Here is a 72,089-nt window from a genome sequence, read left to right as displayed (position 1 = left end):
CAGCTCACAAAAATCAGGCCTCGAAATTGCTAATTAAGAAGCGAATTAAGTCAAAGTTTCAGTGCATGAAGGTAAAAATACAAGGGTTCCCGTGACGTTGTGATCTGAATGCGGTATTTTTAAGTCAAAGTCGAAGTAGAACGAATTTGAGTAAAGTCTTTTTTCGAGAACCAGCTTCTTTGGCTCGGCTCACTAAAAGGAACCGGCTCTTTCATGGTCCTAAACGGCTCTTCAGGTTTTTTTGCTTCTTTCATCCCTATATGACCAAATATTATGTAAAATTATGCATACAATGGGGGAATAGAACAGAAAAGAAAAAAATAGCAAAATGAAAAAGTAGTGAAAACCTGAGAAAAAAAGGAAACAAAAGGAAGAGAAAAAGGAAGGAAAAATTTAAAAAAAAAGCCAGAAAAAAAGGCAAGAAAGAAACAAAGGAAAAAAGTAAGTAGAGAACACAAAGAAAAAAGTAACAGCATAGGAAAAAATAAACGCATTGTGATTTTTTTAAAAGGAATTAAAAAAAAAAGATAAAAACAGAGAAAAAGAAGAAAAAGTTTGTGTTGCATTCAAATAATTTCCAATTATACCAAGTCAATCTTGTTGCCAACATTGTACTTCCACTAAAACATGTGATTAAATACAGTTGTGTATCGTGCAACCGACTAAATAAGCCTCCAAAATTGTTAGTAGCAGGAAAAAAAAAGAAATAGAAATCTAGTGAAAAAATTGCTGTAAAAACAAATGACGTTTGTAGGCCGTACAACTTTTGCAATAGTACATGAGTCAATTCATTCAAAAGAGAAAAATAATTTTGCATTGCTGGAAACTCAGCAAAATGTAACTTGATGTCAAGTTTTGGACATGTTCATAATGACCTAGTTGCCACACTTGGGATTGCTGTTGCTCACTGTTGTTTCAAGCGTTGTTCACCGACTTTGTGTTAACACTCAGCCCTGTGGAAAATTAGAGGGAACATTGCTCATGATTGCATAAAATATTCAGTCATTCAGTTTATTATGTAATCATTACTGTAGTGTCATTGATACGTCACCGAGCTAAACCCCCAAAAGAGAACTGTGACCAGAGGCAACGTGTAATTGAAGCCTGAATTCCTTTTCCAGATGGTGCCCAATTTCATTGTCACAATATGTTAACCCATTTTGTAACAATGACAATAAAGGTATATTCTATTCTAGGTATATTCTATTCAGTAAAAAATGCACATTTATGTCAAAGTTCATGTATTTTTGGTAATTATTTAAATAAATATTGTTTTTAATGGTTGTTTTCTACATAACGAGGTGCAATATAGGCCTTCCGTTAGCAACCCACACATATTGTGCCTCCATTTTTTCCGATTGACTTAATTTCATAGTGATTTGATTTTTTTAAAGTCCCTTTTTCCGTAGACAAATTCAACAAGATTTTTTGAACAGAATAATTTTTTATCTGAACTTTTCTTGTGGAAAACCCTATTAGGCCTTATCATACTCAGACTCTATTTTCGGCTGTCCCCAAATAAATTGCGTTTGAGACCCCTGATGTCAAATAAATGCTAGTTGATTTAAATGTTACCGTTGTCTTGTTTTTTAACAAGCAATTTTTGATCTGTGCAGTAGTTGCAAAATAAAAAGTAGTCATTCCTACAGTGTTACCTATCCGTCTCAGAAAAAGGTTTATTTTTACCCAAAACAATGAAAAAATGCAATTCATTATAATTGTGGACTCATATATAAGTTACATGATCGCAGTCATCACATTGCATTGAAGGAGATTCCCTTCAATGGTCCATGTACGGTTGATCGGTAATATGATCTGGGATGCTTTTATTTTATCGGTTAAGAGTGGTCTTGCAGAATGAATACCACTTTTTTTTTTTTTTTTTTCAAAATCCATTGTGTACGAGGAAAATTATAGTGAACCTCTCTTGGAATGTATTGCCAACAGCATGAAAAGCATAACTGCAGATGACCCATGTGCTTCAGCAGTGAAGGACACAAATCGAAATTGGTTTTAAAGTATTTCACGGATATCTGAAGGGTATTATTGTGAGCATTTTATTTTATAGTGACTACTTTTATATGCGGCCAAAAAACGGTTTGGAAGCAGAGTATTGGATTTCTAGAGCAGTTCGAATGAACCGTTTACTTGCCAAGAGACAAATGAAAACCCCCTGTATACATGGCAATTGCGAGTATTAAAATTAAGAGGGTGAAGCGGGTGGGATGTCCATACAGAAATGAAGACTTTTTTTGCATTACCTTTCAATATTGGATATCTATTACATTCATTTCACTTACCAAATTCCAGGACAAACCATGGTGTTTTACCGTGTTTGATAAATCATATTGATGTAAAAGCGAAAAGTCTGACAACTGTGATGTCAACACGTTTTCCGCAAGCAGGATATAGTTTTGTCCGCCACTTTCCACATAGAGGTTAATCCCAAGTCTGATTTAATCTGAATTTCGGGCTGGATCAACACGTCCAGCCCAGACTGAGCGTCTCCCTCGCTGCCTTTTTTGTTTTTTAAATCCTCTGGTCATTGTTGTTTGTATAAGTTTAAACAGTCTTCTTTGATTTGTATTTCTTTACAAAAGACAAGCTTTACACGTTCAAAAACATGATATTCTGCTTCCTTCTCCTGAAGAGGTGCCATAGCCTTCTCTAAATCATGGGATGGTGTAATTATAGTCTGTGGTTTGCATTAATCTGTGGTCTGTGCAGCCCTTTGAGACTCCTTGTGATATACTAATAAACATGACTAGACTTGACGTGACTTAAGCTTTTCCTACTGCTAGTGTTTGTTTTCATTTGAAAATTGTGCTAGTCTGTTTTTATTTTATGGCTTCTTAACTCCATGTAATTCTGACACTCCTATTGCTTTACTCGTCATTGATATAAAGTAAAAGTAACATATTGGGGATGTAAAACATGTTATGAACTAGGAAATTTTTTTAAGTTTGAATCAAAATCTTTGACTTTAAAAATGTCAAAATGTGTTTATTATCTTGTTTAGGGATATTTTGAAGGTAATGGGACATTTACTGTAATATTTATATTTATCTAGAAATATTTGTTGAAAAGCGAATTCAAATAGACAGAAAGAAAGAAAGAAAGAACGAAAGAAAGAAAAAAAGAAAGAAAGAAAGAAAGGGAGAAAGAAAGAGAGAGAAAGGAAGAAAGAAACAAAGAAGGAAAGAAAGAAAGAAAGAGAGAAAGAAAAAAAGAAAGTGTAATGCTGACTCATTACATTCACCTGTGCCCGCTCGTTTGGCGCCAGCTGCTGCTGGCTACCTGATTGCTTACCCGTCCAACTTAAGCTCAGTACTTTCACTCAGTCCGTCAGCAAACATCTGTTTTCACAAGGCAAGCATTTTTGACTCTGACTTCTGTCAGTCCCGTTTGTTCACCCGTTTTGCACTCGCTTGTTCCTGATTTCCCCGTTTGTATCCTGCTACGACCTGTATTTTGACCCCGACCACATTTTGATCTCCCGTCCTGGCTAACGACATGTTTTTTTACCCCGACCACGTTCTGATCACCCGTCCCGGCTAACGACCTGTTTTTCCGTCTAACTACGCTACGATCTCCCACTTTGGAAGATCCACTTCCGCATTCGGAACACGTTCCGATTCCGTATTGGCTTCCCACGTCCAGCGAGGACCGGATTGCTGGTGCTGCCTTTCATCTATATTTCAATACAGCCTTGTGAGTAATGTTACGCATCTGGGTCCTACTTCTGTTTTGGTCGTGACAGAAAGAAAAAAAGAAGAACAAAAGAAAAAAAGAAATAAATAAAAAGAGAAGAAAAGGAGAAAGAATAAAGAAAGATTGAAAAACAGACAGACAGACAACACAGCTACAGTTGCTTTGCAACGTGTACCCGGCTTCGGCGAACAGTTCATTTTCTTGTGCTTCTCTCGTCATTGTCCCACGGGCCACATAAAATGATGCGACGGGCCACATTTGCCCCGCGGGGCTCAAGTTTGACACATGTGGCATGGGTGCTTAATGAATGCATTTTGAAATTCTCATCCTGACTTTTTGGGATCAGATATAAACTCTTGAATGATGTGAGGTCGAACGCTTTGTGCTGCGCTCTGAGAATCTTCAAATGTCAAGAAGGTGCATAAGCTCGCCTCTGTGAAGAAGCAGCATGCAGCAATTTGCAACAGCAATGTGACACCAAAATCCTATTTCCCACTCCACAGTGTCTAACAGGATGTCAGACGGTCTTTGGCTTTCTTGTCTTCCTCCGATACCCTGCTCTATCATTTACTCGCCTAAACAATTTGCTTGGAATTGCGTGGCAAACATCTTCCCCCTTTCCATTTCATGTTTCTACCCTCTCATTTACATCTGCTCCACTTTGCATAGCACCTTCAGGCTCTTGCCGTTTTGTTCTTCAGCCCATCTTACGTTTCTTGTCAGGGTAATCCTCTTCCTCGGTGCTCAGCATTCACTGTCCTCTTTTCACCTTCCGCCCACCTTTTTATTATTGAGGCACTGAGGCAGCTGTCTGAAAGGAATCTGGAACCACACCACTGCGCAAAAACATCAATATTTCTGCCTCATTTCTGCGCCGGAGCAATAAAACCATGAAGATGGAATTGATGTGAAAACATTAATTTTGTTTCTCTTTACTCCTGTCGTCAAGATTAGACCGACAACGTTTGGTGTTCTGGCTTGCGTTGCCTTAATTTCAAGGTTCATACACAATTTTCATGGCCAAATTCAAGCACTTCCAAGGCCAATGTTTTCATTTTTCAGTACCCTCAGAGGAAAAAATACGAAGCCGATCAAAATAGCATTTATTGGGTGGGCTTTGATGACTAAAAAAAGTCGCCTTCTTGCTTCTAGCACACATTTTGTGCTATTTCAAGCTGTTCCTATAGTTGATGTTTTTTTGTCCATGGGCTGCTATAAACTGACATTAATTCTAACATTCTGTTCAAACAATGCACAGCTTCAATATGTCACACGTATTTACAAACACGGAAAAGGCTCTATAGGTGCTGGGTAATAATAAAGTTCAATACGGAAAACGAAAGGGCAGCTGGGTGGTGCGGAGGTTGAGAGTTCAAATCCAGCTACAGCAGCCTCCCCGTGTGGAGTTTGCATGTTCTCCACGTGCCTGCGTGGGTTTCCTCCGGGCACTCCGGTTCCCTACCTCAGCAGAGCAGAAAACATCATCAAATACTTTTCTCACCCCGGCCACCACCTCTTAGACCTGCTGCCTTCCGGCAAGCACTACAGGTCACACAAAACAAAAACAAACAGACTCAGACCCAAACGCGTAACATTTCACAACAAACTTTGTTGCGGAAGCTGAGAACTCAGGTATGGGAAAGCAAGCGGCAGAAATCCAGTGATTGCTGGGCAGGAGGAGCAGGGAACTAATGGGATCGAAGCCCGGTCGATGGGCAGAAACGGGTAAAGTAGCCGGGACGGGCGATCGGAGCGTGGTCGATGGGCAGAAACGGAATAGGAATAGGAGGTGAACCAATGAGCAGCAGCTGGCACCAAACTAGGGCAATGGGCAATCATGACACCAGTGCGCCGAATGTGTTGATGAATATAGAAATAGAACCAGCGACAGATAATGCGCCTTAAACACAGTGCGCCTGATGGGTTTGAAAATACGGTAAAACATTTTTGAAAAGAATTTTCATTTTGTGCTCAATGTTCCACTAATTTTTGTAATATGTGTATTAGAGGAGGGGCGGCATGGCAACTCAGTGTGAAGCGTATCCGCGGCACATTTCTGAGCTCATGGGTTCGAATCCAGCTACCAGCCTTCCTGTGCAGAGCTTGCATGTTCTCCCCGTGCTTGTAGGGTTTCATCCGGGCACTCTGGTGTTCTCCTACAATCTTAAAACATGCATGTTAGGTTAAATGGCCAGTTCAAATATTCCTTAGGTGTGAATGAGCGAGCGAGTTGTCTGTCTCTCTGGTTGGCAACCAATTCATGATGTCCCCTGCCCACTGCCCGAGGATGGCTGGGATAAGCTCTGGCATTCGCGTGACACTGCTGAGGATGAGAGGGGAAGATAATGGATGGATGTTATAAAGCAAACCCAAAAATCTGAAGAGCCGAAAGAAATGGCCCTTTTAGTGAGCCGAGCCGAAAGAGTCGGTTCTCTAAAAAGTATAGAATTGCATCGCATCACCCCACAACTATTTACTGCACCTGGCTACTTCATGTACTTAACCTCAGGCTCATTGGGTCTCATTAGCAGTTTATCGCACCTTCCTATCGCGTCTCGGCAGTTATTGATTTACCTATTGACTCAAAGTCTTCCGCAGCACCGTATTTGATGCTTGATCTTGCCATTTGCCTTTCGTTTTTGACAGAGTGTGCTAATTGGCTGCGGACATATAGAAATCATCCTGTTCCAAGTATTTTAAAATCAACTTTGGCTTCAGTGAGGAATTGAAGCAAACTCCCGATTCTTCGAATAATTATTTTCCAAAAAGAACACAAATCAAATGCTCAAAGAAAACAAACACAGTCTGTGCACCTGCCCCAATGCATGGTCCATGCAGGCCTCTGCATTACGAAATTGATAGATGGACTGCAGCAATCTCTATTTTTAATCCTTTGACCTTTTGGAGGGATACTAGCATATTTTTCGGATCACGAATCACTCTTGATTATAAATCACACAAGCCCAAAAATGCATAATTAACCCTTAGATACAAATGTGGGGTCATAGATTGCCCCATGGGTTGTTATTCTTCAAAATCTTGTCATATTCCGGGTATTCCTCATAGAACATGTTTATGACAGGATGCAATAAGTATTTCTTTCCCATACAAATTTCTGACCACACTCACGGAAGTGGTGAAGATACTTGTAGGCGGTGTCTGAAATAACGTTTGTTTTTTTTTACGTCGGGCGTACAACTTACAAAATGTCTACGCCCGGGTGCCCAACAACTTTTTCAATAATGAGAAAAAAGAAAAAAAAAACGAAGGATGTTTTTTTTTTCAAATCACACGTTTGCTTTATTCTGATTTCGAAATCTTTGTTCGGTTTGGAAATTTTAAAGTTTTGGTTCATTTGGCAATTTGCATACTCTGCAGCCAATGGGAAGCCTGCATCGAATAACTTTGTGCTTCCGGACGTTCCCGAGCGTTATAAGGTTGTGTCTTTGCATATCATTTTCCAAGGTAGATGCACAGAAAACACAAGAAAAATGGATAAGTGGTGAGGAATCAAGCCAAAACCTCAGCCCCAAAAGAAACATTCCAAAGAAGCTAACAAAATGTATGACGCTACAAAACGTAAACTTACACTAAAGAGAATCGTGGAAAGAGGAGTTCACATGGCTTGTAGCAGACAACGCAAAACGCAAACATTGCATGAATGAAGATGAGTAAATACAGGTACGTATGTGATGGCAGATGGAAAACAGCGATGTAATATACATGCAATGAATGTTATAAGTAGATTTCTTATCAACCACATTTTCCCAATAGCGGCCGTGCAGCCATGTAAGGCGCTAACCTGCTTATTGGGAGTATTAGGGGTTCAGTGTCTTACCCAAGGACACTTCGACATGTAACACGGAGGAGCCGGGATCCGAACTGCAATCTCTACGAGCGCACTACCTCCTGAGCCACTGCCGCTCAAATCCAACACCAAAAACACATGTCAATATGATGTAAATAAAAATGAAAAAAATACCCCCTTGCTGGAAAATGCATGAATCACTCGCACCGACGATAATGAAACGACTCTGTATCTCATATTTGGGATAACTATGAGAACAGTAAAACACAGAGCATTTTGCATTTAAAACAGAAATCACTTTTAAGTAAATTTAAAACATTTACTTTGGCGAAATGATGCCATATCATCCGAATGTCCGTCTCCCGTTTTATCTGTTGATAATTTAAGAGTTTATTTCAGCGTAATAAGCTTTATGGTAGAGAAAAAAAACAGTTTTCAATACATGTGATATTTGGGAGATTATTTTTTTTAAATTGCTGTCATGTCCAGCATGGCCCCCGCCCCCTGGGCACCGGCTGTAGCAGATGATCTAATCTGCGTGTGTGCTTTTTAAGGGCGGGTTGTAGGTTTTGCCGGTTGCTGGTTCATTGCATTTTCTGTTCTGTTTTGCTCTGTCCTGTTTTGTTTGATTCGGAGGAAACCTGTGTTTGCACGTTTTGAGTAAAAGCCCGTTTTGTGAGTATCCCTAGTGTGTGACGAATGCTGGGGCGCATTCCACGCAGGAGGACATTTTTCAGCACAACTCTTGAAATGTTGACATTATGAACATAGGACTAGGGCGTCCTCTTCCGGTTTGGTGTGAAAACAACATGTGAACTGTTATACTGTCAGAACCCGAACAGATTGTGGACCCAGACGCGTAACGTTTTCCCATAAGCTTCATTTTACTGGAATGGGGCAGTCATGCGCGTGAACACAAATGCCAGTGATTTGGAGATCGCAGGGAGGAAAAAGTGGAACAAGGAAGTCAGCCGCGTGAAAACAGGAAGCCAGAGGTAGACAAGATCAAAACCGGGCAGGACAGACGGGATTGATACTGGATACAGCAGCAAAATACTGGATAGGACGGGACAGATGGGATCGATACCGGATACTTGACACACGAGCAGGATACCAGACAGGACAGACAGGACCGATACTAAAAACTGGATACACGATCAAGGTACCGGACAAGACGGGCCAGACGGAATCGATACCAGTAACTGGATACTGGAACAAGATACCGGTCAGGACGGGACAGATGGGATTGATACCGTATGCACAAGCAAGATACAGGACAGGGCAGGACAGACGGAATCGATAACGGATACTGGATACACGAGCAAGATACCGGACAGGGCAGGACGGACGGAATCGATACCGGACACTGGAGACTGGAGACTAGACCAAGATACCGGACAGGGCAGGACAGACAGAATCGATACCGGATCCTGGAGACTGGAGCAATATACCAGACAGGAAGAGATAGACGAGATCGATACCGGATACTGGAGACTGGAGCAAGATATCAGACAGGACGAGACCGACGGAATCGATACCAGATACTGGAGACTGGAGCAAGATACAGGACAGGGCAGGAAGGACGGGATCGATACCGGATACTGGAGACTGGAGCAAGATACCGGACATGACGAAACAGACGGGATCGATACCGGATACCGAATACACAAGCAGGATACCGGACAGAGTCAAAATACATGTCTTGCAAGTGCAGAGGTTTGTTGACGGACTGACAAGGAGTGAATGAGAGCCCGTAGTTTAAATAGGAGGGAAACCATTTAGGCAACGAGCAGCAGCTGGCGCTAAACGGGCGGGCCCAAGAAAGGGCAATGGGCAACCGTGACATATACATGGTAATAATGTGTTCATAACTTTGCACCCACATGTCACCAGAGCCTAAGTCGGACCCCCCAGGCAAACTATGAAAAAAAAAGTGATTTACTGTCCGAAAAATACAGAACAGTAAAATTCGTGTTAATCAGGATTCGATTTATCCGGATCTTAATGAAATACGGATAAAACGTTTGGTCTGGATGATTTCAAATTTATTTCTTACGAAATATCGACGCATATTCCAGATTTTATGATCCAGATCTTTGGCCATCCGGAGCCGTATTCCAAGTCTACCTGACGTCTTTGATGTTTTCTTCCCGCAACTTTCCCGGAAAGTGTATGCTATCCTTTTGTCCCTAGACAAACGCATTTCTCTATGCATTTGTCTCCTTGGGATGCTGGAAATTGTATTTTCTTTTTACTTTTTTTTTTTTTTTTTGCTTTATTTACGAGGTAGTCATTTTACTTTATACATCTTATCACCTTCAGTTGTAATGATGGTTTTGCACTTTGTTTGACCTTCTGCTTTTCCCAATTTTTCACTCCCCCCTCCCCTTATTCTTGTTTGTGTTGTTGTTACTTTGGTGATGCTCTGAGCCAGCGTTGACCTTTGTAAAAGGATAATCCGTTAAAGTATAATCGCTCATCAGTTCATGAGAATTTCTGTATTTACTGCCCAGCGTCTCCTGGCATTTCAAAGTGGGGGGAATCCTCCCACTCTTTTCCTCTTAAGCGGCATCTTTTCCCTGCTTCCGCTGGCTAGCACAAGTGCAATGTAAGCTTTACGTGTGGAGGCCAAAAGCCAATACACCAGCAGCAAATTAAAATTTGGAAAATATAGCTGGTGAGAGAAACTTTTAGCACTTTTAATCTCATGGGAGGGCTTTTCTTAAAGTATTATTTGCGTATAAATAGGTGTATCTATGTGTGGCAATATAATGTTGTATTTTGTTACAACACATTTTGAAACAGATGATAACAAATCATTATTTGCTAATTATAATCATTAATTCTTAACTTGATTTTCAAGGGGGTTCACGTTTCACAGATCCCTTAACCGCATGGGTGGTAGGGGCACCAATAAGTACGCATGGAAGATGTGCTAAGTAGTTGATGCCTAGAAAATCCCTGTAGTATCACCATTGCCTGAATTTTCTCTACCAGCTTTACTGTGAGAGTCCATGTCTCGCAACGTAGAAGAGGATGGAAGTGAGAGTCTGATCTTTAAATTCACTGCTATGTTTTTGTCCCTTCAGATGGGTTTAAGTCTGGCAAGTGGTTTGATCCATCCTGGCTAAGACTTCTGGTTCTGACTCCTCTTCTGATATGACAGCTCCACGAGAATGAAATCTGGTGACAGGTCATAGCTCTCTGTGTTTAAAGCTGAGGTTTGTGTTCATACCGTGGGGATTGTTGGTCATTATGTTTTATTTTCTTCTGTGCCGATTTCCATCCCACACTGGCTTGATGTTCTGTCCAGAAGATTGACCAGATCTTTTAATTATCGCTCGTCTCCTGTCAATTCAGTAATATCATCAGCACAACGGAGGTTAGTGATTTTGTGTCCCCCAATACTGACTATACCTTCATGTTGCTCCAGAGCTTTGCACATGATCCTCTCAAGAAAGATGTTGAATAAAGTTGCAGCTTTATCACCCACTGATTGTAATTCGAAACCTTGCTCCAATGTTACCATTGATCAGTACTGCACTGTTGGCATTGGCATACAGTTGTTCAATGGTCTGAATTTGTTTCTAACGTTAAGTTTTACGTCCGCATGGTGGCCCATAAAGTGGCTTCCCATACTAACCCTAACCCTAACCCTAACACTAAACCTTCCCATACTAACCCTAACCCTAACTCTCAAGTAAAATAGTGATTTAGAGCAGCCACTATATAACCCTACTTGCTACATCTAGCATTAATGGAGGTCTTGTGTTATGCCATTTTTCAAAGTTTAGTTCACTATAGTGAACTTTGAGTCTATAGGAAAATAATGTTGCCTGTAAGGCAATTGTTTTTTCTTTTAAAATAATTAACTAAATGTGTTTATAATATGGTACAATGGTGAAGGTGGTTGTAAATTCATTGATGACTTTTTTGCATAAACATGTATTGTTTATTTCAGCTTCAAGTTTCAAGAAATGTATTGTGCTGCTGCCATTTTTACCATCTGAATAGCGAAAATGAAGCCTTAATAACACGTCCTCCGTGGTCCTGGTCCTTCTTTGGTGGTTTAACTTGGTGTAATATTGATGACATTACAACTTGACAATACTATGTAAATCATTCATGGCCCCAGGTTTGGTTAGATTTAATTTAACTTTTGAGTAAATTAATTTGCTCAAATTAAAATGTATTGTTTTACAGTCACATAATGGTTTGTTCTGGTTTGTTTACATTTTGCAGGGTTGACTGCACTGACTGTATTCAAACTATAATTAAACTAAACCCAATAAACCAGATGAGGCGGAAACAAATACCCAATTTTGTTTATTGAGTGGGCTGTGGCATCACAAAGACTGAATTGTAAAAGTTAGCAAAAAGGAAACGGCTCAGGGAATAGACAGACAAAAGACACAAAAGCGTAAGGGTGGGCAGGAGTGAAAGACTCAGGGGATCATTGAACACAATTTAATCAGAATTAAACGAGGGGTAATGAGTGGGCAATAAGGAAGGATATGGATACGGATTAAAGTAGGTTAAGACAGAAAGAAAGAAAAGCAACAAAAAACATTTCTGAAAGACGAAAATCAAGCATAATAATTTCAGTGTGTGACTTTAACAAGCCTGCCTGTAAAATAGCTCAGCTAAAGACAGCTGAATTGCAATATAATGGCAAAGAACATTAAGTATAAAAGGGAGTAATTCAGGAGCGATGAGGCAGCACCGTCACTGCTATTGATTCTGAGCAGCTGACTCACGTAACTGGATCCCTGCAGCAGTCTTGTACGTTTCCATGGTGCGCATCCTGTACATTTTAAAATGTTTGATTTCAAAATTCAAAGTAACGGCTCATAATGCAGCCTCATGAAACCTGTTTGTATTAAGGGGTTATTCAATAAAGTATGACTTGAATTATTTTTGTCTGTTTTCGATGTGTCTCTCCTCAAACACAGCTGAAACTCTTTGGTCGAACAACGGTTATTTTCTACAGTTTTATCTTTAAATCGAAAAATGCAATCCCGACATCCGAAAGCATTTTCGGTTCATTTGATCATAAACATTGCCTAAAGATTCAATGGAGAATTTAAATCAGGGGTCAACTGCCTTTTTTACTTGAAAGCAAAATATTGTTATCTTTTAATATAGAGCCACACCATATATTTTATGACAGCCTAATCGAAACCAGCAAATCCGCTCTCCAGACAAAAGCTAATTCAGCACATTGTATTTCAGTAAGTGAGTATGATGATGTTATCAAATCTATGAAATGATAATGTTCCATATCAACAAATATCCCATGTCAAATATGTCTCTCTCCACAGTTATTCAAAATAGGGGCTCATTAGGATTTATATTTTTTTCCATAAATCATGGTTTGAAAGCAAGGTGCGAAGAGAGCTCTTTTGTAGAAATGTCAAATATTAAATCTTTTCTGGCTTGTGAACCATATATTGCCGACCCCTACTTCAAATTGACTGTATATACAGTAAACCCTTGTCATAGTGGCTTATTGGAACCAGACCCTCTGCAAAAAGTCAAAACCCGCGAAGTAGTGTCGCACCTTCATTAAGCCCCCAAGCGTAAAACTTACTTCGAGATGATATTCTTACTGCTTGAGGGTCAACTGAAACAAAATAACATAACGGCTATTGTTGTTATACAGAGTACAAAAAATAGAGGGCTTTTACTTTCAGTGTAAGAAAGCAATCTAGAGAGCAGCTGGCTAGCTGCATGCTAGCATTAATATTAGTTAAGCCCGGTCTCCGTAATCATTAAAATATAACCATCGAGGATGTAGCGATTTCCGATAAGTTGTAGCTTCATCTATTTCATCGTTAATGGATCTGAATTATTGAGATACAGGCTCGGCTGTGGTGGCTTGTTACATTGCCGAAGCAGTAGGCCTGACCTGCAGCAAAACTATTGGCCCCTCCTCGACGCTGCGTCAGTTCTTTCACGGACGCTATAAAAATCCACGGAGCATCCGATGTTAATCACCATTTCTTTGCGTTTTTCTGACTTTACTTTCTTTTTTATGTAACAGCCGCTGAAATACTATGTGTAGCTGTAGCTGTGTTTTGCAGTTTGTTTGGGGTGGGCAGATTGACTTGTGCGCTCGCTCACCCTGCCTGTTTGACTGACAGCATACACCTGCCTATCAGAGTCGCGCACACATAGTCACTCCCAACCAGCTCACAGAACTCACACTAAACCTTCCCCCCGATAGTATTTTGTGTGCTGTCTGCTCAGAACACAATGCACCACACGCTGATATCAATGGAAATAAAGACATTTTAATTCAATTTCCGCAAAGCAGTGAACCAGCGATAGCGGAAGCACGCAGTATCAAGAGTTTAATGTATTCGCATGAGCTCGCCCAAGACTAGGAACAAATGAGACCACTCGATTCATAAATTTCATATACTGGATCATTTATTGTATTGTATTGTATCCTCTACATAATAATCGCTTACAAATCTGAATCTATTTCTATGTGCTGTGGACTTTTGACTACCTCTTTAATTGCCAACATTTTGCATAAACCCTTACAAAGTTAGCATCTTTGGGCAACTTAATGCCATGAATACAACTCTGCATATAATAATTGATAACCATTGACTTTTAAGATAAGTTTGCATGATCCAGCAGAAATAATAAGGCTATGTTATCAGGAATGGGGACTAAAGAGTCGCTCGCTGTTGTTTTTTCGGCCGCTATATTAGGTCCCCTCGTGATACATTGATACCGTAACTATAGTGGGCGTCCTTACCTCTCTGTGTCAGATCTATAAATAGCAAACCGTCCCTGGACACTCAAAATAAGGAGAAGACATCAATTGATTTTGAACTTTTAATGAAAACAGTGAAGGTCCCAAAACTCCAAAATAAATTGAATTACATAGTTTACAATAGCAGATCGGACAGAAAGTGTATGGGATTTCAAAGCACAGCAACATGATTGGCCAATTGTGACAATGATGTAAACAGTGCATTATATTCAAAATAATGGACCACATTTTAAAGAGTCGCAATTTTGTCTCTTGGTAATGTTGCAAACCTGCACATTTTTTCCGAGCAAAATTCTTAACGAGTTTTTGAAATATTACTCATCCTTGTCTAAACTTCTACCTGATCCAGACTACTCTTTAAATCCAAATTTGTAGAGTGAGTTTTTATGTGACTTGTAGGCTCCAAATTGGCTCAACCGATGTTTGTGAAAATTAACAGTTGTACTTTGGGACTCCAAGAGTGTCTTTATTAAGGCTCGGTGTCAAAGTACCCCCAATAGATATAAAAAAAATCGATAAATATCTGCTTCCATGTAGAAGTGACTCTGGACCTGCATGCGACTCTTTCGTGCTCCCTGGTAACTCCATGGAGCTTTTTCAACAAACCACAGTCCAGCAAACTCGCCCATGTAGAATGCCAGGCAAATATACTTGAATATGAAAGAATAAATCATTTGCTGCTATGACAATAATTAAATACATTTGGTAGTTTTTGAAAAATTAAGCAAAAACAAAGAAGAAATGAAACGATTTTTCTCTGGCATGTTCATTTTAAAAATGATTATTGTCATGATTTGCCAATTGCTCTCACCTGTGCTCACTTGTTTAATCCCTGCTGCCTCTCATTCCCTAATTAGTTCTCCTCCTATTTAAACCCGTCATTCTTATTCACTCCTTGTCAGCCCGTCAGCTAACCTCCGCACATTTTGACTGTGGCTCCCATCTGTCCTGTCCTGTATCCTACCCGTCTGTCCTTGCCATCCGGATCGTCTGCGGTTACTCGACTTGCTTCCGATCTCCGACCACGCTTTGCTTGCGAAGGTTTCTTCTTCCGCCCGCCCAGCAAGCACCAGATCGCTGTGGTATTTTTCCTCACGCCCTGACTTCCCCGATCCCTCAATAAAGCATTGTGTTAAACTTTAGGCATTTGAGTCAACTGCTCGTACCAGTCATGACAATTATAGTACATAAATACTGTAGTACATAATTTAGAAAATAATACATTTTTCAAAGGAACAAGATGGATCTGCTGAATACATTAACGTTGTTTTCATTTTATGTTTTTTTTTCCTATTGGAGTATAAACATTGAAAGGAGCGTTTTATCATATCTGTTCATGCATGAAAAAAATCACAATGCCTTTGTTTCCAAATACAATACGGGGGATAAATATCAAAGATCAAATACACACAAAACATAAATTCCCAATTTTGTTTTGAACAGAATTCGGCAATGTTTTGTCTTCTGTAAAAAAAGTTACAACATAACATTTTATAATATCAAACTATATTTTATTCAAAAAACATGGCAGAAATGCTGCCATAAACATATGCCCGATTTGTTTGCGTGTTGGAAAACTTTCCCCACAGAAAGGGAATAGACAAGCAGATAAATATCTTGGGATTTGGCAGAATATAGTTGTCATGGAAACGCCAGACCCCTTGCATCTTGCCTTTACATTCTACTAGCACCAACCTCTATTTAAAGGCGGGGAAATACTAGGTGCATATGACTGCAGCATTTTAGCACTCGGGAATCGGAGGCATGACGTTAATGGCAGAACACTGTTCTGCCATTACCGTGGCCGGCGACCAATCAACTGCGACGGGCTTTTTTCATCTTTCATACCTCAGTTTGAAAAAAGGGAAGACGAAATCTATTTCAGTGCTGTTACTGTGTTATAAAAGCTACAAAAAAATATCAATTAAAAAAAATATGGTATCTACATTACTGAAGAGTTTATAGTTTAACACTCAAAATAAAAGATTAGACATTTAATTGTGCATGTCAAACATATCTGTATCAGGGCCAGTGGATGGTTTAATCCCTCCTGCCATCAATTTCTGGATCTGTAAAAAAGGAAGCAAGTCTCTTGGTTAATTCTATCAAAAGTTAAATTTTGTTTTTTAATAAATGCAAACCAAATGCTCTTTCTGGCCACTAGAGGATGTATACTATGTGTATGTGAGTGTTTTCACTCAACAGTTGAAATAAACCAGTAAACACTTTCAATACCAAACATGAAAATGTTTTTTTTTGTGTTGTTTGTGAATAAATATGTTGTTTTTGTAAAATATATGATTTTAATATGTATGCCACATTACCAATGTAGGCTGAATAATAAAGCGTAATACTAAAAATAAAAGTAAAACTTTTGGAGTTGACATAATTTAACTGATCTGGCCTGGCTGGGAAAAGAAAGTCTGGATTTGGCCCACAGCCAAACTGTGTTTGACATCCCTCCCTCAAATTATTTTTTTAACTTGTTTTTTTTTATCTTACAAGGAGAACAGGGGAGACTGTACAAAATACGCTCGCAATGTAAAATTCCAATTCTGTTCTAAAAGCGCTGCTATCCTAGGTTATAAAAGCAGCTCTGCCCTAAATGTGTGGATATCCATGAAAAGAAAAATTATTGGCAGATTGTGTCAATGATGTAAACAGTGCATATTCAAAATAATGGCCATCAGTGAGGTATAATGTTCAAGGTAATTACCTAATTTTTCCTGATTCCAGCAAAGTATTTTGGTATTTTCTAATCTGATCTTCACAAAAAATACAAGAAAAATTGAATTGCTACTCAAGTTTCAAAAGTGTTGTCAGGGGGCCCTCAACACACAAGATTAATTACTTCCTAGATTGAGTTTGTATCTTGACCTTATCATATCCCAAAAATATTTTACCCATAGGATATAATTAAAAACCTATTATTATGTTTTCAGCCCCTCAAAATCAGCAGTTAAGCGTAAATAATTGAACATATAAATACTGTAATAAGATAAGATGATATTGGCAAAATTAAAGTATTTAATAAGTTGATACTTTGATACACATCCAAAGTAAGGAAAGAAGTCCTGAATAGATTTTTAATTTGCAAAGAGAACAGCAGAGGACTGTACAAAATCCCGTGATAAAAAAATAAAAAGCAATACCATTAACCCTTTCTTTTAATCTCATAGGTAACAAACTTGAGGGTGTGGGCATGTGTCCAATATTTCTTGTATATATAATTTTTCATATGTCAAAATAATTTTCCCTTTAAGGAATAACTGAAAAAATAGTTTTCTGACCCCTCAAAATCATCCAAGTTAAGCCTAAATAGCTATGAAACACTGATCCTGATCCTCCTGTTTATACTTTGGTAAGTTTAGTAGATACAAAAAATACGAAGAGAACACATTAGTTTAATTTTGAATTTGCAGGGAGACCAGATGAAGACTGTACAAAAACAAAACTGAAAGTCCAAATCTGTAAGCCCTCCACTGAGCCTTTTCTTTTTGTTAAATCTGCTAGGATACAGAAGCAGATCTGCCCTAAAGCGTGTGAACATTAAAAAACAGCATTATTGGCCGATAGTGACGATTTAAACAGTGCATGATAGTCAAAATAGTGAACACATGTGAGCTATAAGAGTCAAACTAACAAACCGGTGTCCTATGCAATCTCCATTGCAGATGTCAAATATTAAAAACAAAATAAAAGTATTATGCAAATAATAAGGCTTTGCTTCAGGGGTCTCAAACTCATGGCCTTGGGGAAATTTGCAGCCCTCAGGAAGATAGGTTGAGCCTAATGCTGATGTTGTAGTGTGCTGAAGTGCAACCAAAAATAAGTGCTCAACAATAGCAAGGAAATATACAAGCTATGGAGACTCAAAGTGAACATTAAGCACCGTTTTTCATCTAATTTATTTGGCCCAGCCTTTTGCATAAAAGAATAAGAAGCATATCAAGGATATAAAAAAGAAGATAAACAAGATAATGAAGGAATAAAGACAGGAAAGAAGGAAATGAAGAAAAAAGGGGAACAATAAATACAATTAAGAAAAAGGGAAAAGAAAAACAAAGAAAACAAAGTAAAATAGAAAAAAAGGAAACAATAAAAAATTGGGGGAATAATAAAAAATAATAGAAAATACAATAGATAAAGATAGAATGAAAAAAGCCAGGAAAAGAAAAGAAAAGTTGTTTTTTGGGGGGTGGGGGGTTATCCGTAGCAGCAAGATGGAAGACAATTACATCAGTAACTTTGATGCGCCTCATATTATGTAAAATATAACATTTTTTTCTACCTACAAGTATTTAAAAAGCAATGCACATTTAATTTTTTCAATATCTTTTTTAATGAATAACATTTTAACAGCCCTGGGAGGTGCTGAATAACAAACACTATCCTTTTAAGTGCAGCTTTGTGTCGGTAATTGTGTTGGTTTTGTTCAAACTTTTTTGTGGTTGAGCTGATTTGGCCCAACCTAACCCAGACCCTAACTCCGGTGGCCCCCAAGTCAATTACATTTGGACCCCTTTTGTTGGCAAGAAAGAAGACAGACTTTAAAAAACCTTGCCCCGAAGCAGCCTTAGACATTAAAAATATGTAGTTGTGCATATGTTTGGGGAAATTAATGATGCGCCTGATATGAGCGGAAAAACACCCTCCTGCACCACTCTAAAACCTAATTTGATAAATAAATAAGACCAAATATGACATGTATTAACCTCAGGGGACCCTGCGACATTTGCAACAAATGAGTCATTGTTGCGTGCTTTTATACACACAAACACACTTTATGCAAAGGACACGAGCACAAGTACCTTGGCAGGAGGTGAAAATCAACAGCAAGACAAGAAGTAATGGTGTATTATAAACAAAATTGCTAATCTTGATGGAGTTGGGTTATTTTTGGTGAAGTCAAGTCAAGTCATGTGGTGTCATTGTAATCCTGTGGAGTACTTTGAGACATGTTTGTGATTAAGGGCTATACAAATAAATGTGACTTGAAATAAAATAAATGTGACATGTTTATTTGTATAGTCCTTGATCACGAAGAGTCTCAAAGGGCTGTACAGACCACAGATTATTGCATACACCATCCCCTGATCTAAAACCTAAACGTGGACAAGAAAAAAACTCAAAATCCATGAGGAATTCGAAGAAACCTTGGAGAAAGGTTGGTAGCTCGCCATTTTCGTTCAAATTTCCTGCAGTCTTGTTTAAGCGATCTAGTTTAATCAGTAAACCAAGGCGTGCGTGTTTTAGGTCATGATTTAAGACGTAGGGGCCCTATGTAATCCAGGATACTAGCCAGGGTAGCATTAAACTCATCCGTGAGTGAGCTCTTATATAAAGGAAACGACGCAACTACTCCTTAAAGAAGATCAGAGAGCTCAGAAACTATGCCAGGACAAATATTGCGGCCGCTAAATCCTTTAGTTTCTTTAATACAACATTTAGCCAGCACCTCAAATGTAACAAAATAATGATCAGAAATAACGGTAGTACACGGTAACACCGTCACGTTTGAAAATGAAACTCCTCGAGTCAGAACCAAGTCTAGTGTGTTTCCATCTTTATGAGTCGGCAAAGTGAAGGTTAACTAGAATAGAATAGAATAGAATAGAATAGAATAGAATAGAATAGAATAGAATAGAATTGAATAGAACTAGAATTGAAGAGAGTTTAAACTATTATTGTTGCATCTTTTTGGGGGTTTGGCATTTGGACTGTATACGAAATGGTCATTTTCTTACCTTTACTATTTTCTTAATGAAACTAAAGAAAAACCTACAACCACATACTTCAAGCTATGATGGCAGCAAGAAGAGGATGTACAAAGTACTAACTCACAGAGGGCCAATATTACCTTCAATATTTTATTTTTTAGCGCAATATATAATGTTGAATACATCTGGTATATTTTCATCATTGTATCTCATGTTGTTGAATTTTAGGAAATCTTTTGAATGTGTTCTCTATAAGTTTGAAGGCTGAAATATGCCAATGTCAAAAAGTTCTTGGGGGGCCAGTACTTTTTTTAAGACACTGTAGGAAAATGTACTAAAATGAATAATTGCTTGTTTCAGTTATGGCGTGCGTATTACCATACCCAGCTGAGTTCAAAAAGCCCTTTTTTCCAATGCGCATATCTGCTTTTATCTTGCTTTTAGCAAAGCTGTTCGGTGCAAAACTCATTAGGTAGTAGGGAAGCGAGGAAAGTGGAAATAGAGTGTCATGCTCATCCCCGTATTTTTTCTATTTGTTGGTGCATGACAAATGATTCATAATTTCAAGGTCGTAGTGTGGACATGGACAGGGCAGACATGTCCCCCACCAATATTGGGCAAACCTTCTGACTTCATATATTATGTTGTTTTGATTGTGAGTTTTTCAAAACCGATTTGATTAAACTAAACCATTCAAAAATAAGTACGAAGGAATAAGGGCTATACAAATCAACATGACTTGCTGTCTGCATGTATATTTTTTCATACATTAAAAAAAAATGATACTTCTCAAAGATCAGCCCCTTGGCTAATTTTTATAACCCAATGCGGCCCCTGACTCCAAACATTTGCCCATCCCAGGGTTACAGGTTAGAGTGTTATGGTTTCAATTATTCAATGATCATGACATTTTCAAGCAAAATGTTTCGGTACTGATATCAATTGATACTCTCATTTATTTAGTCGGATCGGATCCTAGTCTCAACACTGTTTCTGGGAATTACATAATTAGGTCACTTTGGATAAAAATATGCCTTATATTCATATGTACAATTCTTTCACTAATTTGTATTGTCAAACTCTTCTAGATGCCTACAGACCACGGATAGCCCAAGTCTCAAAGTGTTCTCTCAATCATTGTCCTTTCCTATGGGTTCAACTTAAGCACTCGACCCGAGATTTCTCGATGTGTGAGTGCACTCAAGGAGTCCCCACAGGCCAAGCAGCTCCATGTCAGCTAAGCCTTCGCAGAGAAAGCTAGAAAGCTTTTACTGCCGAGGTGCAAAATCAATCGGTGTCTGTAAAAAGGGCAGAGCAGCGTTTATTGAACGCTTAGTATCATCGGTCAGCTTCAGTCGCTCATGCATATAAAGCAGGGACAGTTTAGCAACATTTTATATTTTGCTGTGAGGCTGGAAAAAGTCATAGTTATTGATTTTTTTATGTTATTTATTTTACTGCATGTGAACATTTTTTCATGATCGCTTGAAAGAAACATTTCATGGATGTAATTGGGGCTGGGTTAGTCACTCTCGCCCAGGTGACCCAGCCGAGGTTAGTTACATCTCAGCTTGTATCCCAGTAGCAGCTGATGGATCTGCCCTATTGAGCCATAGCCACCTTGTGGCTTTCTCTTTGGCTTCACTAGCAGATTTAAAGGCCTTCTTCTTGGCCGCTCCCTTCACACCCAATAAGTCCTGGGATTTTGCATTGGGATCGTCATTCAGAGCCTATGCATAAAACTTCTATTGGCTCGTAGAAAGTCTTTCAGCCTTTGCCCTCCTCCACCATTTCTGCTACTTTGCACTTTTTCTTCTGTTGGCTTCCTCAATGCGATCTTTCCATGGTACTTATTTTTAGTTCCAGGATGATCAGGTGTTCTGAAGCCTCAGAGCTGGTGATCATGTCTGGCCAGAGAGATGTTACTGCGACGTGATGGGGGAACTTAAGTGGTTTTCTCAGGTCGACGTGCAACTGCCAATCAAAAGCAGTATGAATGAGACCGGTAATTGTCTGTCTCCCCTGCCTTGATAAAATGTACTGCCATGCTCTGGGCTTGATGGTTTTTATTCATGTTGATTGCCAGGACTATGCTCTCAGCAAAAACTTTCATAACCAACCAGGGACTTTGGGCAGCTGCTAAGAACCTGTTCCGAAGAGCCTCTCCCAGAGCAAATGGAAAGGTGTCTCACTCTCCCCACACACATGAAGGTCTGCTGTGTTAATGTATACATACATAATGTGTTCATTGCACGAGAGTGCTGTACTGTGTTATTAGAAAGCCCAGAATAGACCACTATTAACTGCTACTAATTTGCTAGTTTGTTGTCTTTTTCGTCATGCCCCAAGCACTCTGATCCAAGCTCTTTGTTATTCCAATGTACCAGACCCTTGCCTGCCCTTCCGGGTTACGATTACCGCCAAATGAACTCTTGGCCTGCCGCCTTTGCTGCCTGGGTTTACTGGATCACCGAACCTTCGCCTAACCTCATGATTGATTACCATGATGTTCTCAATACTTTTGCCCTGCTGCCTGACTTTCTGTGTACTGAACACTGCCAAATTATAGGACCCCAATGATTGTTCTAATATGACTTTCTGCATTGTGCTTCCACATCCCTGAGTGTGTTTCTGACCAAAATCGGATTATTATGATTTTCACAGTACTAACAGTTGGGTTAAGAGGGTAAATTGACATTTTTTTGTTTTGAAAAATAAACCAAAATAGTTTTCAATAAAATTATTTTATAATTTCAGAAGGGAAATACTACTTAAATGATTCGAAAATTTATGTCACGGTTGCCATGGTGCCCAAATGGCCCCGCCCATGGACACCGGCTGAGACGTATTGACTGATTGCTCCTTGGCAGTACTTAAATGCGCTCCTTTGAGCCGTTAAGTGTCTGAGCGTTGTGAAACTTCTGTGAGACTTCTGTGATACTTCTGTGAAACTTCTGCAATACTCGTGTTTGACTCTGAGAAATGCCTAGTCAGTAAATTTGCCTGTTTTGTTTTTTTGGCTTGATTTGTTTGAGTTTTACCACGTTTTTGTTTGGACTTCAATCCACTTCTGCGACCATCGATCCCCGGATTGAGTGTGCGCGCCCTCCTTCTCTCACCAACAAATTGTGAGTATGTTACGCTATTGGGTTCTTTTCCCTGTTTCCTGCCCTGGTCCGTGATAGTTTAGTTGCATCATTGGATATTATTTCAGACATAACAAATGAAACTATGGATCTTTTGTAGTTTATTATGCTATTTTATCGCAAATTACAAAATATGTATTTTCTATTTAAACTACAGTATGAAAATTGAAAATTGCATTAGCGTCATTTGCTGGACACTTGCAGTAACCGCAGGTTTCTTTTAACTGATAGGATTGCCTAAGAACCAGTTTTGACATGAAAATGGTACTTTTGAAAGCCACTACAAAAACAACACAAAATTTAAAAGTTGTATATTCATTCTGAAGTGAAATTTCCAAAATTTGGCAGCTCAGATATTAAAATAATATTCAATGTATAAAACTCGTTTGTACAAGTAAACATCATTTTCATTTGTTGCGGTTTTAAAATTGTTAAAGGGACATAAATAGCCCTCATTTGGACACCCCGGGGTTCAAGTATCATGTTATAATAAATTATTTCTTATCAAAAGACTTTCAACAAAAACAGACTTATTTTTTACCTCAGTTTTTCCATGTGGTTAAATGGTGTGGGTGTTTTATTACATGGGATTTAGGAACTAAGACAAAGTACTTTTCACTGCATTGATTGTCATCTGACAAGGTAAAGCCTGATAAATAAATTACCAATGCATTTTTGAACCAGTTCCACAGAAGTGACTGCCAAGCCATTTAAATTAGTAATGTTGTTGTCTATGTCATGTCCCACTTGATTAAGGAACAGACTGTTTACTTTGAATTTTACTGTTGTTCCTTCTCACAGTTTATGATCCAAATAAAACAATATAAGATGAAAGTAAAACAAGCTGAACCTTTGGCGCAGTTGATGTGGATATTCAGAATTAGATTTGTTCTGAATTGTTTATTTGTGCCAGTGTCGACAGAGTTGCCGACAAGAACTGCTGTCTTGAGTGAGGGAAATAAACTTAATTCGCACAGCTGTCATGCCCCACCCAAAGAAATAAAACAATAATAATAATTGGAAAAAAGATCCAAAATAAAATTATCCATCCATCCCTCCATTATCTGTACCACTTATCCTCAGTAGGGTCGCGGGGGTGCTGGAGCCCATCCCAGCCATCTTCGGGCAGTGGGCAGGGGACACCCTAAACTGGTTGCCAGCCAGTTGCAGGGCACACAGGGACAGACAATTCGCTCGCTCATTCACACCTAGGGACAATTCGGACCGGCAAATTAACCTGACATGTATGTTTTTGGAATGTGGGAGGAAACCGGAGTGCCCAGGGGAAACCCATGCAAGCACAGGGAGAACATGCAAACTCCGCACAGGAAGGTTGGTAACTGGATTTTAATCCATGACCAAATTCTTTTTTAGGGTTCATATACATGTTTTTTTCTATCTGTATATATATATATATATATATATATATATATATATATATATATATATATATACACATACGTGTGTGTGTGTGTGTGTGTTTGTGTGTATATATATTTACAACCATGGACGTAGCAGAATTCTTCGAGTAATGAGCGAATTTTACTAATATAATATAATGAATTATGTCCCCCACCTTCCAAAAGGATCAAAGTGAAACCTTAATACCTGTATAACACAACTTTCTGATCACTACAAATTAATTTAGATACTTATTAAACATTTAATAAATACAGTAATGCAATAAATAAGATGATGCTAACGTAATACAATGCATGCGTATTATATATCGCCGCAACGAAGGTGTGTGCACTATAAGGTGCCTGACAGGGGGAGGCGCGGGCGCAAACTGGACCAAGCTAATGGGGGTAGCGGTCACGAGCATTGAGCGATCTCAAGTGGTATCCTCCAGGACTTCTCACAAACTGGATTTTCCTTCGTAAAGCAAAGTAGATTGTTGTTAAAATAAATGGTCATATTGAAATGTGCGTTCATGCAAGCAAAAACTATATATATAAATAAATGAATAATTAGGAGTGAACCAGTTCAGTAAAACACTCCTATTTGAAGAGGCAGCCACACTTCAACTGCTGATAATATAATAGCAAATGACCAATTGCATTTCATCTGTTAGTTGTAAACGTAGGTTTGTTTGGCCATCACCTGTGTTACAAGGATTTCAACTTCATTAGGGAGCAAGTAGCAATATTGCCTACCTCTTAACTGAACTCTGATCAGTATAATTCCATTGATGTTTTTTTTTTATTTGGATACATTTCGGGATCAAATATACTAAAGTTACAGTGTCAAATCTAAAATATTTTTTCTACGGATCTGTATCCACTTGAAAATGTATGCTTCTTGCTAAGCCTATTCCTGATGCCCATGTTCAGCCAGTATTGAAATAAGAGCAATATGTTATTAGCAGGGTATGATTATTACAGACTAAAAAAGGCTCAGTCAACCAGTAAGAAATCATCTTTCAGTTACCACGGTGGAGACCCCAGCGCAAAGTATACACACTTTCCCTTTAATTCAGCATGAAGGGTCAGTGATAGTAAAAAGGAAACCACACATCCTATAAAATATCCTGCTTTACATTCCCTTTGTCACTCCTTCCGACCTCTGCAGGAAGATTAGCCACTTTGGGACTTTATCAGTTTCCGCATATTGATTATATATCAGCTTAATGAAGGTGACATTTCAACCTGAGCCTCCATGTCTCTGTCATACATTACCCTTGGGGCAAGTCTGAAGTGGAGAAAGAGGAAGTCATTTATTGATAGCATCAAGTGGCAATATGTTCGAAACACTAATAAATCAAGTTTCTGCACGAGAAAATGTGCATTTGGCAAACAAATGCAGACTTACGTAAAGTGGGCCCAAGAGAATGATCTAATTGCTTTCGTTTGCTATGATACATTACATGCAATGTTAAGTATGAAGATGACAATTACATTTTTGTGTGATAAATGTTGGCCCTTTATCATGGAGGTAAATATAAATAAAAGCCACGGGCCAATTGCGGCCCCTAGGATGTAGGTTTGAGGCCCCTACCTTAATATTAAACGTTAAAAGGACAGCGTGAGCCATTTGACTACTGTTGATGTATTTTGTAGTGAAAGTGAAAACAAATGTTACAAAGCACAAGGGAGAATACAAACTACGGAGACTCAAAGTGACCAAACAGCAGCATTTTCCCCCTCGGTTTTTTCTAGTTTTTCATAATGTTTTAGTTTTTTTGTGTTTACCCCTAGAAGCAAGATGGTGTTTTTGTTATTTTAGAAGGGACAGTGTGTATTATTAAACCACTAAATGTCATTGAAGTAGTACAACCAAAAATGAGTAGTAAGGAGCACAAGGAAGAAAAAAATCTACAGAGCCTTTTGCCGGCTTTTGAGGTTAGCATCACGAAGGGGATTAATTATATAGGCTCCCTCTAGGTCAGAGGTCACCAACATTTTTAAACCTGAGAGCTACTATTTTGCTACTGTCTAGCGCCAAGTTTGAAATGTATTTATAAAATAACAAAGTATGTCATTATTTATTATTATTTTATTAGGTTATTACTTGTGCCATGAGGTGTCGGGCAGACCCAAATGCAGAACACAAGGGGAACATAATACAAGGGATGTAGTATCATCCCACTATGGGGACGTTAATATAAAAGCAAAAACAAATAAAACTTTACTGGCGATAAGGGGGTGTGAGACCAGGACGACTGAGGACGAGATTTTGAGAGGGAGGCTTGCAAGGGAAACTAGAGAGAGGGTCTCTGGGTGAAGAAACATGTTGAAGTGTAGATTTTGCACTACCTTTAGTAAAATTGGCTTTGGTAGACAATCATTTGACAAAGAGGGAAACGAAAAAGGTGGTTGATGTGGGTGGTCTTGGAGTAGGTGAGACTGAAATGAGGAAGGCCTTGAAGAATGAGTGAGAGACGAAACGATATTTTGGCGAGTGAGAGTCAGGAACCAAAATGGTTCAGAAAGTGAGGTGGGAAAAGTAAATAAGACTGGAAAATGGGGTAAAGCTGCAATTTTTGGGAGAAAATAGGGACTGCAAGCACCAAACCATGACAACCAGGTTGTAATTATTAAAAGTAGAATTAAAAAAGCACAGTCAACCATTAACACATTGTTTAAAGACACTGTGAGTTATTTCTCATGCCATTTAAAAATCAAATTTCCTAGAAAATCACTGTGACTCATTACCGGTGAGCTATTTTCAATACCAGTCCACAGGCTACTCAAGTGCCCTTAATAGAATAGAATAGAATAGAATATACCTTTATTGTCATTGTTACAAATGGGCTAACATATTGTGACAACGAAATTGGGCATGACACTCCAGTTTTACACATAGTGAGGGTATGAGCAAGAAGATAAAGGAACAGAGAAGATAATGTTATAAAACAAGGGGAATAAGGCTATAGTTATAATTTACATGGTATTTACACAACAATGTCAGCATGTGGGATGTTACATAAAGGGTTGTCGTGATAACGTTGTATCGTAACGGTTGTGCAATATTGCATTTGGTGCAAAGTCATCATGGTGCAAAAATAGTCCGCATATACATTGGTGCAAGCATAGACATCATAGTGCAAAAAAGGAAATGGTCAGACATTGTGCAATTTGAGCATTAAACGTAGTGCAGTCGACATGTGCAAGAACAAGACTTGAGTAACATTATATTCGTATGAGGTAGTGTTGGCACGAGTTTTCAGTTTTTGTGCGGTGTCTGTTGAGCAGGGCACAACGTTGGAGACGAGAAAAAATTTCAACCTACAAAATGCATGTTCATATGACAGTTCATGTAATTTTTGCTTTGCCTTTATTGTAATGAGTGAACTTTTTGTTACCACTATGCGCTAAATAATACACACTGTTGCTCTAAGGGTAGTTAGCGCCCCCTACAGTTTAGGGGTCCCAGATTCAATGTGCGGAGTTCGCATGTTCTCCCCGTGCCTGAATGGGTTTACTCTAGGCATTCCAGTTTCCACCCATATTCCAAAGACATGCATGGCAGGTTAATTGGTGACTCTAAATCGTCCCTAGTAATGAGTGAGTGTGTAAATGGTTGTATGTCTCCATGTGCCCTGCGATTTTCTTGGCAACAGGTTCCCCTGCCCATTGCTCAAAGACAACTCCATTACACCCGCAACCATTCTGAGGATAAGTGGTGAAGAAAATGGATGGACGGACATTTCTAGATACGATGGTCCTAAATCAGACCAGGGTAATCCGATCCTCAAGAGCCCCATGTCCTGCATGATATTGGAGGTTTCTACCTCGCTTTTTAGAAAGCTAGCAGGAGCTTGGAATCACCTACATTGCAGCCTGGTCAATCTGGAAGGGGGATTACCTCATGTGCGTTCCCTTCTCAAGGTTTCTTAATTTTCCTCATGTTGAGGTTTTTGAGTTTTTCCTTGCCCTCATGTAGGTTTTAGATCAGGGGATGGTATAATAATAGTGTTGTTTGCAATAATCTATGGTCTGTGGCCATTTGAGACTCTTTGTGATTGAGTTATACAAAAAAACATGACTTGACTATTGGAGCAGAGAAACCTTAAAAAACAGGCAGGACATGCAGCCCTCGAGGACCAGAGTGCCCAGGTCTGTCCTGTCCAGAGGCCAAACAGAGAAGCGTTCTGCACAAATGTCTGAACTCTTTAGGAGCTCTGTACAGTTTATCAAGTGATGGAATGGGGCAATGTGACATTGTCTGTGCTGTGCTGATCAACTTCTGAAGCGCAGGACTCTAGGCTGCTGTGCAGATGGTGAAACATACTCAAGACAGCTTATGTGAGGATGTACTCAATACAGCATGTGTAAATGGACACAAGCAGCTCTAGCTTGGTGTCGCTATTCCTCAGCATCTTTACAATGGGGATTATTTTTTGCTCCTTTTGAAGTACCTTTGGGGTGTTAGTGTTCCAGGTAAGACCCTCCTGGCTTGACACACGGTTGATTACGAGGGGTGAATTATTGGTATTCGTCCTCCCAAAGGCCACCACTATCATCTTAGTCTTTGCTGGATTGCACCGTAAGTATTGCTGGCTGAACCACATTGCCAGTTCTCCCCTTCCCTGTAGGCTAACTCATCGCCCTCAGAGACGAGCCCCACCACTGTGGTGCCAGCAGTGTACTTCACAAAGATGTTGCTGTCGTGATCAGAGTTGCAGTCATATGTGTAGGGGTTTAAGAGCAGGGGACTCAATGCACATCTCTGAGGTGCGCTAGTGTTGATGTTGATGGCCGTAGATGTGTGGTGTCCCTCTTTCTCCTGTTGGGCGTAATCACTCAGGAAGCTGCTACGCCATATGCATGAAGGTTGGGGAATACCCAGGTCCAGCTGTTTATTGAACAGTTTGAGAAGTAAAATAATTTTGAAAGCAGAACTATGACATTTTTAGCATTATAGTTAACATTATAACATTTTTTTTTTATTTGTGGTCACTGTGGCTCAGGAAGTAATACAGTTTATTCCTTTTGGTTAATAAGTTTGCTCTAATTAAGGGTATAACACCTATTATTCAAGTTTTACTATTTTTTTATTTTGTTTTTCTAAAAATGAAACAACAATAATACTTAATATGAGCAAACATTACGTGCCAGTGCAACACATTTTTTGTTGGATTCTAACTTTTTTAGTGTTTTTTGTTGTAAAATAAGAAATTAATGATTCAAATCATCGAAATTATGAGCACGATTTGGTCTTTATTTGTTTAATTTTATGATGTTGATCAGTCCCATTCAAAAAATAAGTTACTAGGTATAGGTTTAATTCGACTACCTTATGAGCAGATAAATAAGATATAGAAAGAAAAAAAAGAATCTGATGCATACCTGTCAACCTCCACGGCTCCATGCCCTTACAAAATACAAAATAACCTTACACCATATTTTTTTTTCCATACGTGTTTATTTATGTAGTTTAACATGTTATACAGTACATGTATTTCATTATATCATTTTGTACATATTCTTAATAAAAATATAGAAAATACATTTTTTTAAAAATCAAAAAATCGGGAACAATTGTTATCAGCATAATTAAAATATCCATTAATAACACTTTAAATTAAAATTTAAATAAAGATATTTTTGGAGGAAAACATTAGTTGGCATTTTCGTTTTTGTAAATCAAACCACAATATCAACGATTGATGCTTGTATTTTAAATTTCAAATTTCAAATACCAATAACAAAACAATAGCTTTATTGTTTTAATGAGCTTATTATATAGAATACGATCGCTATCGTTGTAACCGCAGCAGAATGCGCTTTCTCACGAGGGGGGGAGGATTTTGCAGGGGAGTCGAAATAAGGCACTACAGCAGCAGACGCATGCGCACAGTAGCATCAAACGCTCGCTTTGTTTGCAACGAAAAAAACGACAGCGAGATAGAGGATACCGCGGCGAATCGTTTTGGCTTGATTGATTTGCCGTTTCGTAATAGTCGGTGTATACCGGATGGTACCCATTATTGACAAATTTGCGTTTTTCCGTACAGATTTTCTTGTACGTCGTACACGTCTTAAAATGCATAATAAACGTACAGGTTGACAGGTATGCCGATGTCACATACTGATCCAGATGAATGGTATAGTTACTCGACATTATTGGAAGAAATCAATTATACTAAGCTTTTCTGCAAAAGTAAAATTTGGGAATCTGGTTATACAGGGCATTATATTCTCAGAAGACACTTGACAATTTTAGCTATTGTTTGCTTGTAGCAATGAAGGCAGCACGACTGCACCAGGAATGTTGTACATTTGCTTCAATTTTTGCTTCATTGGATAACGCTTCACCTGTCTTTGCCCCTTGACAATGTTTGATATCCAAATTTAGGTAGTCTGATTCTGACTCAAGCTCATGTTTGCTTTGCAAATTTCATACAGACGGGTTTTCCTTTCTTGAAATGGGAGTTCAGAAAATGCTGTGTTTGCTCTGCTGAGCTGCTCTACTTTTCTTCGCGTCTGTTCTCATTTTGTGCATCACTTTTAAAAAAAGCTCAGTCATTTTCAATTGTTGCAAACAGTTCAGTGTCTAGAAAGTTATCACAGAGGTTTTTCCAGCCATAGAAAGTTTAGAATTTTAAATTATTACAAGATGGAAGAGATTTTGGTATGAATATATATATATATACCAAAATCTCATCTCATTAGCTGCACGGCTTGTCCTCAGTAGGGTCGCGGGGGTGCTGGAGCCACAGTGTCATATATATTATTATATTTTTTTCATAAGGTATAACATAATTACAATTGAATGAAAGGTAAACGGTAGATACAATTATAAATCAATAATTTTATGTTTATTGCTTTATAATAAGTTAATTCAGCTTTTTCCGTTTTTAATATTCGAGACCTGCAAAGGAGTTTGCAAAAGGATACGAGGTTGTTCGTTATTTTGACTATTATTACTGACTGCTTTCTGTTATTTCGAAGACTATGCATTGTTTATATCGTTTCTGTTTTTCTGGAGCAGACATTAAAAGTAATATAACTACTCTACATTGAGAGACAATTCAAATGGAATTCCGCACCATACCTATTCATTAGCCATCTGATCCCCAACCACAGAATGAAAAAGATACTGTGGTAAGCCATCACTCAACCAACTAATACTCATCTGGGCCATTTATACTAGTGGGACCAAAACAACCACAACAACTGACTGCAATGTATGCAATTATTTTTCATTCTGTGCTAATTTATACATGGTTTAGTTGTATTTTATTGTGACACCGATAACAGTGGTGGGCATAAACATTTTAAAGTGACAAGAGCCTAGATACAATGCATACGTACTTATAAAAGTGTAAATTGAATATGTAATTGAAAGATTGTGATACACACACATTGACTCAAGTGTATTTGGCTATATGTTTAGTAGACTCTTAAGATAAGGAGAAAATACACCAATGAATTTTTAACTAGCAAGAACAGCAAAGGTTGGAACAGAAAACCCTTACAATGTTAAATTCCAAATATGTTCTAATTTCAAATGAAACTGGTAAGAAGGTAGGCATCATATTTAATCATTTAAAAAAAAAAAAACTTTCTAAAAGGGTGGTAATGGGATGGCTTGATTAGATAAACAACGGCACGTAAGACCAACAACTGCAATTCCACAGCAACATGCATTGTCCCAACAGTTGGAAGTGACATTAATGGATGCATATATGCTTATATAATAACAATCAAATACGTTCAGATTTGCTATGGATTACTTTAAACCCTTTGGTTGGCTAAGAGCGGTCGTAATTCATACATTGTTCATACCAGATGTCTCCTCTGTGCTTCCACCCTGCTCAGTCACTCAGAAACATTTGGAAACTTGGATGCTTCCATTGCTGTAAATCTCCATTGATCACAGGCTGAATTAACTGCACTCCATTTCAATTATTTAGTTGTGTAACAGAATCTCTGGCAGGAGAAAAAGGGTTGTCTGTGGCTTCCAAATAAGCTTGTTTTATTAACAATAACATGGTGGCTGAGCAAACTGATCAGTCTCCTTCAAGCATACATAATGACTATTGTGGCCAGAGAATGAGGGTGCTAGAGCAGGCAAAAAGAGAGGTGTAAAGGTCCAGACAGGTGCAGTGAAGTGAGCGGTGCACAGAAAATGAGGCTCCATTAAGTTTGTCATCCGCGGTACAACACCTGAGGTCAGTGCACAAGACATCCGCCTTTCTCTCTCGCCTCCGATTATTTTTCTTTCCACATCTCATACTCCGAAATAGAAGTGCAAACTACGGCCAGTCAGCCTCTTTGTTGCGGTCCACCGAATGAACATGGTAAAACTATACCATAATTTACGGACTTTAATCCGCAATTTTTGTCATACAATTTCTCCCCTGCGGCTTATACAGAGATGCATCTTATGTATGCGTTTTCTTTCAAATGCTTCTGCAGAAATGATAAGAGTGAGACACGTGGTGTTGAGGAAATAGGAAGTCACAGCCGAACACAATAACGTACGGTACTGCGTTTTATACATGAATAAAGTTAACATAAACTGATCCACATCATTGAAAATGCAAAAAGCAGGTGCTGCAGTTTTCAAGTTAAAAACTTTCAAGACAACTGATAAAAAAGGAAAGAGAGCTGCTGCACGTAAACGAAGGGTCGTGTTGTTTACAAACAAAATGTATCTGAGCCAACTACAGGTGAATGAGAAAATCTGGCTACCCACCAATCACCAGCTGGTTCTCTTCGAGACACCTATTTGTCTCGAGAAAATTAATATGCAGATTTTGTGTTTTTGACTTTAAATTTCATTCATTCATTCATTCATTCAGCATCGCACCCTAGCGTACCGGCGTTCGAACTCCACTGTATATATTTTATCTTTTTTTTTAGATTCATAAATATTTTACATTTATTTCTTGTATTTTTCAGTGTTAATATGTTTATTTAAAAATGTAAAGTTCATTTTTCTCTCCCTTTTCCTTTTGTTATTGTATTTTTTCTTTTGTTCTTTTTTGGTTTTAATTTTTGCCTTTTTTATTTTTGTAGGTTGTAAAATTAACATTTATTTTACATCGCATGTACCTCACCTAAAGAGAGTTGACATTATTGTCCGCCATTTTTGCTGCTAAGGGTACCCATAGTCCTGCGAAAGGCTCATGTATTGCCAGAGTTTAATTCTGGACTATGTCAGAAATAAGGTTGATACGGGTGCTGAAAATCCTTGAAAATTGTTAAATTTGAATTTTGTATTTTCAAGGACTGAAAATTGCTTGCATTTTCGGTGAAGTACTCCTAAATGATTGAAATGTTTGCCATGTTTCTCAACAAGTCTGCTTAAAACCGACACTTACACTGCTCTCTGGTGGCTTCGCTCTACCATTGCATTTCTTCTTCCCTCTTGATTAACTTCAGTTGGCATTAATTTGTATGGCATTTTATTACTAAGCGTCAACGTCCCCTCTGGAGTGGTGCATGCTACATCTAAGCAGGGCACTCTGAGTTATGTATTAGTGCAAGAATTACGCATCAATTATAGACCTTATTTTTGGGCCATGATTAAGGCAGCGTTTCCCAGAGCTAAATTCAAACGGAAGAACTTGCCGAGACTGGAAATGCAAATTTTTTACCCAACACGTATATGGGTAGAGATTTGTCTCAAAACCAAATATAGGCACACTTTACTTATGGTCCGATTTTATAGGATTGCTTATGTGAATCGCAAATATATTTGTGGCTCTGCAAAATATATGATTCACACGCAATTTTTCTTCTGGAAAAAAATTAAATTAAGATTTTAAAGTACATAAAAAGTGCTTTAATTTGGCAACAATAAAAGTGTACTTATCCTGATGAATTAATCATTTTTTCCCTTGTAGTCCGGCCCCTCTGGCAATTGTTGGATCCTGATGAGGCTCGCGACTCAAAAACTTTCCCCTAAAAATCTGTTCTCCCCTAAATCACGTTTTTATCTTTTTTAAGCCCAGCTATCTATAGCAGTGACTTAAGTGGAACCATGTGCGTATTTAACTTATCTTTATTCCCCAATTCTTCTTCCTCAGGCTCCTTTTTTATTTGATATGCGTGGCAGTAATCGTTAAGGTAAATGAGGCACAGTGCGCCCGTACGCCTCGATCCTTCTCTCCGCCAATTACTTCCCACACAATAAAGAGTTTTAATCAAAATCTGGCTTCGGGAGAAGGGGGGGGGGGGAGGGGGGGGCAGGATTTGCTTCCCTTATCTTATAAAAGTGAAATAATTTCTGTGTATAAGACCCATAGATAATGGTGAGATTTAAATTTTAGACTGGGGAATAGGATGATAATATCCCATATGCTCACTCTGTCCAGCAGCTTGTCATTGTCTTTTTTTACCTATCATCTGTTTTTGTAGCGCATAAAGGGATTATCTATCCATTTTATTTTTATAGTATTTTTCTTAAAAACATGTGTTCAAATCATATTTAGCCTTGTCCAGCCATGACTAACCCTAACCCTAACCCTAAGCCTAACCCTGACCCTAAGCCTAAACCTAAGCCTAAACCTAAGCCTAAACCTAACCCTAACCCTAACCCTAAACTGTAACAGGCATTAGAGTACCACAAAACCAGTTGTGGGTGGCATTTTCCTTTTGGGCTTCTTTCACCCCTAGAGTAACCCACCCGATTGCTTGTGAGATTCTCGGATCCTGGCCAAACTTGTTATGGTAGTGATATCAATGATGTTCTGGCCTGGGAGAGTGGAATGACTTTCTGGAATAAATGCTGAGTCAGCAAAAACAAGTCAAGTCAAGTCATTTTTATTTGTATAGCCCTTAATCACAAAGAGTCTCAAAGGGCTTCACAGGTTATTACACATGAGCAGTTTAGGTTATTCATATGCTATAGAGTAGAAGTGAGTTTTAAGCTTAGATTTAAACATTTCCACTGAGGTTGCAGATCGGATCTCAGGGGGAAGAGCATTCCACAACACCGGTGTTAGGATGGAGAACGCTCTCGAACCAGCGGAACACTCTTGGCTCTTGGGATCACCAGAAGACCGGCTCTCTCAGAACGAATTCTTCGGGCCGGAACATAGGGGGAAATCAGATCGAAAGATATGAGGATGAAGGAAAGGACGCAACTGCTCCTGGAAGAAGATCGGAGATCTCAGAAAATGTGCCAGTGCTTATATTGCGTCCACTAAACCCTTCAGCTTTTTTAGTACTACATTTAGCTAGCACCTCGAATGTAACTAAATAATGATCCAAGATAACTGTAGTACACGGTAACACCGTCATGTTTGAGGTTAAAACAATAAGCTTCTAGTATCTATAACAGTCTTTAGAATGTTTTAAAAGCGCATGAGTGCTGAGTCAACTTTTTGGGGGCATTTTTATTACTTTAACTGCATAGGAGACATTGTTATCACAATAATTGTTGCTCTGGCTCAGAAAACGGAAATGTCTTTCCCCCACCCCATTAAAACCCCCAAAAACTGAGAAGTCAGCAAAACCACCATTTTCTGGATCAGGTTTTTTTTTTCTTGACATTTTGACCTCAACGTTGAATATCTGATCTCTTGTGAGATATACTGACCCTGACCAAACTTTTTTTTTTCCTAGGAGAGTAAGATGTTTTTGGGGGAAAGCTGTTGCGTCAGCAAAAACAAAAACACCCTGTTATCTCTTTGGCATTTTTCACATCTGGAGTAATGAATATGACTGCCTGTAACAGATGGTGCACATATTCAATGTCATTCTGGACTGGGAGAGTGGAATGTCTTTCTCCCCAAAAAAATGCAGAGTCAGCTTTTTAAAGAGTTTTCCACATCCAGGGTAAATTACCTGACCGCCTGGGAAAGGTGGTAGTCATATCTAACCTCCTTACCCCTTTTCTTGGGTGGACAGACAAACAGACAGACAAACAAACATACTAGGCCAGCCCCGACATGACTTGGTGAAACGGGGCACGTTTCCGTCACTCCACCACTTAAAATGTTGCATAGGATTTGGATTTTCTTCCCCTAAACATACTAATACATCTTTTCAGTGTTGAACAAACGCCACACAGATTTATAATGTGTGATTTCTTGAACACCATATGCTCTGAGAATGAGAAAATATCGACACATATTTACTCATTTGAATCACCTGTAACCAATGTTCCCTCTAAGCTGCGCGTGTGCGCAATTGCGCACTGCCCGCACATTCTCAGCGCACAAGAAAATCTATCCAGCGCAATGTTCCCTCTAAGCTGCGTTTGTGCGCAGTTGCGCGCTACCCAGACATTTCTGCGCGAAAGAAAATCTAGCCAGCTCACAAAAAACAGGGCTCATAATTCGCTAATTAAGAAGCGAATTAAGTCAAAGTTACAGTGCATGAAGGTAAAAATACAAGGGTTCCCCTGACGTTGTGTTCTACATGCAGTATTTGGAAGTCAAGGTCGAAGTACAACGAAGTTGAGTAAAGTCAGTCGAGTTTTTCGAGAACCAGCTTCTTTCGGGTCCCAAACGGCTCTTCAGGTTGTATTTTCTTCTTTTATCCCTACACAACCTAATATTATGTAAAATTGTGGACAAAAAGATTTAAAGGAAGGGGGGGAAATAGAACAAAAAAAGAAAAAAATACCAACATGAAAAAGTAGTGAAAAGCTGAGAAAAAAAAAAACAAAAGGAAGAGAAAAAAGAAGGCAAAATTCAGAAAAAAGCCAGAAAAAATAAAAGAAAGAAACAAAGGAAAAAAAGTAAATAGAGAACAAAAAGAAAAAAGTAACCCCTAAGAAAATATAAACGCAATGAGATTTTTTTAAAGGAATTTAAAAAAAAAAGAGAAAAACAGGGAAAAAGATGAAAACGTTTGTGTTGCATTCAGTATACCAACATGGCGGCGCATGGATACATGCTTGCGGCTCGTTGTCCAGCTAATCTTCTATTTATTGCCGTTCTCTTGTCTTTTTTGCTTTCACTTTTGGACACATGTGTGGCCAAAAACACTTACAGTAGGGACGAACTTATTCGGTTGGGTGGGCGTCTAAATTTCGACTTTTCGGGCACTTTTTATACCGCCCATGATATACCGAGCGAACTTCAAAGAGACCCGGCATCCTTGTGGACAGCTATTCCGCTAAATAAACGACGCCGACGACGCCGTAAAGAAAGGACACAGAAGCGTGGTTGCCGTGCAGGTAGATGTGTGAAGCGTGTGAAGTCCAAGCAGCAAGATGGACGCGAGGATGGACGCGAGGATGTAACTAATTCCACCATTCATTCCTCGCCGGACAACCGACGCTTTAAACTCAGCGCTCACGAACGGCCACAAAGCCGGGAGCTTTTGAAGATCTCGACAAAGACTACAAAGAGTTCAGCTAAGTCAAATGGTTCAGCAAAGCTGAAATTTGGTCTGTTAAATATTAGATCGCTTGCTCCAAAAGCTTTACTTGTTGATAACATTATTCGTGATTATAAACTTAACTGTATGGGTCTTTGTGAAACGTGGTTACGCCCGGATGAGCACTTAGCGCTAAATTATGCCTCTCCCCCAGACTACGAGAGTAGTCATATAGCACGCACGCTGAAAAGGGGTGGTGGTGTTGCGCTAATCTCTGAAAAATCGCTCAAATTTAATACACGTACCTCTAATAATTACAAAACGTTTGAGGCTCTTGTGATGCGGTCCCCTCAATTGTCAATTGATGTAATAACTATCTATCGTGCACCTGGGCCATACACAACTTTCTTAGACGAATTTGCTGAACTTTTGTCTGAACTAGTAACCTATGCAGACAAAATTATAATTATGGGAGACTTTAACATTCATATGAACTCCCCACACAGTTCACTTACTATTGCGTTTAGTTCTCTAATTGATGCATTTGGTTTTACTCAACTGGTTGACTTGCCAACCCATAAAAATGGGAACACGCTAGACTTGATTCTGACTCGAGGAGTTTTAACCTCAAACATTATGGTGCTACCGTGTACTACTGTTATCTCTGATCATTATTTAGTGACATTTGAGGTGCTAACTAAATGTAGAGTTAATAAAGCTGAGGGATTTAGCAGACGCAATATAAGCACTGGCACAGTTTCTGAGCTCTTTGAACTCCTTCCTGGAGCAGTTGCGTCCTTTCCTAAATACAATGGCTCGATTGACTCACTCATGAATGAGTTCAATACCACCCTGACTAGTGTGCTGGATTCAATAGCGCCCATAAAACTAAAATCACGTCCTAAAAGACGCACACCTTGGTTTACTGATGAAACTAGAACCCTTAAAAAAGAATGCAGGAAATGGGAGAGAAAATGGCGCGCTACCAAGCTTGAGGTTTTCCATCAAACCTGGTGTGACAGCTTGTTAAAGTATAAAGCGGCCCTTGCCTCTGCAAAATCGGCCTACCTTTCGAAGGTGATTGCGTCTCAAAAGAACAACCCCAAAGCCCTTTTTGACACTGTAGCATCGCTTACAAGGCAACAGCCTATCGCAGACAGTTCGACACACTCTGCCCAGGAGTTAATGGTCTTCTTCACTAAGAAGATTCAATGCATACAGGAAGAAATTGCAAAAGATATTGTTAGTACCACACGTATTAAAGGACTGAAATTTACAGATGCACGACAGGGTGGCTGCCCTGGGAAAATGGCCGGTTTTAGTGAACTGTCACTTGATGATCTCAAACAAGTGGTGAATGCGGCCAAACCGACAACTTGCCAGTTCGACCCGCTCCCAGGTTCACTTATTAAAAGTCTTTTTAGCGTCCTTGGGCCTTCAGTTCTAAATATTATAAATACATCACTCTCCTCAGGTGTAGTTCCAGCAGCTTTTAAGTCCGCCGTTATTAAACCCACACTGAAACGACCCAACCTTGATCCAGAAATATTAAGTAATTACAGACCTGTGTCAAACCTACCTTTCCTCTCTAAAGTACTCGAAAGAGTAGTGGCACAGCAGCTGAATGCTTTCATATCGGAGAATAACCTTTTTGAATCCATGCAATCAGGATTCAGGGCTAACCACTCTACTGAGACAGCTCTGATCAAGGTAACAAATGATCCCCTAATGTCAATGGATTCTGGCGCTTCATCACTTTTGCTGCTGCTGGATCTTAGTGCTGCTTTTGACACAGTGCGCCACAATATCCTACTAGAACGGTTGGAAAAATGGATTGGTCTCTCAGGAGCCGTCCTCTCGTGGTTCAAATCCTACCTCTCAGATAGGACGCACTGTGTTAAATATGGTGAAACGACATCTGAGCCCTTTAATGTTACCTGCGGTGTTCCGCAGGGTTCAGTGCTCGGCCCCCTACTTTTCAACATTTACATGCTTCCATTAGGTGATATTATTCGCAAGTACAATATCAGCTTCCATTGCTACGCAGACGACACTCAACTATATCTTCCGTTGGAGGAATCTTCCACACTAAACTGTGGAAATTTGGAGGCCTGTCTCACTGAGATAAAAGAGTGGATGTCACTCAATTTCTTGCGTCTTAACTCTGAAAAGACCGAAATGTTAGTCATTGGTCCTTCTAAATGCCGGGACTTATTCTCAAAAACTGCTGTGAACATTGACAAATGTCACATCACACAGAGTGACTCAGTTAAACATTTAGGTGTCATATTTGACCCTGATCTATCCTTTGAGATGCATGTAAAGCAAATTACTAGAACTGCCTTCTTCCATCTTCGCAACATTGCTAAAATCCGTTCAATACTGTCTCAGTCTGATGCGGAAACAATAATTCATGCATTTGTTACCTCCCGTCTCGATTACTGCAATGCACTACTCTCCGGTCTCCCGAAGTCCAGAATCAAGTCTCTTCAGCTAGTACAAAATGCCGCAGCGAGGCTTTTAACTAGGACAAAAAAGTACGATCACATAACACCGATTTTGGCTAACCTGCATTGGCTCCCAGTGAGCCAAAGATGTGACTTCAAAGTTCTCTTAGTATTGTACAAAATCATACATGGACTTGCTCCCTCTTATCTTTCAGATCTGATCTGCCACTATGTCCCGGTCCGAAGCCTACGATCTGAGAGTGCTGGTCTTCTGATGATCCCGAGAGCAAAGAAGTCTTCTGCTGGTTCGAGAGCGTTCTCCATCCGGGCACCGGTGCTGTGGAATGCTCTTCCCCCTGAGATTCGATCTGCAACCTCAGTGGAAATGTTTAAATCTAAACTTAAAACTCACTTCTACTCCATTGCATACGAATAACCTACTCCTCTTGTCGGTTGAAAATAGTTTGTGTAATATAGTGTAACAATCTGTGAAGCCCTTTGAGACTCTTCGTGATTTAGGGCTATACAAATAAAAATGACTTGACTTGACTTGACATTCAATTAATTTCCAATTATACAAGTCAGTCTTGTTGCCAACATTGTACATCCACTACAAATGTGATTAAATACAGTTCTGTATCGTGCAACCGACGAAATAAGCCCCCCAAAATGTTAGTATTATGCCACAAAAGATACCAGGAAAAAAAAAATGGAAATCTTGTGAAAGACTTGTTGTAAAAACAAATGACGTTTGTAGGCCGTACAACCTCAATTCATTTAGAAGTGAAAAAAATGTTTGCATTGCCGGAAACTCAGCAAAATGTAAGTTGATGTCAAGTTTTGGACTCGTTTGATAAAAACTTAGTTGCCACACTTGGGATTGCGGTTGCTCACAGTTGTTTCAAGTGTTGCTCACCGACTTTGTGTGAACACTCAGACCCGTGGAAAATTAGAGATAACATTGCCTGTAACTAATTCACTTTCCAGAACCGTCCACCTACGTGTAACAGTCCTGCACTCAGGTTCCCTTTTTCCTATAACCACCTGACCACCCAGCCGCCGTGCCGCCATGCCAATATACTATTCATTTAATTCCAGGTTCTTGATCGGTTAGACGGCCACTACTAGTATCAGCTCCCACCGCATGCGCTTTTAAAACATTCTAAAGACTGTTATAGATACCAGAAGCTTATTGAGATATACCAGGTCCTTATGAAGTGATAAAAGAACAAACAGCTTCAAACGCACTCACTTATGTTTACTGAACAGAATTGCTTTAAACGGAATGTTCTCAGAGGGCACAATGCTTTTACATTCTGCTGCAGGTTTTCACCAGCGTCCGTCGCCCACGTATTGAGTTGTAATGTTCAACCAAGCACGTTATATAGTTTGCTTTTTAAACTTATCTCTACAACACTTTTTATCATGAATTCATGAACTCTCTTTGACATCATTAAATATGCAAAAAAAAATCTTTTTTGTACCCATTGAAGTGCAATGTTTTCAAGCTGACATGTACTCTTATAAACACTTACTGCATTGTGGTATGTGGTGGGTTTAATGATTTTAATTACATTTTTTTTAATACACGTCTTACAAGCACTGCAATAGTGCTGAAGGAAATGAATTAATAGATCTTGCTGATTCATTATTCATGAAGGGCCTCATCTTCCACGAGGTCGACTAGCCTTGCGGCCCGTGGCAGCTGCTTGTGAAGCTACCTGCCTGTTTCGTTCTATGAGCCTCATGGGGGATGTTGTTTTTCTATTAGAGAAACATGACTACATGTCAAACGCCACTTGCTGATCCAGGAAACAAACTCTATCACTATTATATTGTGCTGCTAGATCATTTGAATGATTGCAATTGTCAGACATAAAAGACAACAAGACTTATGTTTATTAGGCGTGGGCTTATACAAATATTGATATTATTAATTCTAAGAAAAGTACTTGATTTTTCTTTGAATGTTTGCTAAACGTTTCAATTATATTTTTTAAACGCGTATGTGTTGCGATGTAGTGTTAATTATTTTTCCTGGCCATTAGCAGATTACTGATCTCAATTCACATATAAAATAAGTCAATTCAAAGTATTTTCATTAAAAAAAACTAAAAAAAACATTGGAATATGTGATTTCTTATTACAGGATAACATATGCTAGTGTAGTGTGACAAGGTAGCAGGGTTTTTCAACCTTTTTTAGCTAAAGCCTTTTTTTTGATTAAATCTCAGCGTGGCTGCGGAAAATGTTTAAAAGTTATTTCCTGCAACAGTTTTTTAAGCTTAAGGTGACTAAAATTAGATTGTAAAAAGTTTTTCATTCATTTTGGTTCGCAATAATATTATAATTTGGGATTTTATGACATTTTCAACCCATTTCTCATATTTCACAAGAAATGTATCTGTTTTTTTTTTTTTCTCGATAAATTATCAGAAAAATGACAACTCCAACAACTACATCAGCAAGGTATTTGACTTAATCATGCTTGCAGTAGGCAGGGTAGTTAGGTGGTTAGCGCACCCGCATCACAGTTCTGAGGTCATGGGTTCAAATCTAGCTACCAACCTTCCTGTGCAGAGTTTGCATGTTCTCCTCGTGCTTGTGTAGGGGTCCTCTCGCATTCCAAAACCATGCATGTCAGATTAAAATTCTCTGTAGGTGTCAATGAGCGAGTGAGTCATTTTGTCTCTTGTCTTTCCCTACCTGGCCAGCTGGGTTATCCTGCCTAACGGGTAGAAAAGAGGGCAAAATCTATCGGAAGCTAAAAGTGACAGGGGCAAGCAGGAAGGACTGTCAACTTGTTTCCACTCCGGACAAACAATGCCAAGTGTAATTTGTTTATGTGCTACACCACAAATTTACATAAACACATGAAAAAATCTCACCCTTCAACAAAAATGTAAAAAGGTTACTGTTCCAAAACTAAAATGGATAAAAACAGTTGTCACTATGGCAACAGAGTCAATAAGAAACAATTGAAACATTTTTGTTTTACTGACTGAATATTGTGCAATGAACAATATTTACATTATTTTAGTTCTCTAGTTTTAATTGTTGTACAGTAATGTATTTTTTTGTATCATGCATGCATTTTTTTGTTTAACTCTCTTGGGTTTAGCTCTCAAACAGTCGTAAAATAAATATTTATTTTCACATTGCATATCTAAAGCTTAAAATGAAGTAATTCAATACAAAAATGAAACATTGATAGGGCTTAAAGTATTTGCGCTGTGTTTATCGGAATTATAAACCTATTCAAAAGGGAAGGGTTCAATTATTTAATAATCATGAAATCCCAAAAAGTCCTTGATATTGGACCAGTATCGATTCATACTACCATGTATTCACTTGGATCTATTTCCCAGAATTGTCCATCCCTCATGACTGACATAAGCTCAGTGTTTATCCCAATAAAAATAACCTACAGCGTATGAATAGGTACATGCGATGCCTTAAATGCACAAAAGGAAAGTATGCCTTTGCTATGTGCAAATAGTTGTTTTCTACCTTTTTTCCTTTTCCCTTTTAATGTAATCACAAAAGGCTATATAATTCCGGCTCACGACAACTTTGACAGCAAAATGAAGTGCTAAAAACACAAAGAAAAAGAAGGATTTCCAGTCGTATATTCTTATTTATGTTTTTTTTTTAAACCTTCAAGGAGAAATAGTTAATGTTAAGAACAAGCCTTTGAAGAAAAAACAAATGTGAAGTGTTGTTTTTCGACACGCCATACCTTTGACATTAATAATCGCCAAAATTTGTCATCCATTCATAGAAGACAATTTATCTTTGACAAATTTAAATCCAACATTTAGCGGTTGCCGGAACGCAAAATGTGGGTTTAAAGTTGTTTTCTTTTAAACTATGAGCATTTTTTACCAAGTATTTACTTTGTATTTACCAAGTATTCATATTGGAAGCTAGAGCTCTTGTTGGTGATAGGAATGAGTGGGATGTCTAGAGGCGTTCTAAGGGATGGGCAGGGCACCTGTATGATGCGGCAGGGGTAAACCAGTGAAAGCTGTCGGGCCCTGCTGTTGAACAGAAGAGGGTGTTGTATCACCGTAACCCAAGTGAAATGACCGCTTTCTCGTGTCCCGTTTCATCTGGAGGGACGAAACCATGACTAGCTTGGGTGGCGAGGTGCTTAACTTTTTTGGGTGTTTGGGCATTTGGGTTGGCCATGGTCCAAAAGATTTTGTGTGTGTTTTTTGCTACGTTTCCCCTTTTTTAAAATGTATTATTATTATTATTATTATTAATTTTCTTTGTTTTTGTATGTGTTTGTCTTGCTGTCGGTCACCCCGCTTGAGGGATATGACCAGGGTAGATAGATAGATGGATAGATTTTCTCTGTTGGGTGGGGGGCTCTTATTAATAGAGATCATTTTACTCCAGCGATTTAACTTTCAAAACAAAACCACTCTCATATTATAATACTACCGCAAGTGTGATACAAGTATTGCCATTCTCAAATCTATGATGTGCTCTTGTTCAAAGAATTTTATTTGAAGAGTTTTTAGCCCCAAAAACTAAGGTGGGCTGATCGATTCAAATATCGATATTTTCGAAACTAACAATTTGGATACTATCGTCCTAAGATTGATACTTTGCTCTTGACGTAATTTTCTTAAAATAGTGCTTCTCTGAGAAAATAGCGCACCCCTCTATCTCCCGCCCAGGTTGCCTTCCGATTTTCAAGTACAGAAAAGTACAATATCAGGTGTAATCTGTGTGGTATAGTGATCTAAATTTACATAATTACATGAGAAAAACTTGCCCTAAAGAGAGCAATGAGCTGCAACTCAACATGGTACTGTTCCTGAACAAAAACTTGTCAATCAGTGGTCACCGTGGCAATAGAGCATGGAGCCATATGTCTTGCATATGGTATTTTTGTTTCTGTTCCTGAACAAAAACTTGTAAATCTGTATTGAGTTTGGCAATGGAGCCAAAAGGGCTTATTCCTTGGAGCAAGCAACCAAAGGCTTGGAATTATTTATTTGCACTATTAACTTTATTTTCCAAAATATTGTCCAATGGTAGGTATTGTACTTGTCTTGATGACATGTTATAAAGAATTAGTATTTTTGTCATATTGCTACTTTTCTGGTTTTACTCTCTTGACTTACAGTCCGTGATCACAAGTCTCAAAGGGCTGTCGGACTACTATTACTCCACCCCTGATCTAAAACCTACACGAGGGCAAGGAAAGTAAAAGTGTTGTATTATTTTATACTAATTAACATAGTATTGTTTACATCAAGGGTCTCAAACATATGGCCCAGGGACCAATTACTTTCTTATAGTTTGATGGGACAGTGTGTTTTACTTAGTGTGTCCTATTGGTAAAAATATGCATTCATTCAAAAAAAGATAAGCCAAATGCCTGTTTAAAAACACATATTCCTAAAGTAGATTTAGGTCAAGAAATTTGCAGATATTTTATATAACTTGAGCCCTACCTAGAGAGCAATCTTGCTGGCTACCTCCAAAATACAAAAACCCTGTGAAAGGCTGGCCAAGAAAAAAAAGAGTAATTGTCGTTTGGTCACTTTGAGTACCTGTAGTTTGTATCTCTTCTTGTTCTTTGCAGCGCTTGTTTATGGTTACACTACACAATACAGTGACATCTAGTGGTCAAATAGTACCCACCACCCCTTCAAGAACTATTCTTAATGGAAAAACGCTTGACATAAAATACAAAATAAAATTGTGCCTTTTGGTCACTTTTAGTCACAGTAGTTTGTTTTTTTCTTTGTGGTTTTGAGCACTTTATTTGCACTATACAATATAGCAACATATAGTGGTTAAATAATACACACTGTCCTTTTCATGTAAGGGCAGCCCACACAAATTATGGATTCATTTTAACTAATTGATTGGTTTATTTTTGTATTTATTTTTAATGCTTGTCTTATTATTATTTTTCTCATTTTATGTAGCATGTTTTTATTATAAAATATGGCCCAACCTCACCCACGAACAAAGGTAAATGAGTTTGAGACCCTTGAATTACACTATTTGCACATTCTGACTGTATTTTAAAAATTTTGTGAATGAAAGATAAAGTTTTCATGTTATAATTGGTTTGTATTCTCTTTTTTTTGTGTTTGAATCTCTAGACTTTTGTTTTGAAATAGTTGTTGAAGGATTTTGTACATTTGACTATAAGGGATTTTGTACGATCAAATACAAATAACATTTAATGCAAAAGATATTCACTGAGTGGGCTTCAGGTCGCGCCGTTCCAAGTGCGGAGTGTTTTGGCTGGGGAATTTTGATAACAGAACTCTGACGCAGATGGCAGGCGATGTTTGGAAAACAAAGCCCTGATGACGTGGAAACGCGCGGGGATGTTTTGACCATGACAGACATCGAGGCGACGAGGTGGAGCCCACATGGGCGTTCCTGGCCCACCCATGGGAGGAGCCGGCATGCCAGCTTGGGAGAGACGTGGGTCGAGAGAAGTTTGGAGAAGATCGAAGATCGAGGGAGAACAAGAGAGAGGCTGGACGAAGACTAATTCGGCTAATTCGATGGAGTTCACTTGGTAAAATACTTTAAGAAATTAAATCTGCCCCTGTGTGGAAATGCCGGTCTCTTGTCCGTCTTTTCACAAAAAGAAACGAGCATGCATTGTTAGGTGAATGAAGGTTATGTTTGGTTAATAGAGTCAGATAACTCATTCGAACAATTTGGTAAACGATACATTTATAGTATGTAAAATTCCTAACATTGTAATTGGATCAAATTTGAAAGCTTTTATGTATGTATTTTACCACAACCCACTAACAACATTGTTTTAGTGCTAGTTTAATTGGGAAGACAGTATCGATATTAAGACAATAGTATTGATCCAATCCATATACTGTACTTGCTCAGCCTCGATGATATGGATATTTGGATGCATCCGCCCACCACGAGTATTTCGTAGTTATAATCCAACACAAGGGCAAAGAGCTCAATCATTCAATGCTTTCCAACCCAAAATTGCCGGGTCGGTATCGATCGATACTCATTTACTTTGATCGGCCTGATAACGAAATTCAGAGTATCGCCCGTGCGTACTAAAAACTTCGAAACAGTCACATCAAACTAAGACCTGCAGAAGCATACAGCAACGACCCACGCAATTAATTCCGAGGACCCGATGTAATCAGCTCTTCTACGGGAGCATTAGGGACCTTGAGAACGTTTTGAGAACGGCGGGGCCCCGCTGACGCAGCATGGACAATGTGCACTCCTGATTGCAGGAGGAATCTGCAGGGAATAGAACAGGCCCATTAAGCTTGCTATTCATTAAAGCAATAAAAGCATTGACAAGTCACAATGGTTGTTGAATAAGAAAAGGGAGCAGTTGTCGTCGGGGTATTCGTTACACTTTCAACCCCTTAACGGACTGGTGACAAACAAAATTGTGTCGTCACCATGTCACCGGTCACTGAAATAAGTCATCATTGGAAAGCTGAGTAAGAAAAAAGTGTTTTTTTCTTCCAAAAGGTTGCTGCCCCTCTTTGTAGAAAAAAAAAACATTTTCAAATGAATCATTAATTCATTTTGTGCCTAACGTTACATTATCAATGGTAATTTATGAATTAAAGTGCATGTGTCACACAAGATAAAAATGAGCTGCAGTTTTAAATATGTCCACTTGATGTTACAAAAAACAGGCCCCACTCGAAACGCAAATTGAGCTGGATTTCTCTCTCTCTCTCTCTCTCTAATTGTCTCTCTAACTTTCCCTCTTTCTTTCTTTAATTTTTATGTAGCTTATTGATTTCGCTCTTTCTTTATTTCCCTCTCTACTTTTAATTCAATTTTTCTTTTATGCTCTCTCTTTCTCTCTCTCGCTCTCTCTCTCTCTTTCTCTCTCTCTCTCTCTCTCTCTCTTTCACTTTCGCTTTTTTTCTCTCTGTGTTTTTTTCCCCCTTTCTCACTCTATTGTTATTTTTCCTCACTTTATTTCTCTCGATTTCTCTTGCTCACTCTATATTTATCTCTTGCTCTCTTTCTTCATTCTATCCCCCCTTCTCTCCCTTTCTCTTTTTTTTCTCTTTTCTTTTGTTCGCTTTTCTTTTCTCTTTTCTCTTTCTCCCTCCCTCTCCCATTTTCTCCTTTACCATCTCTAAATTTCTCTTATCCCCATTCTTTATTTTTCTTGTTCACTCTTTTTCTATATGTTGCTCTTTTTGTCTTCTCTCTGTAACTTTTTCTATTCTTTCATTTCCCCCCTCTCTTTAATTGTCTCTAACTTTCCCTCTTTCTTTCTTTATTTTTTTTATGTAGCTTATTGATTTCGCTCTTTCTTTATTTCCCTCTCTACTTTTAATTCAATTTTTCTTTTATGCTCTCTTTCTCTCTCTCGCGTGCTCTCTCTCTCTCTCACTTTCGCTTTTTCTCTCTCTGTGTCTTTTTCTCCCTTTCTCACTCTATTGTTATTTTTCCTCACTTCATTTCTCTCGTTTTCCCTCAATTTCTCTTGCTCACTCTATATTTATCTCTTGCTCTCTTTCTTCATTCTTTTACTCTCTCTCTTTCTTTTTGTCTCTCTTTTCAACTTTCTTTCTCTCTTTTGTACTTTATGTGTTTCTCTCTTTCTCTTCCTCTCACCCTTTTTGTCCATTACTGTTTTTCACTCTCTCTGTACATCTCTCTGTCTCTCCTTTTCTTTCTCCCTCTCTTATTCTCTTGTTGACTGTCTCTTTTTATATAAAATTGCAATTTCTCTTTTTTCTCTCTCTTTTTCTCACCTGCAAGTCAAGTCATGTTTATTTGTATAGCCCTTGATCACAGAGTCTCAAACCCTGTGCATTACCAGCTTGGTAGCCTAGATGGTAGGGCGCCCGCTCCGAAACTAGGAGGTCGCTGGTTGAAGCCTCAGCCGAGGCATACCTAAGACTCACAACATTGGTACTCATTGCCTCCCTTCTTAGCGCTCGGCATTAAGGGTTGGAATTGGGGGGTTTGGTCACCTAATGACTAAAATGGCTGCGGCTTGCTACAGTTTAACTGTACGGGTCAGGTGTATCGACATTTTGTTCTGTGTGCATGGTTACAAAGAAGGACAATAAAAAAATCTTCTCTATTTATCTCTTTCTCTTTAATCGACTAGTCTGCGTTTTTTTTTCCAAGCATGTGGCCCCCATCTTGAATTACTTTGACACGCCTTGATTAAAGCAACAAAAAATTCAGAAGAGCCTTGAAGCCAAAAAGCCGGCTCTCTTTAGTGATCCGAGTTGAGAGACCCAGTTTGTGAAAAAGAGCCAACATTTTCATCATTATTAGTCTGGGACTCATCAGCTATTTTCTCTGGTAGTTATTGTTAAAAATGCTCTTTTTTTTTAAAGGAAAGAGTGTATGATGATTCGAGACTAAAAGGAAAACAGAAAATACAGTTTTGCAGCATTGAAGTGGTGCAACGCTTGAGTGCAAACATTTTTGAGTGTTTCTTTTTCTTCTAGAGCAGGGGTGGCCAACCCGGTCCTCAAGAGCCGCATGTCCTGCATGTTTTTGGAGTTTCTCTGTTCAAATACAGGTGATCCCATTCACCTGGGTCATTATCAAGCTCCCGCACAGCTTGCAAACAATCTTAAAATTTGCATCACCTGAGAAACCTCCAAAACATGCAGGACATGCGGCTCTTGAGGACCGGGTTGGCCAACCCTGTTCTAGAGCAAATAAAAATCAAAATACAGAAAAAAACATACTCACGCATGCACAACCGACTCTTTTTACATTCTTGTAAAATATTTACTGGTTTGCTTTACACAACATGTGCTGTGCTTTCACCCTGCCGGGTATCATAAAAGCAGGATGCTAAAATTAATTGCATCCTATGCTGCATTATAATGCTCAATAAAGTGAAGAGTTTTGGACCTCGACAAACAGACATGGATGCTCAGTTAAATTAACATTATATAGTGCCTCCTAGTGGTAAAATAAACTAAATTCATTAAAAACAAAACCCAATTATTTTGAATAATAAGAAAATAAATTCAGTACATAACCATGCAGTCGATGCAAATATTTGTAGTTTAAGAAATTAGCATTGTTTTTGCATAACATGAACCTGACATAAAGTGGGCTGACATATTTGTTCGCCATCTTGCTGCAATGGATTCAGAGAAACTTAAAAATGGCAGGGCAAAATGGTGCATTTTGGTCACTTTAAGTCTCCGTAGTTTGTATTCTTTCTTGTTCTTTGTAGCACCCATTTTTGGTGGCACTATACAATACAGCAACATCTAATGCTCACATATTACACAGCGTGTCTTTAAATATGAATTTATATCAATATCAGAGGCAGAAATGCAGCCAGTAAATATAAATCATAAATAAATCATTAACATATTGACTCTTTGCATTAATATGACGATAACCACATGACAACGCCATGACGGGCAGGAGTAAACTGAAGTAAAACTACACCCCATAAAACATTAAACAAGCTATACTCTTCAACAGCTTTGGCAATGACTAGTCAAACCAATTATATGCATCTGTCGATTGAAGTGTCGTAAAAAGAGCCCTATTTAGAGAAACTGAGGATAGCATTAGCAGGACTAGCTACCGACCTACACCTTCTTTCTCATGACATACACACAGATCTAAACAAATCAACAATATAATAGTGTTTTGAACTGCAGATTGTTAATTTGTAATCAAAAGATTAATAACTTGGATATGTGTGTCATGTTTCATTAGAAATATTTATTTCATTTTGTGTCCAAATGAAATTTTGCTTATTATCAATCAACCAATTGGAGATCTTTATTTTGAAAGAATCAACAGGAAGTCCACACGGTCACAGGACACGCCACTGGTGACTAATGGCATCAGCTGCATTATAAAGGCAAGGCGCGAATACCTGCTCCCTTTTTCTTCTCTGTTCCTACTCCAAGAGGACAGCAGCCGAGACGACGGTCCTGTCTGGGTTTTGCCCCCCTGGACCCTGGGACAAAGAGGGTCCATCGGCAAGGAAGCCTGGGGCACGTCAACCACGTGGCCTGGATGGTACGTGGGTCTGCCCCTCCCTGTTGATCCGCTGAAAAGTTCGCAATCCCAAAAGAGAGAAAAGATCCAGTTTTCCCCAATGGAACATGTGGCTTTTCCCTTTGAAATGAACAATAATATTTTAGTGTCCACAATATAATTGAATTTGGGGATAAAGCTCAGGTTTCCGGGGCAGATACAAAGTTTCTTATCAGTTTTTAAGGCACAATTGTTCTTCTTTTAAAGGGGTGAATAAATAAACACCTATCAAATTAGAGGTTGAACCAGCAAACAAGCCTTTGCACACTCTTTGCAAAGTGGCAATATGGCTGTAGGGAATTAACCTCAGGTATCCTCGCACACTCTCACAAACACCACACACAAACAAACCCACACACCGCGACATGTGGATAAGATCTTGAATTGCCGTTTAGTTATCTTAAATCTTTAAGTGGTCATTTGTGGTCATGAGCTTCATCCAGTGATTAAACTGATCTTTGACCTCCCTCGTCTGGTGAATCCCGACAACAGACCAGCACAGGAATAATACGTGGCAGATATAGTTGACAGACCAGGGGCCTAACAAGTTGTATGTCATTTTTAAGCCAGGTTTGGTATTTATAAAAACAAACTTGACCTGATAATATGCGGATTATCACGGGAGCTCTGGCCCTGATGTCCGCACAAAATCTGAGAAACGGGAAACTACAACTCCCAGCGGTAGATGGATGAAACCAAAGAAAGAAAGAAAGTAAAGTATCTAAAGTAAAGTAAAGTATCTATCTATCTATCTAAAATGAAATGAAATGATCTGCATTTATATAGCGCTTTTCAATGACTTCCCAAAGCCCTTTACAATGTGGTCCACATTTCCCAATAGCAGCCTTGCAGCCATGTAAGGCACTAACCTGCTTATTGGGGGTTTTAGGGGTTCAGTGTCTTACCCAAGGGCACTTTGACATGTAACACGGACGTGCCGGGATTCGAACTAGGACCCGTTCATCCCAAGACGAGCGCTCTACCTCCTGAGCTACTGCCGATAAGTTTGTACCAAAAATTACTTTTCACATCACACATATGAAGAGTATGCAGAAACCCCTCGCTATGTCGTGCTTCGGTTATTGCTGGTTCACTCCCTTGATACTTTTGAATTGAATTGATTTTGTCTTTATTGTCATTGATATTGTATCATGCATTGTGTTCGAGGAGAGAGGGCGCTCTGTGTTGGATGGGTGTGACTGTATGCCCGACTGTGATAGGCTGGTGGGACTGTCTGGGTGCCTGACTGTGATAGGCTGGGGTATACTGTCAGTCAAACAGCTAGGGTCGGCATGCGCAGTCAACGTCTCCAAATCAAAACAAACTGGGAAACAACGTGACCGCTAACTTTTAGCAGGTCATTGCATTGAAAATTAATTAATCAAATAAAAGGGCTCAGGGGAAAGTCAGAAGAGCACAACAAATTTGGGATCACCAGCTGGTGCTTCGTGGATTATTATCTGGATTGCGGAGCGACCCGAACCCTGTAGCTGCGGACCCTGTATCTTGCCAGCACCAGGTCCATTAGCCATTTAACTCATGGGAAACCGCTACATTCTAGACGATCGCAGGCATTTGTCACCATCCAAAGAACCTTGATCGTGGCACACAGCTAGCCGCCACTCTCTAAATGTATTTCTTATACTGAAAGAAGACACCTTCCAATTTTGTTTTAATTTGGATATTGACAACAAAACGACTCATTCAACGACAATTATGTGTTGTGTGTTAGAATTTTTAGATGTATCATTTTTATTTTGTTACAGACGTATATTTTCAGTCGGTAATGACGTAGTCTCAAGGTAAGTTTAACCCTTTGGGGGCTTTTGTGAAGGTGTGACGCTACTACGCTGATTTTCACTCTTCCCAGATGGTTCTGGTCTCCAGTAACCACGAAAACCAGGGGATTTCTGTATTGAAAAAATAAACAAATTAAGAGGCGTAATCGACATTTACTCTCCCCGGGGGGAAAACACACAAAAATATATATGAACGTATTCAATGATTGGTGTTTAATAGTTCATATTGATTACAAAAATGTCATGGTCGTTGCGCATGGCAGTTGGTCAAGTAGGCTTGAATCAGGGCAAACCTACCTGTAGCTCTTTAGACGATTAAGGGATGTCTGAATACAAAAAGACACGCACTCGCCATACAAGAAGACAAACAATGGCTTGCTCGAGGATGTGGCGCACCGGCGACATCGTAGGGAGCAGACTTTCAGCGACCAGCAAAACCTACTTTGAATATTTAACAAGGGCGTTGCCCTGGCCTTTTATAGGCATAAAAGGACGGCTCCCTTAAGTGAACAAACTTCAGAGTTGATTACGGTTTGTAAAAAGAAACAGGCATGGGACGTGCAAATGCGCTGTTTTATAATTCGGTAAGTTTTTGTTTGCACTTCTGCGTATCCTCCGTACGCCACCTTTAGTGATCTTATGCAGTTTTCCCCTGGTATGACTCTGAAAGTTACTGGATTTCTAAAATTACAATCACTTTGGGTGTAAATTGCACTGTGCAACAAAAGCTTCATTAGTAGGCGGTGATAGGACTAAGGTGTTAAAAAAGTAACAAGTACAGTAACACATTATTAACAACATTTTGTAACCCTACTGTTGTTACTAGATTTCTAGATTACACAGCTACTATTTAAATGCAGATCCTGAATTTTAGAGTCCTCTGTCTGCTAAAGTATACTGTGTCACTCACGTAGACTCTTAAATCCTCGATCCACCTGCATCTTCCTTTGAATGGTGGACATCAGGGGCATTACCAGAGGGAGTAGAGATGGCCAGTGCCCACCAACATATATACTCTGGCAACCCAAAGGAAAGTTTTCACAGTTGCCCATTGCCCTCACCTATGCTCGCTCGTTTGGCGCCAGCTGCTCATTGCCTGATTGGCTCTCCTGCTATTTCAACTGCTCTCATTCACTCCTTGTCAGTCCGCCAATAAACCTCTGCACTTGCGAGGCATGCATTTTGACTCTGTCCGGTATCCTGCTCGCATATCCAGTATCCGGTATTTGTCCCTTCCTGTCTGGTATCTTGCTCATGCATCCTGTATCCGGTATCGATCCCGTCAGCCCCGTCCTGTCCGGTATCCTGCTCGTGTATCCAGTATCGATCCCGTCTGTCCCGTCCTGTCCGGTATCTTGCTCGTGCATCTTGTATCCGGTATCGATCTCGCCTGTCTGGTGTTCTGCTCGTGTATTCCGTATCCGGTATCGATCCCGTCTGTCCCGTCCTGTCCGGTACCTGGCTCGCGCATCCTGTATCGAGTATCGATCCCATTTGTCCCGTCCTGTCCGGCATCTTGCTCTTGCATCTTGTATCCGGTATATCGATCCCGTCTGTCCCGTATCCTGCTCGTGTATTCAGTAACCGGTATCGATCCCCTCTATCCTGTCCAGTTTCGATCTCGTCTGCGCCTGGCTTCCTGTTTTCCCGGGCCTGACTTCTCTGGCTCACCTCTTCTGTCCAGCGAACGCTGAATCGCTGGCGTTTGTGTTCCCACGCATGACTGCCCCGTTTCCGTAAAATAAAGCTTGGTGTTTGGGTCTACTTCCAGTTCGGGTTCTGACAAAAGTGTATGAAGGTAAAATGAGACAAGAGAAGAAAAAATAAAATTGAAAATGAAGAACAGGTAAAAATTTAGGAAAAAAAGGATAAAAACCCAGGACAAAATTTGAAATAAATATATATTTCTGTTGGTCCCTGGATCAGTATATTATCAACAATATGGTAATATTATGCTCAACAAGAACTAATTATTTTTTCAATAAAAATATTATTCGACTAATTTATAATAGTATTTAGTTTTTTCCAATCTCCAGTGAACTTTTAACTTATTTAAAGTTTAAATAGTTTTATACTAAGTGACTTTAAAGTAAAGCAGCTGATATTTCTGTGTCAAACAAAATGTCAATTTAAAATATGTATTGACTTCAGTCAGCAACAAATAAACTACAAAATAAGAAAATTAAACAAACTTTTTTTTTTTAGAAAACACATCCCTGAAAAACACAGGAAACATAAAACATATTTACAAATCTAAAAAAATGATAAAATACAAAAAAAATGTAACCTTTTACATACTCAACAAATTAAGAGTCAACAACACAGAATCCTTGGGAAAAATGCATATTGACCAATCAAAGGGAAAAATAGCATCTAGAACGGTGCTGGCTCTCTATTGTTTTCAAAAATGAAAACTGATATGAGCTGCTGTTGGATGTGCGGTTGGTTATGTCTAACGTTCATTAGTGATGTGTAAAAAAAAATTGGGGTTAATAAATGTTGTTCCCTCCATGTATTTGAAATGCCCCTTGAGACGTATGTGCATATAGTAGGCAGTGCATGGTGAGGAGGGCAACGGGATATCAATGGAGAAAATGTAAACACACAATTAACAGCTGATTTTGGGTCTTTTTCTTTGTAAAATGATTTTTACATTACTTCATGCCTTGAGAGAGAGAAAAAACATACATCTTGGACAGCAACCAGAAATGACACAGGAAATTTTCCATTGGTTTTGAAGCCCAAAGACAAAATGAATATGGAGTGACTCGAGTAAGCTTTTGTCTGCAAGCTCTGGAGATTTTACAGTACAAGAAATAAGAAGGGTTGACTGCTTCCACAAGCTGGTGTACATGCTTTCTTCTATGAATCTTATTATGTGGCTATTGTAAAGTATTTTCTAAAAGTCAGCCTCTATCCAATTACATTTGGTGATTTTTAACTAGTTTGTTTTTTTCTGAGTAACACACTGCACTTTTAGAGTAACACACTAGTTTTAGGTGTTAGTAATCTGGGGGAGTCACCAATTTATTTACTTTTAAAATGAAGTAACTAGTAACTATGACTAATTCATAGTTTTCAGTATTGCGCCCACCAATGTTTGTAATTTAAAAAAATCATATATACAATACATTGCACTTGTGTATACTATAGAAGACCAATAATGTCATATGTAGAAATAAATGTAGAAATAAATACCTACAAATATATGCATTTTAAATAAATGGACACAATTAAATTGCACAATACCTTAACATATAACATAAATCCAATGTTTTAATGTATGTACGCATCTTGTTATTTGGCTGTTTTTGTTAATATTTTGTTATTTATTTTGTCGTGTATTTTGACATTTATCCGTCAACAAAGGATAAGTAAACTGCTGATGAATTATATGATGGTTCATGTATTTTTGCTTATTATTCAGATGAATGTTATATATTTTTGTAATTATTGAATGATGTTATTTTACCACTAGGGGGCGCTAATTAATACACTATGCCCTTTTAAGTTTATCCACAACATGTAAAACAGCAAGACTTTGGAGGCAAGACACTTCCCCACCTTTGTAAGTAAGTCTCGTGTCAGCAAACTAGCCGTGATTCGTGCGGCCAAAACATGCGTGCACACCTTCCACACGCTTACACGACTTCAGCTCACCACGTGCTCACAAATGGAATCCTAAATGAAGGAAAGCTATAACACTTAATTATTAAATGCAGGTTGCACTCACTGAACACACAGTAACCTTTGGCAGTACATAATATATTTATTGTGACACGTATTTATTGTTTGTGTTGTGTTTTTTGATACATTGTTGTGTTGTGAGTGTTAAATGGATGTGACAATTCTCACACGTTTTGCTAGCAAAACTGCAGGATTATATATTTAGATTTTCGCATATACTGGCCTGTATTTTGTTCTCCAGTTTTGCTGTAAAATTCCATGTCTCGCAAGCGTGGAGAAAGATAGAAGTCACCAGCACTTGCATGAGTCTGATGTTTGATTTCACTGCTTTGTCCTTGTCCCTCCAGATAGGTTTAAGTCTGACAAGTGGGGCTGTGGTTTTAGCTATCCTGGACATGATTTATGGTTCTGACCCCACTTCTGATATGACAGCTCCAAGATATTTCAATTTGGTAACAAATGGTTGATGCTGATGTTTGTGATTATATGTTGGAGGTTGTTGGTCTTTACTTTTGTATTTTTCCTGTGCTGAGTTCTGTCCCATACTGGGTTGATGCCTTGTCTAGGAGATTGACCAGATCTCTGAGTTCCCGTTCTTCTTCTGCCAATCTGGTAATATTATCACATGGAGGTTAGTGACGTTTTTTCCCTCAATAATGACTGTACCATCATGTTGGTCCAGAGCTTCAGTCATGATACTCTCCAGAAATATATTAAATGAAGTTGGGGAGAGAATGCAGCCTTGTCTCCCACCGACTGTGGTTTGAAACCACACTCCAATGGTACCATAGATCAGTACCAAACTTGGCATACAGTTGTTCAATGGTCTGAACTAGTTTCTGGTCCATGTTGTACTTTCGCATGGTGGCCCATAAAGCGGCTTGCCATACTCTCTCAAACGCCTTCTTGAAATTCAGGAAGAGATGATCAAGGCTTCTCTGGAGTTTCTGGGACTTTGGATGCACAAATTAAAAATCTGTTCTGTGGTGGTCCTCCCTGAATCATGCCTGTTCTCCAGCTTTATGCATACCTGTCAACCTGTCCGGTTTTGCCATACAAAGTATGTTTTTTATGCATTTTAAGACGAGTACGACGTACAAGGAAATCTGTACGGAAAAACGCAAATTTGTCAATGATGGGTACCATCCAGTATACACCGACTATCACGAAACAGCAAATCAATCAAGTCAAAGGAGTCCGCTGCGGAAGCATCTATCTTGGTATCGTTTTTTCGTTGCAAACGAAGCGAGCAGTTTGATGCTACTGAGGGCATGCCTCTGCCGCCTGGGGATTTCCCATCATGCATCATTCAAAAAATATATACATATGGTGTACGATTATTTTGTATTTTGTACGGGAAAATACGACAGTTTGTACGGGCATGGAGCCGTGGAGGTTGACAGGTATGTATATGTTCAGCCCGTGCATTTAGTCTGTACTGTAGGACCTTTGGTAAACTTTACTTGCATGACTGATGAGAGTGATGGGTCTGTACTTGGAGCATGGTTGGAGGTTTCCTTTCTTTGCAAACATAATTACTAGTCAGTTCGTCCATGCAGATGGCCACTGTCCTTTTTGTCAGATATGTTTGCAATTTGTTTCTACATAGTATGTTTTATTGGTTGACAGACTATCAGGACCCAGCATTGCAAAACTACTACAATATTATTTTTTCCAAGAAGTTGTAAAAATGTTTTTTGTTAAAGACATTCTTCACTTTAACATAGTCATTGTTTAAACACACTTTAGTTCTGGGTGGGAAATGTGGATAGAAGCCAGGCTCACAATCAGCAAACCTTTGGCCGAGACACAACACTTTCTTACCTTGGACTCGATTGATCAGAGTATAATAACGTTTTCATAAATGTTTGCAGAAAACATTTTTGCAAACATTTTATTTTAATCTTTAAAGGTCTCCTTTTACACAATTTAAGTAATTAAATAAATAGTTTATATTTTTCTATATATGAGTCTTACAGGGTTAAAGAAAAAATGTGAAGTGATAATAACAAAAATATCACAAAAGCAAAAACTGTATTTAATTAAAAACAAGTCTTAAATCGTGCTTTACCCATTGTGATATTTTAATTGGTTTTCTTCCCATAAGAAAACATAGGAAAACAAACATCTGTAAATAGTTAACTTTATTAGTTTTATTGTTTTTTTTAGCAAAAGAAGAATACATAATACTGTCATCATTTTATGCAATTGTGTTTTAACTTAATTTTCACATTATTCTAAAAAGAATCAATGTACCCATGTTTGAGATTCACGTTATTATAAAATAATAATAATTTCCAGGCTAAAATATTAAAGATCTTCATTGAATCACTGTTTATGAGTGGTACCGGATTGAATGAAATGAAATGAAATGAAATGATCTGCATTTATACAGCGCTTTTCAAGTCAAAACTTCCCAAAGCGCTTTACAGTGTGCTTCACATTTCCCAATAGCGGCCGTGCAGCCATGTAAGGCGCTAACCTGCTTATTGGGGGTGTTAGGGGTTCAGTGTCATACCCAAGGACACTTCGACATGATACACGGAGGAGCTGGGATTCGAACTGCGATCTCTTGATCCCAAGACGAGCGCTCTACCTCCTGCCGCCCCGAAAAGTATTTCACTGGGAAACATTGAGAAAGTTGATAAACAACAATGATTCGTTTTTATTTTAGTAAACACTCAAAATAAGGAGAGAAGACATCAATGAGTTTTTGATTGCAAGGAGAACGGGGGAGGATTGTAAAAAAATCCTCAAGATAAGAAAATTCCATACAGTTTAAAAGGAAGTTTCTTAGTATTTAGTAGTATTGAAATAACTTGGCAGATTGGTATACCAAAAACAACAAAAAATATATAGTGAGGACTCTTTTAACATTGTCTAATTACACCAGGAGGTAACCGCTGTGTTTATTGTTTAGAAAAGACTCAATATTTCGAGGACAGGAGAAGACAATATAAAACCTTCATGATACTAAAATTCCTATATTTTCCAACTGTCCTCCCTGAGCCCGTTATTTTTACTAAATCTCCTGGATTAAAAAAAAAAAAAACAGATCCACCGAGAAGGGTCTGGTATTCAAAGAACCGCAACTTATTTGGCTCATGGTGACGATGATGTTAACACTGCATAATAGTCAAAAAACAGAGCTACATTCTTCATTGTAGCAAGCAAAATGAATGTATCACAAAGTCTAAAAATAAATGTAGATTTTTCTTAAGCGAATATCACCTTTCCTATTGAACGATAGTTGTTCTTTTATTTTCCTTTTTTGCCTTGTTTATCCAAACAAAAAGTGAAAAACCAGTGTTACTGCTTAAGCGCATTTAGTTCACTTCCGCTTGACCTACAATGAATCTATTCCTTCTTATCTTGAGAGTAAGCAAACCGGGGTCCCGATGGGCCACACAAACAACTTTATTTCTTTCCCAAAGAAAAGTTATTATGTTAATTGATTATTTTAGCGGGGTTGAGTGTCTCCTGCGTCTGTGTGTTTGTGCAGGGAGACAGCGGGTGACAGAAAGTAAGGCCTTAAGTTAATTACACTTAATAGAGTTAATTTATTGTCTAACCTTTTGTAACCCGGCAATCCGGCTGTACGGAATTAACCTTCCCTAGCCTCACTTTATCACTCCGCCATATGTAGACACACAAACAAACTACACACAAACACACAACCAAATAATGATTTGGAGCTTGGATCAATTGCGCCAAGTACTGTCGTAGTCATGTTGGTGTGACAAAAAAAATATTATTATAAAATATTTACAAGACAGTTCATTATTAAAAATATACATAGTTGTATCAAATCTTATTAAACATTACTACTATTATTATCATTATTATTATTAATATTATTATCATCTATCCATCCATCCATTATCTGCACCGCTTATCCTGGGTAGGGTCGCGGAGGTGCCGGAGCCCATTCCAGTGGGCAGGGGACACCCTGATCTGGTTGCAGGGCACACAGAGACATCCACTCATTCACACCCAGGGACAATTTGGATTGGCCAATTAACCTGATATGCATGTTAGAATGTGGGAGGAAACCGGAGTGCCCGGAGGAAACTGATGCAGGCACGGTGAGAACATGCAAACTCCACATGGGTAGGCTGGTAGCTGGATTTAATCCAATGACCTCAGAATTTTGCCGTGGACGCATTAACCACTCATCTTCCGTGCTATTCTTCTTCATTATTATTTTTATTATTCTTATTATTACTATTAATATAAATCTATATTTTTGTTTTTTGTGTGCGAGTGTTTGTGCTCTTCAGTAAATCTCTTTATAATACTTCAGCCATTCCTGCGCATCTTTGACTCCCAGCTAATTCAAGCAGACAGGAAACCCACAGAGGTGAATAGCAGTGTGATACCTGATTTCATCCTCTTACACTCAGCTTTGTGAAACTGAAAGTGCAAAATAATTATTGTGGGGGCTGGGGTGGTGGGGCGAACAAGTACGTGGTATTTCCCGTTATTTGCCAGCATATTTTTCTTCACCAGATGTAGTTTCACTGAAGCTAATGCCTGTCTTCCAAAGCAAACTAAAGGAGGAAGGAGAATGAAGTTAATAAAGGTAGATTGTTACCCACTACACCAGAATCATCAATAAAATCTGAAGGGGATTATTCTCCCGCTCCATGGTAGGCTATGGTAGAGCTAAACATGCAAAAAAAAAAAAAAACACATTATTATCAAAGAGGTTGTAGTCCGACAGGACAGAATCCACTCCTGTCCCCCTAACCAACCAACCAACTCCCAGAGGCCCCCGTAGCACCTGGGCACGCCAAACCCACCCATGGAAGCAGCTTCCACCGAGGAGCTGGCCCTCCGAGCAACGCCACCAGCACGACCAGCCACCTACAGCCTGTTATCCTGCTACTAGTCTGCTTGTTCTTGGTTTACAGAGATATAAAAGGATTACTGAATTTGTATGTATTATTTATCAGCCTATCTTCAAAATAGATGGATAGATGTTTTTAAAGCAAATAAAATGTGAAAAACAACAACAACTTTTGCCACTCGTTGCTGTTTGTCATTTTAATTGTATTCTGCAATTGATGGGTCCCGGCGTTGACAGTGGGCCTCTTTTCATGAGGCAGTAAATCGATTTGGAGGTGCCATTCTGAGTCCATAGCTGTCATGTTTTACAGCCGTGTGATGCTGAAGGCCGCTCAGATATAATGACCCAACCCTGTGTGTGTTTTGCCTGGGACCATGTGAATCATCAATAGGCTGTGCACGGATATTTTAATGAGAAATACCTCACAGTTTTGCCTTTCAAGGTGACTGAACATGGCAGGACCATGCATACAATTTTTAGACCATCAAATGCTGTCATTGAGGTCGTGATTTGCAGAATATGTGGTTGAGAAATGTATAGCAGTAGCTTCCCTCCTCTTTTGTTACGGAATTGTAGTTTTATGCCTTTTGGATTTCTTCACCTTTGGGCTTTTATTCATCAATTTGAAATTGAATACAAATGTCACTGATGTGTATTTAAATGTACAATATATCAACATTGTTTTCAAAATCCTGGCAGATTTTAAATACAAATTATGATCTTGGCACGACAATCCTGTAGTGGTTAAAGCGGTTGATATGGACCAGAACCCCCTGGAAAAAAAACGCAAAGTAGCGTTGCACCTTCATAAAAGCCCCCAAAGGTCAAACTTATAGAAAGATAACATCCTTGTTTACTGAGAGTATACGACAAAATAACAACTACAAATCTACAAATAAAAACACAGAACACATAATTGCAGTTGAAGTAATGGTATCTATTGTCATTATAAAAATTAGAGGACCTAGCCGTAGCAGTAGGCCTGATCTGCAGCCTGGCTATTCCACTCTCAACTGGCGCCACCACAGTCGCTTCCCGGACCCAATAACATTTCACAGAGCACCCGCTGGTGATCAGAATTTCTTTGCACTCTTTTGACTTTCCTCAGAGTCTGATTTAATGGATTAATTTCATTTCAATGATAAGAGACGCTAAAATAGTAGCTAAGCTGAAGCCGTACTCCGCAGTTTGTATGGGGGCCGGGGTTACACACTGACTTGTGCGCCTACCCACCTTGACTGTTTGACTGACAGGCATACACCACCCTATCACAGTCACGCACAGAGAAAGTCACGCCCAACCATCACACAAAGCCCTACTTAACCTCCCCCCCGATAGACTTTGCTGTGTGCTGTCTGCTCAGAGCACAACGCAAGATACTTTGATATCATTGACAAAAGAGACAATTCAATTTTACCCTTGTGGCATGCATTTTATTTGGTGACATGTGTTTAAAGTGCAATAACGCCACAGTTTATAATATTTTTTGACTCTCAATACCTCAAAATGTTCAGTGGCATCAGACCTATCCATACATGTTGAGTTTTTCATTTGTTTATTCCTCCCTACACCCGTATAAAGAAAAGTAACGACATGCACATGCAATTTTTAGAGTAATATTTCATATGGCCTAATAAGAGCTTTAAATTCGTCGAAAAATAGGGACAAAACATTTTTCAATACATGCCATTTTTTTTTACAAAAGCAGGTTCCCCCCAAAACTCTGCACAATGCAGGTCAGTGTATATTAATTGGACGTGAACTTGAAGAGAGATACTTCAGTCATTAATGAATTACTTTTGGACATCTTACCATTTAAGTTCTACTATGGCCTCAGACATATCGATTCACATATAGTGTTTCATTTATTTAGTCCTCCCTGTCTCCTTAGAACAATACAAGTCCTAGAGCGACTGTAAAAACCTTCATAGTTTATGAATATGCATACAATTTCTAGGTGAATATTTCGTATGGCTTACTTAGAGCTTCCTCAAAAAGCGGTGACGGAATGTTTCCTAATACATGACACATTTTTTTGACAATAGTAGTTTCCCCAAAAACCTCGCAAAAATCATGTCAGTGTAAATATATTAAGGATATGTAAATGTAGTTTTAAGGAAAAAATTTGTAACTTTTCTGGAATACATCTACTTTGTCACAGACCAGAAACAGACACATGACCCAATAGCGCTCGTTTTCTCAGTTTTTATTAATAAAGAGGGAGAGCAGGGCTTGCTTCCACAATCTGATGGTTGACTGACAAAAGAAGTAGGAAATGCGGTGGCACTTCCGTGTCTAGCATGGAGGGTCGAAGACAGGCGGGAATTACAAGTCACTATAGCTGGGACTGGAGAGGAAGGGCGGTGTCAAGTTCGGAAACAAGGTTGGCAACAGGAGGCAGGCAGGTAACGGGGCAAAACAGATCGGATAACAGGCAGGCAGAACGGGGCGGAGTCAGGTCCGGAAACAGGTTGGCAATGAGGATCAGGCATAGAAAACCAGGGCAGGAACAGAGTCTGCCGTAAGAGCTTACCGAGCTGGGGGCAACGGTTCGCATAACGATCTGACAAGGATCTCTTGGAAGTCGAGGATTTAAAAGGAGTATATCAGCCAATCAGCTGTCCGGGCTGTTGGCGCAAATTAAGCAGTCGCAGGTGCTCTGAATTGGCAATCATGACATACTTTTTCTTTTTTTCTGTATGCCGATTATATATCGCTGTTACATGTATATACATTGATATATCTTGGGTTGTCTCTGTGTTAAATTAGAATTGGTCTTACGTCACTCCCCAACTCTGTCTCTGGGCTATAGTTATCTGAACAACTCTTAACATGTTACATCGCTACTGACATTACCAGGCATGTCATTCATGTAATTTGTGCATACTGCATACTTATCAGCATGCTGTTCTCTATTTATCTCATCTCATCTCATCAGCCGTACCGCTTATCCTCATTAGGGTCGCGGGGGGGCTGGAGCCCATCCCAGCCATCTCCGGGCAGTGGGCAGGGGACACCCTCAACTGGTTGCCAGCCAATCGCAGGGCACACAGGGACAGACAACTCATTCGCTCATTCACACCTAGGGACAATTTGGACCGCCCAATTCACCTGAAATGCATGTTTTTGGAACTCTATTTATTATAATTTTAAATTCCCTTTCAATATTATATGTATGTTATTCGGGTTGGATTCTACCAAATACCATTCCTCCAAAAAAACGACCTGTACTCCTGGTGTGAATTAATTTTTTTTTCCTTCATTAATTATGCATATAAAAAAGGGCATATATCAAGATTATCACCAGGGCTGTTAGAAAAGTTCTTGCCCCTGGGCCCTGATTTTGACATTGGTGTTGTACAGCTGTGGTCAGGAACCCATGGCTTTCAAGCCGTATACGGCCATTTTTATGAGTACATATGGCTCAGAGATATAATATAACTGGTTGATCTTTTGCAATTTCTATTCTATTGATTCCAGTTGAGCCGATCGTGATTCATGAATAATAATGGGTTCGGTCCAGGATATGTGTGACACAATGTTGACAGTTTGCAGTCAGTGTGTCACACCAGCACACCCTGTTTGGGCTGTAAACTGTTAAACAATTTATGTTCACTGCTGAGACACTTGATGATAAACTCAGAACAAAAATTTAACCCCAAAAAAACATATTACTCAGTAGCTCTAGCAAAGCACATAGAGCAATTTTGATTGGGTGAGCGGTAGGAATGGTTGGAGCTATACACAGGACACGACGCTTGCACGTTTTCTCCTTTGCCCAGCGTCATCTACACTAAAGGTGAATATGTCCTTTTCTCGATTGAAGTATTTTGTGATATTTTTGCAAGATATCTTTTTTTGCATCTTGTTTTGAGATCTTTTTTCCAGACATTTATATTGATTTAATAGATTTTATGTAACCATCAAATGCTTCACAGTGAAATAAAATGCGCTGAAGAATTAGCTTTTGTATGGAGAGTAGGTTTGTCAGTTTTTGTTGAATTTTGTTTTAAATTATATGGTGTAGCTCTTTCTCTCAAAAAAAAAAATCCAAATCTTTTTGCCTTTATGCCTCTTTGGGTCTAAACGTTTCCGACCCCTGCTCTACTGCAAATACAGGCCACACTCATTTCATTCAAGTGCAGCATGCAATCCAACACAATCACCTTCCGTGATGTAAGCAACCCCTGTGACCTAATACAGAAGGTTAATTCCACGGATTTCATGTGATCCGGAGATTCAGGGTAAACATTAAACCAATCAACGGTTAATTATGGAGCGTGCTGCCATGATTAGAATTGGCGCGCTGACGGGAAGGTTTCAGGATGACTGTTCACCCGCTTTTCGGTTGAGACATCCCAGAATGCCACATCTTGGCTGAGACGGAGTGATTATTACCTGATGTGACACGGTGATCTCTAGACACTGACCTGCTCAGGTGTGAGTGTGCAGTGTCATTAGAATTTGAGGATTCGGGGTAAACCTTTTGCAGTCTGTCGGTGGGTAGTATTTATTATTGTATAAAAGAGAAAAAAGAAGAAGAAAAAAAACAAATTTAAATGCAGTTCTTAAATTAAAAAAATCTCCCTTCCCCCCTCTCTCACTAAATATAAATAATACATACATTCCTATATATATACTACTGCCTCTGAGCCTTTTTGTCCGTGTTTTAAATATTGTTAGCTCTGCTGCAATAATGCAAGACCAATGTCCTCCTGACTGGGCAAAGAGCAGCTAATGATTTCCTGTGTTTATGACAATGGCACCCATAAGTGGGATTGCGCCTTTAAGAGTGCCGCACCTATAGCTCACTTCACCTTTGAATATCCATATATCTAAGTTAATTTCCCTTTTTACTGCAAATCCTCACAAAGGTCAGGGCTGTTGAATTGCTCTGCTGACTTATTTTTTGGACTGGATGATTATGCAGACCTTGCAATATGTTTTTGACTATTATCCAAATGTTTGCCTTTTATAGAGCATATATATAATCTGTTTTCAGCGGAGTAAGTCTTGCCATGCTGTGTCAAGGTATTTGCCCCTTCTAATTGGTGTGTTTTTTGCAAAGTTATCACTCACAAAGGTTACTGATCATCAAAACAATTTTATGTCACACAGACACAACCCAATGAAATAAAATATTATGTTTTTAAATGTGGATTTTATTTATTAAGTAAATAACCACGCCCCTTGTTAAATCGCAAAGTAACTGACCAACCAATATTTTGGGAAAACTAAGTTCAATTCCACAGGCCACACCCATATTGGATTGCCACTACCTGTGTTGAATCAACAAATGACTTAAATTGAATTTGTCAGAAAAAGTTAAGTAGGCTACAAAGTATCAAGAACACAATTGACATGCCATGATTCAAGGAAATTCCAGATGAAGTGATTAAAATCCATCGGTCCAGAAAAGGTCACCAAGCCATTTCCAATGCTGTAGGGCTCTAGCGAACCACTGTCACAGCCATTATCAACAAATGGAGACACCTGGGAACACTGACAAACCTTTCCAGTAGTGGTCAACCAACCAAGATTACACCAAGAGTTTCATCATGGCTCATTCAGGGGGCTACAAGAACCTTGAAAAATACCCAAGAAATTGCAAGCCTCGCTGACCTCACTTAAGGTCAGCCAATGTTTATGACTCCACTAAAAGAAAGGCACAGGCCACAAATGGAATATTTGGGATAGTTTTTAGGCAAAACCACTACTGTCACAAAAGAACACAAAGAGTTGTCCCACATTGCCAAAAAGTATCTTGATTATCCTCAAGACCTTTGGAGAAACTTTCTGTGGACTGATGAGCCAAAATTGATACTTTTTGGAAGGTGTGCAGCTCATTACATCTGGCATAAAAATGGCACAGCATTTGACAAAAAGAACATGATGCCAACAGTAAAGTATGGTGATAGCAGTGATATGCTCTGGAGCCGCATTGCTCTCAGGAGCAGGATAACCTGCTGTGGTTGACAGAGTAATGATTTCCAGTGTTTACCAGAAGAAGAATGTCCGGCCATTAGTTTGTGCCCTCATACTCAAGTGCATCATGCAGCAGGACACGGATCTGAGACGCACCAGCAAGGCATCCTCTGAAGGGCTAAATAAATACATTCATAAAGGTTCAAAGTCCATATTTAAATTCAATTGAGATTTTTGGTAATGCAAAAAGAACACGATGCCAACAGTAAAGCATAGCAGTGGCAGTGTCTGGGGCTGCATTGCTGCCTCAGGACTAAGACAACTTGCTGTGGTTCATAGAGTAATACATTTTGGGGTTTAATATTAGATCCTGAAGGAGAATGCAAGGCCATCAGAGTGTCCAGGTCAAAGTCCGAATCCAAATCCAAATGAGAAACTGTGTTGTGACCTTAAACAGGTAGGTCATGCTAGAAAACTCTCCAAATTGATAGATCTGTAACAGTTGTGAAAGACTCATTACAAATTATCATAAGCGTTTGATTTCTGTTATCTGTGAAAGGTGGCCCAACTCGGGGCAATTACTTTTTCACATAGGGCCATATAGTTTTAGATTTTTAGTGTTCTTCATTAAAAATAATCAACATTTCAAAACTGCATATTGTATTACCTTGGGTGTAATAATACAATTGGTTTAATGATCTGAAACCTTTGTGAGTCAATCAGCTATGGAGGAAATATTTTTCATGGCACTGTATTTTAAATAGTGTGTGGCAAATAGCGAAAATTGGCTCAAGAACACAGACATAACTAATCAAGAAATACATTCGTAAACCTTTAAGTGATGTAACGATAGGCGCTGCTTGCTCTAAAGTATATTGCTCTTTTTTGTTCGAATAACTTTAAATTGGCATGATTACTCATTGTACTCACCTGCTGCTAGTTGTCTGATTGATTCCCCTCCTATTTATACCAAGTGCTCCAGTCACTCCTGGTCAGTCCGTCAGCGAACCTCTGCATACGCAAGGCAAGCCCTTTGACTCTGGCTTCCGTCGGTCCCGTTTTCATTCGTATCTTACTTGTCTGTTCCTGATTTAACGTTTGTCGCCGGCTATTGACCCATTCTTGACAACCGACCACGGCCTGATCTCCCGCTCCGGCTATCGACTCGTTTTGCCCATTTGACCACACTCCGATCTCACGCCCCGGCAAATCCACTTCCGCATTCCGATCACGCTCCGATCCCGCAAGGTGCTTGCTCCCCCTGTCCAACAAGCACTGGATCGCTGGCTCCACGTTATCCCAATAAACTTTTGTTTGAAACGTAACGGTCTACAATTTGTTCTGGTTCTGACATAAATATGGACATGAGTCACAATATCGCCTCAAGGACCACGCTGGGGGTGAACATGGATTAAATCACTTGCCTTGAGTGTGTATATGCTCACGGATATTGAAATCTTATTATAACGTTTGCTAAGCAACTTCAGTGAGTTCATTATACATAACGCCAGTTGTAGATTTTCCGAGTGAAATTGATTTGACGAAACAGCGTCCGTGCGTAGACGCAACTTGCGAGCAAGGACATTGTGGGTTTGGAAAGGTCAAATTAGAATATATTCATACATCTGCTTTCATACTTAAAAGTGCACTTAATAGTGTTTGTAAAATGTATTAAAAGGAATAAATAACACTCCCTTCCTCCAACATCCACCAAGCATTTGTGCACACTCAAAGAGACACTGCCTATAGTAATTGACCAGTATGTTACAAAAATGAATAAATCCTACACCTTTCTGCAGAGATTTCATTATAATGTCCAAACAATGAAAAAAGTGTGTCAACAAAGGCCATGGCTTACTGGAAAGATATCCTTTGGTCTGACTAAAAAAGATGAATTTATATGGCTTGGATGGCATGTAGCATGTGTGGCAGCAAGAAGAACAAACATGTTTGTGTCGTGCCTAAAGTCAAGCATGGTGTTGGGAATATAATGGTTTGAAGCTGCATGAGTGCAACTGGAGTTGGGGAGTTGAATTTCATCGAGGAAAACATGAAATTAAGCATGTACCAGTGTTCTCGTTTGCCCGCGTCCCTGCGTCCTAGACGCATCATTTTTGCTGGGGACGCATTGGGTCAAATCAACGTGCGTCCCCGGGACGCAACGTTTTTCACACCAAATTGTCATTATTACCCGATTACTTTTTTTTTTTTTTTTAACAAAGATTTACCGCAATCCAAACTTTTCGTCAGGCAGATGCGCCACAAACGAGATCTCAGTGCTTGATGACGTCATTGTTGTGGTGGTTGTCAAGTGAAAGACAAGTATACCTCCGTGAAAACAGTTTGTATTAATAATAATAATAATAATAATAATTTCCTTGTATTGTCATTCTGTGTAACAATGTACACAGAACGAAATGTCGATTGCACCTGACCCGTTGTAGCGAGCCGATGCAGCCGCAGCCAACAGAGGGCGCCGCCGACCACTTTTTAAGTCTTAGGAATGACTCGGCCGGGGCGCGAACCACCGACCTCCCAGTCTAGGTGCAAATCAACAAAAAATTGGTAACTTCTTCAGTGTCGGTAATAAGTCGAAACATAACACAGAAAGTGGTAACAAGGGCAATAATTCCGGCACGAAAAAACAGCGGAGAAATTCTCCAGAAGACCGCAAAGGCAAGGAAAACACGTGTTTTGAAGCAAACGATTCGACGAAAGATAAACAAAAGAATACCCCTAGCAAAAAAAGGACTTTTCTGCAAAAATTGACTCAATTATATTCCTGGTTACGCTATGAGGAGGATGATAATGGAGGCTACATGTTCTGTAATGCGTGCACCCAGCGTGACAAAAAAACTGGATTGCATAAATTGCATTTCGCAATACGAACTTTCAGAAAAGCACATTGGATTGGCACAACGACAATGAAAACCACAAATTAGCTATGGAAATTCAGTTGCTGCAATTGGACATTAAGAAGGAATTACAACTGTGGCAGGACAGCAAACCACGAAGAATATATGAACTAAAAAATCTGAAGTGAATAAAACTGTGAGAATATATAGACTAATATTACAGCAATATTATTTTGTATAATGTACATTATTTTTGTGAACTGAAAAATCTGAAGTGATAACTGCTTTGTATTACCAATAGAGTGTGATGATTAAAACTGAATGAATATATAGATTTATATATTTATTTATATATTTGTCCCAGGTTTACAATTTCAACCTCGATAACACTAATGGATCTCTGTTAGGAACCATTGATTTTTGAGCATGCGAGTCCCCGGGACCCATCACTTTTCAGAGGTAAAATGAACACTGATGTACTGTAAACAACTGGTAAAGAGAATGAACCCCTCCCTCCAGAAACTGGGTTGCAGGGCAATGTTCTAGGCTCACAATGATTCCAAATACACTTCTAAGATGACCAAGGCTTTTCTGAAGAGGCTAAGAGTAAAGGGATGGAGTGGCCAATCGTGTATCCAGATCTAAATCCAATAAAACATCTTTTGGGCATCCTCAAGCCGGAGATGGAGTACAAGATATTGAATGTCTCCCAGCTCTGTCATGTTGTCATGGAAGAGTGTGGAGGAGCATTCCAGTGGTAATTTGTGAGGCTCTGGAGGATTAATATGGTTCTGCAAAATCATGGTGGCCAAACAACTTTAAGAACCTTTACTTAAGGGTGTACTCACTTTTAATACCAGGGTTTAGCTACTAATGGCTATATTTTGATTTTTTTTTTAAATAAATAAATTTACACTTCTCTGTAAGCTTTACACAAACGACCTGTTTCTTCAGTAATGTTCAATTAAACGCCAATAATGAAATCTCTGCAGAAATGTGGGGTTGTGTACTCACTTTTTTCACATACTGTAGATGTCTCTGTATTGGGAGGTGCCACCAAAAACGAGTGCTAAGAAACACTAGGAAAAATACAAACCATTTATCTTTTCATAATTCACAAGTTATTGGTATTTTGTGGTACCCTTAGCAGGAAGATGGCGGACAAGCACAATTTTTTTTAAATAATCGAGAGCTTAAAAATATTTAATTCAGGGGTCTCAAATGACTTGGAGGGCAAATATGGCACAAGAAAAGGTATGAAAAAAATGTTTGCCTTTTCTCATAAATGTAGAAAATTGAATGTTAATATGCCAATTAATTAATAAATCAGGCATAAATGTACACATAATTCATGTGGGCTGCACTTTCTTGTATTCAAAATACATTTGAGAAATGTACTTTGACCGCAATTGGCTTTCATATTAACTCCTTCATTGCCATAATGTATAAATACGTTTTCAGAAGTCCCTGAGTGCCAAATCTTAAATATATGTGTTTCTTTGTTTTGTTTTATTAAAACAAAAATTATTATAAAGTGTTTGGCGCAGCTCGTCAGTATTTATCAAGCCTCTGGAGATTATTTCAGTATG

The sequence above is a fragment of the Urocampus carinirostris genome, chromosome 15 (assembly GCF_059441175.1).
Source record: "Urocampus carinirostris isolate Australia breed hairy pipefish chromosome 15, RoL_Ucar_1.0, whole genome shotgun sequence".
NCBI lineage: Eukaryota > Metazoa > Chordata > Actinopteri > Syngnathiformes > Syngnathidae > Urocampus > Urocampus carinirostris.
This window is presented reverse-complemented; position numbering follows the sequence as displayed.